The sequence below is a fragment of the Megascapheus bottae genome, chromosome X (assembly GCF_031878675.1).
Source record: "Megascapheus bottae isolate mThoBot1 chromosome X, mThoBot2.hap1, whole genome shotgun sequence".
In the NCBI taxonomy this organism is placed as follows: Eukaryota; Metazoa; Chordata; class Mammalia; order Rodentia; family Geomyidae; genus Megascapheus; species Megascapheus bottae.
The window spans coordinates 104,152,768-104,213,715 of NC_143547.1; the positions used below are offsets into that span (position 1 = coordinate 104,152,768).

The 60,948-nt window shown below is 42.9% G+C and overlaps 3 protein-coding genes across 3 annotated transcripts in view; 2 read left to right on the forward strand and 1 right to left on the reverse strand.

Moving 5' to 3' along the window:
• Nucleotides 1-2,808, forward strand: part of LOC150041703 (melanoma-associated antigen 11-like) — a 6,715-nt gene extending 3,907 nt beyond the window's left edge. The window contains exon 3 of the mRNA XM_090325924.1: nucleotides 930-2,808. Within this exon, the coding sequence (XP_090182050.1) occupies nucleotides 978-1,931 (954 nt within the window). The 5' untranslated portion in view covers nucleotides 930-977 and the 3' untranslated portion in view covers nucleotides 1,932-2,808. The remainder of the gene's footprint in view (nucleotides 1-929) is intronic.
• Nucleotides 2,809-25,226: 22,418 nt separating this feature from the next.
• Nucleotides 25,227-29,307, reverse strand: Cetn2 (centrin 2). The gene is made up of 5 exons (XM_090326761.1): nucleotides 29,216-29,307; nucleotides 28,193-28,351; nucleotides 27,812-27,940; nucleotides 26,138-26,275; nucleotides 25,227-25,804 (listed from the first exon to the last, which is right to left on the reverse strand). Exons 1-5 carry the CDS (start codon nucleotides 29,216-29,218, stop codon nucleotides 25,715-25,717), a joined length of 519 nt encoding a protein of 172 aa, XP_090182887.1. The 5' UTR covers nucleotides 29,219-29,307; the 3' UTR covers nucleotides 25,227-25,714.
• Nucleotides 29,308-29,459: 152 nt separating this feature from the next.
• Nucleotides 29,460-51,266, forward strand: Nsdhl (NAD(P) dependent 3-beta-hydroxysteroid dehydrogenase NSDHL). The gene is made up of 8 exons (XM_090326763.1): nucleotides 29,460-29,603; nucleotides 33,196-33,310; nucleotides 35,598-35,756; nucleotides 42,115-42,261; nucleotides 45,483-45,611; nucleotides 46,908-47,050; nucleotides 48,389-48,491; nucleotides 49,418-51,266. Exons 2-8 carry the CDS (start codon nucleotides 33,239-33,241, stop codon nucleotides 49,748-49,750), a joined length of 1,086 nt encoding a protein of 361 aa, XP_090182889.1. The 5' UTR covers nucleotides 29,460-29,603; nucleotides 33,196-33,238; the 3' UTR covers nucleotides 49,751-51,266.
• Nucleotides 51,267-60,948: the final 9,682 nt, after the last annotated feature.

Here is a 60,948-nt window from a genome sequence, read left to right on the forward strand (position 1 = left end):
CAAAATAGTGAGACAAAGGACAAAGGACACACCAGTGCAACAGGGACACTCACAACACCGTGGGAAATGAACTTTATGACTTGGGGGAACTGAAGGGGGAGGGAAAATGGGATAAAAAAATGGAAGGGACTACAATGTTCAACAAGAAATATTCTCACCACCTTACATGTGTAACTGTAACCCCTCTTATGTACAACACCTTGACAACAAAATTAAAAAAAGCCAAGGTGGGGCTGGGAGTTTTGCCTAGTGATAAGAGTGCTTGCCTAGAATGCATGAAGACCCAGGTTTGATTCCTCGGTACCACATACATAGAAAAAAGCCAGAAATGGTGCTGAGGCTCAAGTGGTAGAGCTCTAACCTTGAGAAAGTCCAAGGACAGTCTCAGGCCCTGAGCTCAAGCCCAAGACTTGTCAAAAAAAAAGCCATGGTGGGCGCAGTGGCTCACGCCTGTAATCCTAGCTACTCTGGAGGCTGAGATCTGAGGATCTTGGTTCAGAAGCAGCCCGGGCACTAAAGTCCATGAGACTCTTACCTCCAGTTAACCACCAGAAAACTGGAAGTGGTGCTATAGGCTGAAGGGGTAGCCTTGATCTAAAGAGCTTAGGGACAGCGCCCGAGCCCAGAGTTCAACCCTCACAAACGACCAAAAAATAAGCCAAGGTGAGGTGTACACTCCAAATATGTACCCATGTCTCCAACTATCCCAAAAGACAAGAAATACCCACATTGGTGCCTCAGAACTTCAAACTGTGAACCACAGACCCATAAGGAGCCGTGTCATTCCTTCCTCAGGCTCTCAGAGAACAGACCACCAGGAAGCCAGGAGCCTGGGCACCCCCAAAGGAAGCAGCAGTAATAGGCACTGGATAGAAGACCAAGGGTGGGGTTCTAGGCTGAGTCTACTCACATGCTCCCTCTCTCTCCAGGTCTAGAAGTCATCAACAAGTTCTTGCGTGCTGTTCCCAAAGACAGCCATGATGCCTCATAGTCAGAAGGGCCAGCCGAGAGAGACTGAGGAAGACCCTCAGGGCCGGAGAGAGGCGCTGCAGGGCCTGGTGGGTGAGTCCACAGTCCCCATGGCTGAGGAGGAGGAAGTGGCTGCTGCCTCTTCCAGCAGCTCTGCTGTGATCACAGAAAGTCCAAGGGAGGTACCTGCTCCTGGGGTACCAACTGGTCCCCAGAGTCCTCCAAGAGCCTCCTCTCCTCCCAATGCCCTGGTCTCCCCTGTATGGAGCCAATTTGATCAAGGCTCCAGATGCCCCCATGGTAACCTAGCAGACCCTGAGGCATTGTTGAGAGATGGATTAAATGCCAAGGTAGTTAACTTGGTACAATTCCTGCTCTTCAAGTATCAAATGAGCAGGTCTACTACCAAGGCTGAAATCATGAATCGGATCATCAGACGTTACCGAGATTATTTCCCTGTGATCTTCCGAAGTGCTCTAAAGTGTTTGCAGCTGGTCTTTGGCATCGACATGAAAGAACTGGCACCCTTTACTGACACCTATGTCCTTGTCACTTCTCTGGGGATCACATATGATGGGCTACAGACTGATGTGCAGGGAGTGCCTAAGACGGGCCTCCTCATCATGATTCTGGGCATCATCTTTATGGAGGGCAACCATGTACCTGAAGAGGAATTCTGGGAATATATGGCTATGATGGGGATGAATGATGGGGAGCACTTTATCTGTGGGAATCCCAGAATTCTCATCGGTGAAGAATTCGTGCAGGAGCAGTACCTGGAGTACCGGCAGGTACCCAACAGTAATCCTATTTGCTTCGAGTTCCTGTGGGGTCCACGGGCCTACTTAGAAACCAGCAAGATGCAAGTCCTTATATTCTTTTCCAGGATCAGCGGAACTGATCCCAAGTCCTACCCAGCCCTATATGAAGAAGCACTGAGAGAAGAAGAAGAGAGAATCTAGGTCAGAATTGCCTACATTCTGATATACACTGACAATTCTCACTTACTCCTCCCTTCGCCTTCCAAATGATGCTACTGATATGGCCAATACACAACTTGTTGTATGCTCAGTGAAGTTCTCAGGCAGATATTCCCTATTTGAAGATGGTCATCTTTCTTTGCAGTGGTGGACAGAATATATGGCGCTAGGGAAAATAGGGTTACTAACAGCTTTATCTCCTTTCATTTAATAAGTGTGACTTTACCTTCTTTTGGGTATTTTTGCTGTGTTTCTTCTTTTCATTGAAGTCTTTAGTCACTTAAGAATCTAAGTTTCTGCTTTGGTTTTGATAATGCCTTGATTTCTGTCTAGTAGTAGTAAATCTTATGCTGTTTTTGTGAAACAAACAGGAAACTTTCCAAGTTACTGTGTGGTCTGGAACCACATAATGTAGTATTAATAGGAATTTCTTTAGCAATGTAAAAAAAAACTCAGTAAAATATGTGAGACTAGGAAATAGAGGTAAAAATAAGAAATCAAGAACTCAGTTTTTTATTCCCTTTTTCTAAATATTGTTGTGTGTTTGTGTATAAATCCCGGGGCTTGAAACTTGACCTGGGTGCTATTCCTGAGCTTCTTTTGCTCAAGGCAAGCACTCTACCACGTGAGCCACAGCTCCATTTTAGGTGGTTAATTGCTGAGAGTTATATCCTTTTACTAAAGACTGTTGATCTGCAAAGTTTCTGTGTGTGTATGTGCTATTGTACCAGTCTTGGAGGGTGAACTCACCTAGATACTATCCCAGAGCTTATCTCCTCAAGGATAGTTCTCTGCCACTTGAGGCACAGCTCCACTGTTAGCTTTTTATTGGAAGTAGGAATCTCAAGGACTTTTACCTTTTTACTAGATAATGTTGTTTTGTAAAAATATATATATATATACATATATATGTGTATATATATACATATATATAGTGTGTGTGTGTGTGCCAGTCCTGGCTCTTGAACTCAGGACCTGGATGCCGTGCCTGCCTGAGCTTGTTTTTCTACCACTTCAGCAACAACTCCACTTCCGGCACTATGATAGTGATAATTTCACAGACTTTCCTTAAAACCACACACAATCCTTAGATCTCAGCACCTGAGTAGATAGGATTACAGGGGTGAAAGAAAGGTACCTGTCTTATGTAAATTTTAAATGTGTGTAAACCTCAGTTTGCTTTACCATTTGAGTGTGTATAAAAAATTTTCTAATAAAAACTTGAAAAATAATAAAATGGTTAATAATTTCTAGCAATAGAATGGCTGGGATATTGTGACTTGGGCCTGAAAGCGTTACAAACTTCCCTGAGCAGTTTCTGGCGTATGAATAAAGTTGAAAGGAACCTCTGCCCAGGGACAACTTTGGGGGGTAAGGGGAACCTGTATTCTTTTCCTAGTGAGATTGAACACAGTAAAAAAAAAAAACTAGGTTATTTATTGTCATCATCCCTTAAGAGATGAGTGAGTGTCCTATGTAATGAGGCCCAGAAGCCACTGGCTGTGTAATCTTTCCCTTGCAGTGGTAGTACCAGAGTCCAGAGCATTAAAATAGCATTGCAGTTAGTTGGGGGTACAATTGTCGGGTTTGAACTCAGAGCGTGGACAGTGTCCATTAGCTTTATTTGCTCAAGGCAAGTGTGTCTACTACGTGAGCCACAACTCTACTTCCAATTTTCTTGTAGTTTATTTATGATTAGAGTCTCAGTGACTTTTCTGCCAGGGCTAGCTTCAAACGATGATCTTCAGATCTCAGCCTCCTGAGTCTCTCGGATTACAGGCATCCGCCATTAATGCCCAGAGATACCTTTATTTTAAAAGTATTTAACATGGAGCCAGGAGTGTGGCCTAGTGGTAGAATGCTTGCCTAGCATGCACAAAGCCTCAGGTTCTATTCCTTGGTACCTCATACATAGAAAAAGCCGAAAGTGGTGCTGTGGCTCAAGTGGTAGATCTCTAGCCTTAAGAAAGCCCAAGGACAGTGCCCAGGCCCTGAGCTCAAGCCCCAGAACTGCAAAAAAAATCCTTTAGCCAGGCGCTAGTGGCTCACCTTGTAATCCTAGCTATTCAGGAGGCTGAGATCTAAGGATTGCCATTCAAAGCCAGTCCAGGCAGGAAAGTCTATGAAAGTCTTATCTCCAGTTAACCATCAGAAAACAGGAAGTGGCACTGTGGCTCAAGTGGTAGAGCACTAGCCTTGATATGAAGAGCTCAAGAACAGGGCCCAAGAAGAGAGTTTAAGCCCATGGCAAAAAAAAAAAAAAGATTCAACATATAGATTATATAGCTTAAGATCTTTTTCCCCAGTCCTGGGTCTTGAATTCAGGGCCTGAGCACTGTCCTTGGGCATTTTCAAGGCTAGAGCTCTACCTTTTGAGCAACAGCACCACTTCTGGCTTTTTCTATGTATGGGGTAGCAAGAAACTGAACCCAGGTCTTCATGCATGCTAGGCAAGCACTCTACCACTAGTCCATGCTCCTGGCTAGCCTAAGATCTTTTGAGATTGGAATTTTTCACTCAGTACAATGCCCTTGAGGCCCACGTAAATTGCCATACATATCAAGAATTTTCTCCCTTTTAGTGATGACGTTTCCAGATCCCCAACTTGATGACAAATAATGAGGTGGGGTTCAAATGCCTTTATATTGCCAAATGAAGTAACAACCTAAACTCGTTCCTTGGCCTTTACTGCCTGGAGAAGACTCATATTTTGCTGTGGTATTTGGCTAGAAAGTAGCAATTATTTTCTAAAGGTGTTCTACCTTACAGAACCTATTCTGGTCCTTTAGATAAAGAGCAGGGTTTTTGCTGTGACTTTTTATCTGTGCCTATTAGTCTATTCTAGGGAATATGAGACAAAACAGAAACCAGGAAACCTACCACCATGTCATTTCTTCTCACTAGATATTCTGCCTTATTTTTCATATTGTTCAGAGTGTTTTCATGCTTGTTTTGTATCCAGTGGACAGCCTATTTAATTGTACATAGCAGGAAGAATATGAGAAAGTACTTCTCTAGCCTGGCACTGGTGGCTCGTGTCTATAATCCCAGCTACTCAGGAGGATGAGATCTAAGCATCATAGTACAAAGCAGGCCCACACAAGAAGACCCATGAATCCCTTATAGCTAATTAACTACCAATAGAACCAGATGTGGACTTGTATCCCAAGTGGTACAGCACTAGCTTTGAGCAACAAAGCTTAGGGATAGCACCCAGGCCCTGAGTTCAAGTTTAGGAGCAGCACAAAAAAAGAAAGAGATGAAGGGAAAGAGAAAGAAGGAAATAAGGAATGGAAGGAGGGAGAGAAGGAAGAAGAAAGGGAGGGATGGAGGGAGGGAAGGAAGGAAGGATTGTCTTTCTGGAGGCAGAAGTGAGATTTTTAAACAGTAATAAACTAAATTTAAAATCATGATCATTATCAAGACTATAGTGCAGTATTTCTAAGTAATTCCAGTGTTTAAAATCTTCCCATTTTTTTCTATTCAACAGTGTATATTCTTACAGAGAACAATTTTTAACGTTCCACTGAGGTATATTTGACATATAAATGTCATAAGCTACAACACATCTATACTCAGGGGAAACCATTACAATAAAACAGAGAACAGATCCATCATACCCAGTAATTTCCTCTCAGCCCTTTATAATTCCTGTACCAAGTTGTCACAACACAACTACTAAATCTGTCTTCTTTTACCATTATTTTTTGGTGGGGGGGGGTTCATTGAGCTTGAGCTCGGGCCCTAGGCACTGTCCCTGAGCTCTTTCTCAATTGAGTCTAGAGCTCTACCACTTGAGCCACAGCACTAACTTCCTGTTTTCTGGTGGTCAATTGGACAAAAAGGTCTCATGGGCTTTCCCACCTGTGCTGGCTTCAAATCGGGATCCTCATATCTCAGCATGCCGGGCCACTAGGATTACAAGCCTAAGCCAACAGTGCTCAGCTTGCCATTAATTCTTTTGCATTTAAAATGTGAGTTAAGGATGGGATTTTTGCCTCACATAGTAAAGTCATGTTTCCTCGTTTTAGGAACTTCTAAACTTACCAGGTCTAATGGGATTACATACCTGTAATCCCAGCAGTCAGGAAACAGAAGCAGGAAAGCTGAAAGATAAAAGTCAGGGTGGCCTACACGGCAAGTGTGATGTCAGCATGGCTTACACTAGGAGTCTGTCTCAAAAACAATCAAACTGTTTTGAAAAGTAGTTGCAATATTTTATGCTCTAAGTACTTACAAAAATTCTAGTACTCCAAATCCATACCAAAACTTGGCAGTTTTCCTAAAATGGGAGCTGTTGTTTCTCAAGTGTAGTTTTGATCTTCATTTCTGAATTGAGTAGTGAGCTCTTATTCATGTGAATATTTACCATCAGTTTCTGGAAAAAGGCTCAGATATTCTGTCCATTTTAATTGGCTTCAGCTTATCCTTACTGTGTTTTGTGAGGCTTTTATTGTGACATAAGACCTTTACCAAATATATAATTTCAACTATTTTATCGCGGCATATTGTCTTCAGTCTCTTCAAATAACAAGAACATAAGATTCTAAGTTAGATGATCGCTGAATTTGTTTTTGTTTTCCCAAAGGGTAATGCACCTGCCATTTAACGGGCACCTATGAAGGGCTGTCTGCCCAGACCCCTAAACCCACACCTGACACTGACACTGGCTGGAGACCCCTCAGGTGCTATTAGACTCCAGCCCCAGAGGGAGGGGATGGTGGCCCAGGGGACCCAAGCCAAGCAAGGTTCCCAAGGGAGGGTGCAGAGTAAGCAGAGGGACAGTGGCCTCTAGAGGAATAGGGGAGGAAGGACGCAGGGCCTTTCTTGAGCCCAAGTCACATAGGCTTAAAATTAAATACTCCAAATGCTGGAAAAACTGTTGCACTGAAGAGTTTTCAAGAGGGTTTTATCTCATGGGCATCAGGCTGGGCACCAACACAAGTTTGGCGGGGCCTGCGTGGCTTAGACCCAAGAGGGCCCACAGCAACATCGCGATTGGCCAGTGGGTTGACTCCTAAGGGTGCTGTCCTGAGTGGGCACTGGCATAGGCAGCTGGACATCCCCTCCACGTGGACCCAGGGACGGAAGGGCGGCTTGGCAGAGGAAGGATTCCATGCTGATGCCAAGCATGTAGCGTCTTTCAGTGGTAAATGAAGATGGTGTATTGGCACAGACAGGATCCGGGGTACTGCAAGCTCCAAGCTCATTGGGGCTCTGCTGGAAGTGCTGCCTGGTGGTAGCAGTTCTGTAGCCCACATGGACTGGCACCCATGGCCCTACTTGCCTTACGAGAGCATCAAGAGGTCCAAGAAGGGCTGGCAGGTTGTAGGGCCTGGCCCACCAGAAACACACCATGAGAACTCTGGATGCTCTGTGGAAGCACCTTCAATCCTGAGCTAGTAATCCTCAACAGTGGAAGCTTCCAAGGTCAAGTTCTTTCCAAAGAAATGCACGAGAACATGATAACAGGAGCCGTTCTGGTTCTCGGAAACCCAGGCAATCATGACACTCCAGTCTCCCATGGTGCTCTGTATTGTGACTCTGCCAGGGCAGGAATCCCCAAACCCTCTTCTCTTCCATTTGTTTTCTGTCCGTGTTCCAGGTAGCACAGAAATGCCTACTTCAAGCCTGGCTCTAAGGAGAAGCTGATTTTTTTTTAATTAATTGACTAGACTCTTGCTATATCAAAGGAATTATTGACTAACAAAATGTAACATATTTTCTTCTAGGAAATGACATACATTTAGCTCCCTAAGTCTTAAGGCCGGGATTGAATTTTTTTGTCTATGAATCTATTTCAAAGGCAGTTGTTGAAAAAACATAATTTTTCCTTTTCCTGTAATCTTTGCTTACACCGTTTTGAGAATAAGTTTTCTCTAAATGTATATGGCAGTGAGTCTATTTTTATACTCTATAGTTATGTCACTAGCATGCTATAATGATTATTCTAACTTCAATAGAAGTCTCAAAATTAAGTAGTTTAACTTTTCCACCTTTATTGTTTTCATAGCTCTTTTCAGGTATGTAGGACTTATTCACACTTCAAAATTGACAGGGTGTTTTAACAATCTGTTTCTACTAAAAATCTTTTTGGACTTACAATTGGGATTTCATAAAAATTCTTAATGAACACGATGAAAAGTAATACCTTAAAAACAAAGTTTTCCAACTCGTGTTCAAGATATGTATCTTCATACCATACATTTCAGTCTCTAATAATGTGTATCTTCAAACATTTTATGGTTTTCAGCGAACAGATCAGCCATGTGTTTTGTCAGATACATTCCTAAGCATTTCAAACTTCCTATAGGTACTTTAAATTCATTGTTTATAACTGCTTCCCAAGCCATGATTACTTTTTTATGCCAGTCCTGGGGCTTGAACTCAGGGCCTGGGCACTGTCATTATACACTTTTTGCTCAAGGCTAGCACTCTTCCACTTGAGCCACAGCACCACTTCTGGATTTTCTGTGAATGTGATTCCATACAATCCAATTCAGGTCTTGAAGTATGCTAGGCAAGCACTCTACCACCAGGCCACCCTCTCAGCCCTCGCCTCACTCTTATGTTGAACTTTCCTATAGCACAATAACAGCAAATAAGTGTCTGCCTCCTTTCCCTGAACTGATAAAAGCCAAGCCAGCAAGGCAGCATTGAGGATTGTTAAGAAGATTAAAGCCACCACAGGAACACACCCGTCTATTCACCGAGATTTGACAGCCTAGGACAGTGGGTTTTAGCCTGGAAAAGGAAACCAAAAGGACCTCTGTGGACCCTGGGCAAAGAGAGAGGAGATGGAAAAGTTCCTGGTGGTCACCAAGAGGTGAGTGTTGACCTGAAAGAGATTTATCAGAGTCAAGTGGGATTATCACCTTCCTCCACAGAGACTTAAATAGGGTCATATGACCATGGATGGATCCATGCAGGTGAAATGTGTGCAGCCTGGGCAATGGTGGAGAGTGGAGAGAATGGAATGTGCCAAGGGATGGAGTGTCCACGGGAAACATGCAGAGAAGAACACCCCCTCCCCACCATGTCACCCAACAGAACTGATATGGAGAGATGGAAAGGAGAGGGACGGCAGGTCTTTGGAAATGATGGAGAAAAGCCCCAGGTCTTGGATGTCTTGGCCTCCCATCCCCCACAGAGGAGTCTGGGCAGCTCTTCTTTGTCAAGACCAAGCCCCACCCCTGCGTGGAGCTGGATGGGGAGGGGCTTGGCTGATGGCCGGGCCACTTTTTCTGTGGTGAGGAACATTCAGGGCAGCCAGTTAACTAGCATTAAATAAAACGGGAGATACAAGCAGAAAATAACCAACACCAACCCCAGACATTGGAAATACCCAAGAAAGAGAAGAGGGAGAAGACTAGGACTATTTTAGAACACAGAAACAATTGTAAGGTGAGTTGACCCATCCATGGTGCACTTCTTCCCTTGACATTCCTTCCCAGAATTCCTGCCCTTTCTTCAGCTGCTACCACCCTTTCCCATGAACCTCTGTTCCCATGGTCTGGGTGCCTTCTCCACTTAGCCAGTGCTTTTCTGTGACCTCCTGTTACCTTTCCAGGTACCAAGCAACAACAATGATACCTAGAATCCGTCATGGAAGATCAAAGAAAGAGGCATCCTATACCACTCAGAATGTTTGTGTCATAGCTAAGAAAGGGAAGTAAACAGCTGGAATCAATTATTACCATAAGAAAAATGTAGAAGGTCATCACCATGAGCCAAAGCTAGGCAGGCAGAGGAAGATTCATTCACCAAGCTCCAGCAATGACCTGGATGCCCATTACCCGTGACAGCAAGGACAGAGACCTCAGATCTGAATGAGAGTGTCCATAGGCCTCCCCCTATTAAGTGGTCAACCATGTATGGAAGTTGAACAGCAATTGGTACTGAACTCTTACAAGATGACTATGTATGTGCTTTGTGATGGCTTGGAAAGGAAGGAGGGGAAGGAAAGAGATGCATATGTGGTAAGGGAGGGAGATGAACCCTGGGGGTATGAAGTTACAGGGACAGATCCACAGTGACCCAGACGTGGGGGACAAGCACTACTTTAGACCCCAGCACTGAAGACAGAAGAACTGAACACCGAAGATTTCTCCCTTGATATTTTATCCCATAGGATAAAAGGAAAAAGACTAGGTTTTTCTAACTGTGTGTGTCTGTGTATCTGTGTGTCTGCATGAAAAGGGACCAGATAAGACTGACATTTTTAACTAACTGAAAATTTTAAATCCCAGTGTATCCTAATAAGTCTCCTGATAACTTTCCTTGATAACCTAATTAGAGAAATAAATGTTTAAATTTACTTCATTTAAATTCCTCATTGGTGTTTGAATTGTTAATTACATTTATTGCTGTCCATATTCTTTCCTCTCAGTTGACTGACATATCTAAGCAGATACTCAGAACTCAATGTAGAATACAAGTAGTACAGAAAAGCTCCTAGCAACTCAACAACTGAATTCAAAGATAGTAAAATAGGAGATAATTTGAAAATTTCCCCTTGAAGAGATTCCTATTACACAGGGTGCTAGTGGATCAGGCTTATAAGCCTAGCTCCTCAGGATGCTGAGATCTGAGTATTGCGGTTCAAAGTCAGCCAGCGCAGGAAAGCCCCCCCCCCACTCCCCTGTAGTACTGAGCAGCTCCCTTCCCCCTCTTCTGCTGACACCAGATTTGTTCAGCTTCGGGAGTAGAGATGCTCCTGTGCTCTCAGTAACTATGGAAATCCCTGGGTTTCCCTAGCAACACTTCTACATGGGTCTTGTTGCTAGGGAACGCTGGGATTTCCTAGACTGCCAGTTGAACAAGAGGGCTGTAGCTGCAGGGCAGGAGCAGGAACTCAGGAGGCCCAAGCCCCAGGGAATGGATAGTTCCCTTTGACTCAGATCCATTCACGGTGCCCAGGGCCATAGCCAAGAGAAAAAGAGATGGCTCCACCCTGAGTAAGGGGATATATAGAGAGGTATGAGAAGGGAATGGCGTCTTAGATAGGGAAACCAATAATAAAAGTCCAAAGGAACCCAACAGCTAGACACTAAACTTTAGGATGCTCCTTAATCTTCAAGACCAGAATAACTGTTTATCAAGTGCTTTCCCTAGACTTATCACACAGTACATAGCTGTTCAGTTCAAGAACAAGTCCAATGTTAGAACCAAGGCTGATCTCAGGGGCACATAACTTAGTCACAGAGCATCTCACAATTAGTACCTAATTAATTCTAGGGCAACAGGGAAATCCCTGTATAATATTCTGCACACATTTAATGAGGTCTTGCTTGTCAGAACCTAGGCTCCCACATTCATATGGCAAAGTCCTAAATCTTGGTGCCACAGAATATAACTATATTTGGTGATAGGATTTAAAGAAGTAACTAAAGTAGTTGGACACCAGTGCCTCATGCCTGTAATCCTAACGACTCAGGAGGCTGAGTTCTGAGGATCAAAGCCAGGCCAGGCATGGAAATCCATGAGAAGCTTACCCAATAAACCACCAGGAAACTGGAAGTGGCTCTGTGACTCAAGTGGTAAAGCACTAGACTTGAGCAAAAAAGCCCTGAGTTCAAGCCCTAGGAGCAATATTTTAAAAAGGTCAAGCAAGAGCACAAGGCCCTGAATTCAAGGTCTAGTCTCTCACAAAAAGAAGTAACTAAGATAAACTGAAGTCGTTAGTGTGGGCTCAGACACTCCCTGCCCTCAGAACATGAGTAGTACATTTCTCTAGCAGGTTTCAGTGTCTCAAAGCTATTTGAACCCTTTTAAGTTAAGATGACATTCCCAGCTGTACTCTTTGACATAAAGACTCTGAAGTATATTAATATTTACCATCCTAAAGACTAAACAAATGAGTGATTATGAATGGCCTTGGAAATGTACCACAAATTAGAGTGGCAGCTTCATGGGTGTTGAGTATCTCAGTGCCAAGCAGACAACTGTCTTTAATGTGAAATTGGCTCTGCCAGGAAATCTCATATTCTGATGCCTTCCACAGGCACCACCACTGTTTCTCATTTCTCCTTTTTTTCCCTAAAGATTTGAGGTTTCCTAAGCCATGCTACTCCTGTGGAAGAAAAAAACCAAGTGACTGCAGAAGGTTTTCTTCTTCTTTGACAAAAAAAGCAGATTAACAGTCTTTTAGTAAGATGTAGTATGCAGACAATAACTGCACCATTACTAAGTGATGAGAAGTTTAGCAAATGTACATGCCTCCTATGACCAGCACCTTGGTTCTGATAGAGTTTAGAAATAGAAATTTCCATCTTCCTGCTACAAGGTCTCCATGCAGCAGTTACCACTCGTGGCCATGCCACTTGTGGAGCCCCAAGCATGCAAACATGCAGAGCTGAAGCACGAGATGAACCTTTTTATTTCAGAGCTGAGGAACGAATTCAAGATCTTACACAGGTAATTGTTCTGCCACTGAGCTAAACCGCCAACCCCAACAGATGAGCTGTCTAAGGCAGAAAGATTCAGGCATGGCATACAAGCACAGAAAGGAGACCTACTCCAGCCAAGAGGAGTCCCTGAGACTCCTTCAAGATGTGATCTGTGAGTGTTGTATGAGCCCGAGAAAAGGGGAAATGAGACAGTTGAAGACATCACATGAGCAAAGTCGTAACAAGCTGGGAGGAATCGTTCAGTGTAAATACAGCAAGGAATGGCCCATGGGGCGCCATTTGGTGGTCAGGAACAAGACAGGATCAGAGAGATATGAAGCCAAGCTGGTTCCTCATTTAGAAGTTATTTCTGAGGCCAGAACAGTCAGTGCCTATCTGATGATCATGTCAGGTTTTATTGCTTGTGGTCAAAGGCTGTTGCACAATACACAGCCAGAAGCAGAGACTGTGTGACGTTTTGGAGCAATGTCCATGGGCAATGTGAGTCCTCATGGAAGGTGGCACTGTAGAACAAATTATGCAAACAGAACCATCTTTCTAATAGATCACAGCACTAGTTGATCAAAGTGTATAAAAGACATCTTAGTATTAATATGCAAAACAGTGTCAAAGAGGTATTTAAAGTTATATTGTTTTTCTGGGTGCTGGTGGCTTATGTAGGAGGCTGAATTGTTAGGTTAAGTTCAAAACCAAGGTGGAGGCTGGGCACAGGGGCTCGTGCTTGTAATCCTAGCTACTCAGGAGCTTGTGATCTAAGGATCGTGGTTCAAAGCCATCACAGGCACTAAAGTCCATGAAAGTCATCTTCAATTAACCACTAGAAAACTGGAAGCAGCTTCAGGGGTAGAACGGTAGCCTTGAGCTGAAGAGCTCAGGAACAATGCCAGACCCAGAGTTCAACCCCACAATGAACAAAAAATAAACAAACAAAAAACAGTGTGGGAAGGAACGTTCATGAGATTCTTGTCTCCAGCTAACCATGGAAAAAGCCAGAAGGGAAACTGTAAGTCTCAGTAGAAGTGTGCCAGTGTTGAGTGAAAAAGCTTAGGGACATCACCCAGGCCCTGAATTGAAGTCCCAGAACCAGCATAACAGCTGTTATAAAATCTAAATGCAGGTTTTACTTCATTGTCCCAATATGCCATTTTCTCCATCTCTAAGTATCCATTTTATCCTATATACTTGAACATATCTATTTTTTGCCAGTCCTGGCCTTGAACTCAGGGCCTGAGCACTATCCTTGGGCTTTCTCAAGGCTAGAGCTCTACCACTTGATCTACAGTACCACTTCTGGTGCCAAGGATTTGAACCCAGGTTTTTGTGCATGCTAAGCAAACACTCTACCACTAGGCCACACTCCTGGCCCCTTGAACATATCTTTTTAAACCATTATAAATCTCTGCTGGAAAAAGGAAAGTATGAACGTATGTCCCCATGTATAAATGTATACCTGTACACTTCTGAAACAGTCCATTATCTCACATCATTTAACACCTCACCTGCCTACTGCTTGTTTGTCGGGTGTTCCACCACTTAAAACATGCTCTCATTCCTTTTTTTGCTTTAGTTATTTTGGGGGTGCAAGGACTGAAGGTTTTGCCAGTGGCCCATCTTGGGCAGTGATCCCCCTATCTATGTGTCTGTCATAGTTGAGATTATAGGTGCACAGCATCATACCAAGTTTATTTGTTGAGGTAGGGATCTTTCTAACTTTTTGCTTGGACTGGCCTCAAACTGCTATCCTCCAAATCCCATCTCTTAAGTAGCAAGGATTAGAATGTAAGCCAGTGCACTTGGCTTTCCAATCTTTTTGATTTTTTATTTTAATTTTTGTCAGCCATAAGGCTTGACTGGAGGCAGTCCCTGAGCACTGCAGCTCAAGGCTAGCATTCAGACCACTTTGAACGACACAGCCATTCTCGGTTTTCTGGTGGTTAAGTGGAGATAGTGCCTTGGCCGGCTTTGATCCTCAGAACCCAGCCTACTGAGTAGTTATGTTTACAGGCATAAGCCATGGGTGCCCAGCTGGTGCTCCAATTTTCATATGTCATTTCCTTTTCCTTCTTTACATACAACTATACTACAATGCCCAGAATCTCTTTAAGATTTCTTGTGTCCCTGTGTGACAGATGAAGGAAGAAGAGACCTGTCCTCTCAGACCTCACATGTACTCCTCCATGTTCCTTCTGTTTATTCATCTTCCAACCAAGTGCAAAAAGATAAATGGACATCTCTGTGTGCCTAGGGGGCCCTGAGGCTACCAAAGCAGAAAAAGCTAAGTCCCTCATAGGCTTCATGGATCAGAGTCTAACCCTCACTCCAACCAATATCCACCAGTTTGGAATTATAACATGACTGACAAATAATCCATTAGTCAGTCAGCTCATTGAGAGGCAAAAATTGATGTGCAGCAATTAGCCTAGTCCAACCAGCTCTATGCTAATGACAATCAAATATTTGAATTCCAGGCTTGGGTTCCTAATTGTGCATCAAATAGTTGACAATGGGGCTCAACAATAATAGGGCAGAGAAAATTTATTTAAGTAGATTGCTAGGAAGCCACAGAGATTTACTCATTCAATTCATCCATCCAACAAGTGTTTACTGAATTCTGCAATCAGCTTTAGCATTTCAGGGATGAGCAAAAAGGGATCCTGTCCTTGCTGCCGCAGTGTTCAACAGAGCTGCATGACAGAGGCTCCAGCTGGCTCCTTATCACTCACAACCATGAAAAACTTTCACAACAAGTGCTATTTTGTATAAGCATACCAACAAAAGCATTCATGTTGAATAGGTACTCCCTTTCCCCTTCGTCCCAGGGTCTGTAATCGCACATCTACTTTAGCTGTGTCTATGACTTTTCCTGTTGTAGTTACTTATATAAATATACTCACACACTCTTTGTTCTATGAATGTGGCTGTATCCACTCAGGGTAATGTTTCCATGGTCTGTTGATGCTGCTGCATATACAGTCCTTTTGGTGACCCAATACTGCATTGTATGGATAGACTACATTTTGTTTATTCATTCACCCATCAATGGATACAGGTTGCTTCAACCTTTCAGCTACGGTAGGCATTAGTATAGGGAGAATGGCTGTACAACATCTCCCTGAGACCTCTTTCACTCCTTCTGGATGCGTGCTGGCGAGCCTAATGCTGGTCATGTGGTGATTGTGTTTATCCTGCGAGGAACCACCGCATCATTCTCCCAAAGTGGCTGCACTGCTTTACATTCCCACCACCCCCGCCAATACTTGGTATTTTTATTTCTTTACTTATAGTAACTATTCCTAGCACATGTAAGGTTGTAAAATATAAAAATCATGCATAAATGTAATCTTTTCCCAAGAAATGCAGTCCCACAGACTAAAAGGAGAAAGACTTCATTGTCTCCACCTCCAAGCTCTTTCGTTTGTGCAGAGAAAACTGCTACTAAAAGATTTTTGTGGGGCCAGAAGTGTGGCCTAGTGATAGATTGCTTCCCTAGCATGCATGAAATCCTGTGTGTGATTCCTCAGTACCACAAACACAGGAAAAGCTGTAAGTGGTACTGTGGCTCAAGTGGTAGAGCGCTAGCCTTAAGAAAGCCCAAGGACAGTGCCCAGGTCCTGAGTTCAATCCCCAGCACTGGCAAAAAAAAATCTGCCAGGCACAGTGGCTCACGCCTGTAATCCTAGCTATTCAGGAGGCTGAGATCTGAGGATCAAGGTTCAAAGCCAGCCTAGGCACAAAAGGAACTGAGACTCTTATCTCCAATTAACCTCTAGAATATATAAAGTGGAGCTTGGCTCAAGGGCAGGGTGGTAGCCTTGAGCTGAAGAGCTCAGGGACAACACCCAGGCTAAGTTCAAGCCCCATGACCCACCAAAAAAAAAAAGAAAGCTTCCTGTGGAAGCTTTCAAAACTTGATTCTGTGTGTATGAAAGATGACATGTATGTGCATTTTGTTAGTAAAGTCATTTTTCTCCCTCTGCAGTCATTACACTACGTGTTCTATGAAAAGAATCTCCCTTCTGAAATCTTGCCATGCAGCTTCCCCGCTGTGGGGAAGGTGGTCTTTGAGTTGCAAGAAGAGAGCTGTACTGGGAAATGTCACTAGTAACAAGCTGAGAATCTGCTTCACGCAGAATGCATTGCCTTGCTCAGTCACCTCAGGCAAGACCTGGGCTGACCTTCTCCTGTCATATATATTAAAGATTCTTTATGCTCTTTTTCTCTGAAATTACCTTCTTTTGGTCTGAAAATCTGAAGCAAGAATTAGAAAAAATTCTTCCTTTAGAAGAAAATAACTGTCCCAACCATACTGAAGTAGGAAACAGGCCGTGCTTGGAGTGAGATTGCCCTCTGCTGGCTGAATTTCTCCAGGTTCTTCAGAAACAGAACATAAGGGGTAATGTAACATATAAATATATTTAGATACTGTATTTTTATATGGCATATAAATTTATCTCCTATGGAACATAAAATTGGAAAGCTCTATATATTAGGAGGAGTTGGCTTTCACAATTAGGGAACCTGGTAAATCCTGAGACCTTAAGGGTGAGTGAAAAAGGACAGCCAAAAATCTGGGAATTCCTATCTGAACCCAGCATGCTCAAGACCCAGGAAGAGCTGATGTCACAATTCAAATCCAAAGGTAAAAAGGTGGATTCAGCTGTTAGTGATTAAATCCTAAGCAAGAAAAATTAAATAAGCATATAGACCAAAATGGAAAGGGAACACCTGGTACCCTACTTTCCTGCTCAGAACCCCATAATTTGTCCCCACCTCCTGTAGATCACCATTGTTACCTAAACACTGTATAAGGCCTAACCCACTCCTTGCCTCTTTTCTCCAGTGGTGCATTTCAAGTCAAGATTTCAGGCTTGCTAGACCGATGATATACCACTTGAGTCATACCTCCAACTCTATTGTTGGTTGATTTTCAGATAGGGTCTTAAGAATTTTTTCTATCCAAGCTGGTAATAAACCATGATCCTTCTGCTCTCACCCTTATGAGTAAAGATTACAGGTATGAGCCACCAGGCCCTGGTCCCCTGTCCCTTTTTGGCTACCATCACATAGGCTTCTTCACTGTTCCTCATTGTGCCAATATTATTTCTGCTCTCTTAGAATCTCTGTACTAGCTGTCCCTCCTCCCTGAGTACTTTTTCTTTCAATCACCACAGTACTTCACATTTTTCTCAAATATCAGAAATGCTAGATATCCCCTAACCATCCTTCCCCAAGTAGCTCCATTTTATACTTTCTTATCCTTAATTTTCTTGAGCTTATGTGTGTCTCAACCCAAGTCAAAATCCATAAGGCTTTTTTCCATTGAAGGACCCAGGTTCAGGTTCAAACAGGTGCTAAGTATTTGTTGAGGGAATGGACAAATCAATGAGTAAATGAACAGACGAGAAAGATAAAAGAAGAGAATGAACCTAAAGACAGATAAAGCACACAAATAGTGATGTGGATAGTTCATTTCAGAAAGGCCAAAGCTGAACATGAATTGAGGCTTTCAGAAACTGTTGAAGACAGAGAAGGAAAATGCCCATGGAAGGAACTAAATGAGCAATTTCTTTGAAGAAAATAAATCCTTTGGGGCTGGGAACATGGCCCAGTGTAGAGTGCTCACCTAGAATGCACAAAACCCTGGGTTCCATTCCTTGGTCCTACCTACACAGAAAAGGCCGGAAGTGGTGCTGTGGATCAAGTGGTAGAGCTCTAGCCTTGAGAACGCTCAAGGAAAGTGCCCAGGCCCTGAGTTCAAGGCCCAGGACTGGCATAAAAATTATTTTTATTGGTATTTTTCCTTCAAGATTGATCTTTGATCTAAAATTGTGAAAGGTCGAGGGAAGAGGGAAATTCAGGAGTAAATGATTGTAGAAAAGTATCTACATAGGTACAGAGACAGTATCACAGAGACAGATTCCTGGACAAAGGGGACCAGGAAGCAGAAATCTTAAGCTCTCAGGCATGGCACAAAAATGATTATAGAGGTATCTCACCAGAAGAACCCGGGCAGAGTCATGACATCTACAGAAGTCAGGTAATACCTGTGAACACAGAGAATCTCACAACTAGATTCTACTCCCCAAACACATGCACATGCATGAACATACACACATATACAACTATCATACAATGATGTTTCTTTGCACATTTTTCTTCATGCTCAATTCCAAGACAGTAGTCTCAATGTAGGGAGTTCATTGAAGTCTGAACAAATCTGGTGCAAATTGCCCACCTACATATATCAGGATTGTGCACATTATTTCAGGAGGTATAAGAAACTCCATCTACTGGGATCCCTGATAAATATTTATGTGTGTATGTGTGCGTGTGCATATATATATATATATATGTGTGTGTGTGTGTGTGTGTACATATGTGTATATGTATATAGACAGACTGTAAGCTATATTAATTTTGCAACTCCTAAAACCTATAGCTAAAAGGTGGCAGCAAAATTGTTTAGTTAACACATATTAACTGAATGCCTACAATGGACTGAGCCTTGTTCTGTGCTATTTAGATACAGTTGCTCATGTAGTACTTGTGACTGCTCTTGAGGTAGGTTTTATTATATTAATATCCTCCCAGAAGGAGACATGAGGCTTTGAATCCCGTGCTTGGGGGTTATTCACTAACAGCAATGGAGCCAGTACCCCCTGCTGTCCCACCATTCCTTTCACAAGGTTGGTATCTGTTCATTGTGAGAGACACGCTCTTCTGAAAGTATTTCTGTTAAACTATACACAGCAGATAAGAAACAACGCACTCCACCCCTAATGGCAAGCTGACATTCTGGTATCCTGCCTTTACTTATTCAACTTTCCCAGCCTCTGCTGACTTGTTTTCCAATCACTAGCACACCTTCTGGACCTACAGGACAGAGGAATTGCACAAGTAGTTTCCCACATCTAGTATCTCATAAGGATATGGTCTACACATACATGTTTCAGCCCAACTGGTAAGTCATGAGAAAAGCTTTTCAACAGCAACAGTGTATGCCCCCAGGTGCTCATAAATCTCCCTGAAAGGGGCACATGCAGTGGCCATGGAGCAGTGAGGTTTGTAGCACAGATTCCCATTCCACTTTTGTTTTCTTGGCACTTCTGACTAGGACACTCCTGGGAACCGAGGAAGTTCCCAGTAACACTGACTGTGTGAATTTGTTAAGGCTGTGGTAACAAAGTACCACACACTTCGGCTATTTTATTTTCTCACAGCTTTGGAAAATGGAATTCCAAAATTGAGTTGTGTGCATCATCCATTCCTAAAGTCACATCACGATCCAAGACATCCCAGGCTGTAAGATGAAGTATGAAGAAGAGGCAAAATGTGCTTGCCTCTGTCCTCCAAGGATCATTCCATAGGCTGCCACATATGTGACACACACTCATCTCCCATTGGCCAATCAGGTAACACCTGACCATGGGGAAAGCTAGGCAGTGTTGATGCTCAGCTGCCCCATGCCCTGACAAACCTTCTATCTCCACAGGGAGGCACAATGGACGACTGGAACAGAGATCCCTCTCCTGCCAACCTTCCTCACCAATCACCCTGCTCACTGTTGGCTCAGATCACCTTCCTAAGCTCTGGTGGGCTCCTCCCCTTGGCATGTGTGGATGGGTATCTTCTCCCTGTGTTTCTTCACATTGTCTTCCCTCTGGGTGTGTCTCTGCATCCGAGTCCCCCCCCTTTCTGTAAGGACACCAGTCCTGTTGAATGAGGACCCACCTCGTGACCTCATCTTAACTTGATCACCTCTGTGTTTGTAAATATGGTTACATCCTGTAGTACTTGGGGGTTAGAACTCCAGGATACGGAGGCCATAATTCAACTCACAACAAAAGATAATTTTCAAAAAAATAACTAGAAAAGGCTAGAAAACATTACGGTATTAATAAGTCCTTGGTATAGGACCAATAAACTGAGCAAATGGCAAAGCCTGATTATAGATGGAATATTACTCTGGGCATAGAGTATAGCCATAAAGAAATGAAAGGCATATTGGTGGTCTTCCCTTGAGAAATCTTCATTGTAGTTAGGGGAATCTCATTAAGCCCATGCAGCAGGTAAACAATTTTGTGCACATTCCAAGTACAAACATGTCATTGTATTGTCTTTTAATTAGGACTCAGTAGAGCATCCATCCAGAAGAGCAGTCATCTCATCAGTTCTCATGTCAGCAGCCTTTTCCAAAGGGTCCCCAAGACTGCCAGCATTCCCTCCCCACTGCATCTTCTCCATCACACCCCAAAACTGCTTGGGTACCAAGGAATATTCATCTTTTAAAAAAAATTGTAATGTCTTGCCAGACACTGGTGGCTCACACCTGTAATCCTAGGTACTCAAGAGGCTGAAATCTGATGATTATGGTTCAAAACCAGCCCAGGAAGGAAATTCTGTGAGACTACCTCCAATTAACCACCAGAAAATGAGAAGTGAAGCTGTGGCTCAAAGTAGTAATGGTAGCACCCTACCCTCAACCAAAAGAAGTCAGGGACAGTGCCCCAAGTTTCTTTTTTGCCAGTGCTGGGGCATGAACTCAGGGCCTGAGCACTGTCCTTGGGCTTTCTCAAGGCTAGAGGTCTACCACTTGAGCCTCAGCACCACTTCTAGCTTTTTCTAAGTATATGGTACAGAGGAATCAAACCCATGCTAGGGAAGCACTCTACCACTAGGCCAAACTCCCAGCCCCCCAAAATGTCTGTATTAATACAAATTAATGGTACAAGAGGTTTTCAGTGTACTATTTACAATAAGCATGTGATGTACTTTGATTAAATTCACCCCATCTAGATTATTCTTTTTTACCTCATTGCCTCCCTCTTGCTTTCCCCTTTCCCCATCCTCCTACCCAGTGCCACCCACAAAATAAAATAAACACCTTTCTCCCTTTAGGAAGACCCACCTTAAATCATTGATGAATTCCAAGAGGTTTCAGTGACATTATCTTTCCCTCTCATCTTCTCTACTCTAGTGCCCCATCTAGTGGCAAGTGATATATTTACAAGAGTATCATCTCAGATTTCCAACCAGAGTTCTGAGGAGTTTCATAAGAAAGGAAACAAGTTTAGAGAAAAGATAGGGGAATAATATTTCAAATGAGACCATGGCAGAGGCAGGAGTGTATAATTATAAAGAAATCTATATCCAGGACAATACACATAGGCAAGGATGTTGTATCCTATGCCAACTGCTTGCTATTTGCTAACTCCCCTACATTTCACAGAACCCCTGCTGCTCAAAGGAGCAAACAGAAGCTGCTGCTGTAGTGTCAGGTCCCTAGTATGTTCTAGGATAGTAATAGTGCTTCATAAATGTAATCCATGCCTACAGATAACCTTTTTTCTTTTTCTTATGTTTTTCTTTTTGTCGTTCATGGGGCTTGAAATATGAGCCTGGGCGCTGTCCCTGAGCTGAAATGTCCCTGAGCAATTCAGCTGAAGGCTACTGCTCTAACTCTGGAGCCACAGCCCCACTTCCCATTTTCTAGAGGTTTATTGGAGATAAGAGTCTCAGGTCCTTTTGTGTCCGGAGCAGGCTTTGAAATGCTCCTCAGATCTCAGCCTCCTGACCAGCTAGAATTATAAATGTGAGCCACCAGCTTCCGAATTATGTCTGTCACTGTTCTGTCCTGCATGAACTAATGCCCCTCCCATGCATCCTGATCCCCTCCCACAGTCTAATGCCTTCCTAGTCCATGCTTCCCTCTATTTTCTCTCACTCCATATACCCATTACTTCTGTAGATGCAGCAACACATAGACCGACCCTGGGGGCAGCTCCTTCCCCCACCCCTACTATATCTCTCTGATATAACCATGCATAGTTGGATGAAAAACTGCCACCCCATCGCATCTATCCTTTCTCTCTTAGCATTTTCCCCATGAGCTGACCTCAACTCTTTCTCTATTCACATACCTCATTTCCTTGGAGCGATGTTATCTGCCTCCCCGTAAATTGACACAGTTTCCTCTCCCTTTCCACCTTCCAGATCCTTTTACAACCCTCTGGCGCAGCCCCATCTCAGCTGACTCACACTGTCTCTGTCCCTATTTTCTCCCCTCTGCAACTGCAGCCCTCATAGAACAGCTGCCTGGAGGAACATGGCAAATGCTTTATAGTAGTTGTTCTTTTTAGGAATAATGCTACTTGCCACCTTCCCACCTCCTCAAGAGATTCCAGAGAGTCTTTATTTCATGTCTGGGAACACAAAAGAGGAAACAAGAATGCTTCAAGTTCGCTAATTAGCTTGACTTAGCCATTCCACAATGTAGATATCATTCAAAAATTATTTTGTGCAAACTAAATGCCCAAAACTTTTACATGTTGACTAAAACATAATTTTAATAACATGTTATTAGAAGGACAGGCACCAGGGCTCATACCTGTAATCCTAGCTACTCAGGAGGATAAGATCTGAAGATGGTCAGGCAAAGCCAGCCTGGAGAAGAAAAGTCTGTGACACTCTTATCTCCAATTAACCACCAAGAAATCAGAAGTGGAGCTGTGGCTCAAGTGGTAGAACAATAGCCTTGAGCAAAAGAGCTCAGAAAGAGTGGCCAGGCCCTGAGTCCAAGCCTCGGGACTGGCACAAAAACTGTTTTTCATTTCTATCCAAAGTCTTACAACATAAGATTCTTTAAAGAAAAAGACAGCAATGTGACAAAGGTCATATCCTCCCAAGAAATGCCAACAACTGACTTTAGAAACAATCACAAAAGTTTCATGGACTTACTTTTTAACAATAAACCTCATGTGCTAACCATAACGAAGGAATATGATACAATTTCTGAAACACTTCATTCCCAAACACCATAAAGACAGGTCCTTCAGTAGGTAAGTCTTGACACTGAGCAATTTTGAGCTCAGCACAACTCTTCTAGCTATTACTACACTAGAAATCAATGTGAATGTATTCAGAGCAGTAGCTCACTCCAAATGGACTAGGAGGTAATGCAATGTGCATAAGAACTCCTCTGAAGATTCAACCTCCACCAAGCCCTCCTCCAATCTCCCATTTCCTGCTTCCTGAGGACTGGTCCCTCATTGCAAGTCAATTGGCTGCATGAAGTTTAAATTCCTATACCTCCACGTTCTCCACAATGCCAGAGTCCTGAGATGAGACTATGGAGGACACATTAACGTGTTCCCTCAAAAAATGCAAAGATTCCCAGAGAAATTTGCATTTCAGATCAACAACTAACAAAAAATCCAAATGGGTTATCCCCCCAAAAATATGAAGCTGGGCACAGTGATTCACACCTGTAATCCTAGCTACTCAGGAGACTGAGACCTGAGAATCTTGGTTCAAAGCCAGCCCGGGCACAAAAGTCCATGAGACACTTATCTCCAATGAACCACCAGAACACTAGAAGTGGCACTGTGGCTCAAGGGGTAGAATGCCAGCCATGAGGTGAAGAGCTCAGGACCAGCACCCAGGCCCAGCATTCAAGCATGGCTCAAGGCATGACTCAATTGTTGCTGCCTAGATTGGCACCAGGCTCCAAGTTCACCAAAGAAAAGGTAAATGAAAATGTTAGGAGGTGGGTGCCAGTGGCTCATGTTTGTAAGCCAGCCCAACTCAAACAGGAAAATTTGTGAGGCTCTTCTCTCCAATTAAGCAGCAAAATGCTGAAATGGTTACATACTGTTAGGTGGCTCAAGTGGTAGTGTTAACCTTGAGCAAAATAGCTAAGGGAACCTGGAGTGCTGATGCCTCATGCCTGTAATACTACTGAGGATCATGGTTCAAAGCCAGCATGGGCAGGAAAAAGTTCATGAGGCACTAACCTCCAATTAACCATCCCCCAAAAAGCCGCAAGTGCAGTTGTGGCTCAAGTGGTTGAGTGTCAGTGTTGATGGGAAAAAAATAAGCAGCAACTCAGTCTTGGCCAATGTATATAATTGCTCATTTGAATTCTATTTATCTAGCTGTCTTTATTAGCTAAATCAAACAGCTGTATTCTGTGAGAACTGGGATGTCCTTAGAAGTTTGAAAACCCATTCAGTCCCTCTTCGTGTATGGATGAGTGCGCATTGCATTGTCCATTGTGTAATTCTCCTTGATTTCCTTGCTCCCCACCTGGAGAAGACTTCAATGCCACCTACCTGGGATTCTCTTGCAGATAATCTTGTGTGGGGGCAGGAGGGCAGCTAGACAACATCCCTTTCTTTTCCAGTATATGAAGTTTATGACACTGTAAGTGAATAAATTCATGATTGCCTGAATCCTACTCACTATTATACTCATCTTTACCAACTACTTTATATCAGTTAGGCTTAGGTGAAATGCAAATTCTAGTTTTACAAATTTACAAGTACCCAAAGCAAGAAAGAACTCATGCCAAAGGGAGTAGCAAAGGATTATTTCATTTTTTTGTGCATATGCTGTTTTAAATCTACCAGGATGCCCTTGACACAACCATTCAGATAAATTCAAAGTGAAGGATAAAAGAAAACTCAACCTTACAAGGCAGATGCTGGTGGCTCACATCTGTAAGTCTAATTAGTCAGGAGGCTGAGATCTCAACTATTTAGAAGATAAAGGCAAGGCTAAAGAAAATTCAGTCTTAACAGCTAGGCACCAGGGGCTCATACCTGTAATGGTAGCTATTCACGAGGTTGATATCCGAGCCCACTTTAAAGCCAGCCCAGGCAAAAAAAAAAAAAAAAAAAAAAAAAAAAACAGTCCCTGAGACTCTCCAATTTACCAGCAAAAAGCTGGAAGTGAATCACTGGCTCATGTGACAGAGCATTAGTCTTAAACAAAAAACAGCAAAGAGAAAACACTCCCTATAGCCAAGCCCCAGTACCGGCACAAAATCAAAGTAACAAGGGAAAACAAACTCAGCCTTAGATAACTAAAGTTTAAACTAAGGAAGTTTTTATTTTAAGACAGGATTAATAGCATCAACACACCCAAATACGAAAGCAAGAATTTACTAGATTTTATAAAAGACAAAACTGTATTCAGGTATCAGTTAAAAAACAGAACTACTGAAGAATGACCACTGCTTGGGGCAACACGGTACATGTGCTTTTCTAGGGTATTCTGTGGCTTTATCTGTGTGCAAAGGCATGACAAGAGTGAAGCAATGCAGGTGAAATGGCAGGTGGTCAAACTTTAAGACCCTTTCTCCACTTGAATGTGCTTTCTTTCTGCTTTTTAAAAATCAGCAGGTCATTTTACAAATAACCTTAATATCAAAGAATACTTTCAAAAGGCTACAAGACATTTAAGGTCATGGCTAAAGTTGTACGGTGAAGTCTGGGGGTGAGGGAATTAGGTTGTCAAAAGCCAGATTTCACACAACGGCAGGCACATGTGCTTGCAGTAGAAAAGAAGACACTCATCTTAATATAGGCTGGTCTTTTTCATAATGCGCAGGAATTCTTGCTCATTGACCTCTCCATCTCCATCCCGATCAGCTTCATCAATCATTTCCTGAATGACAGTAAGGATTGAGCTTAGATTAATTCACAAACTAAACTAAAAGATGATTATGCAATACGCATCTAAAATTCAATATTGAGAGATGATGATAGTTCACCAAATGTGGATTTGCCAATTTTTATGACAGATCTCTTCTATGTATGTTACTTTAAACCATGTCATATATATCAATTTAAAGCAAGCCACAAAACAACTTAACAGAAGGGCTTTCCGAAACCTCAAACAGCATGTCTAGTTGGACATACATACAGAGAAAGTGTAAGTCAGAACAGCCAGACGGCTCAAAGGCAAGAATTCTCAGATATCATCCAAGGTATTACAGACCTGCAGCTCCTCGTCAGTCAGATTTTCACCCAATTCCTTGGCCACCCGCTTCAAATTTTTGAAAGATATCTTCCCAGTTTCATCATCATCAAACAATTTGAAAGCTTTCAGGATTTCTTCTTTGGTATCTTTCTCCGACTATAACAAGTGAAACATAAAAATTGTGAGTTACTCATACCCTCCAGCACCCACCCTGCCCCTCCATCTTCTCACAGTCAACAAGTAGCTCAGGTGACATTTTTTTCCTCTCCATTAGGTATCCCTAATTTAACAGGGGGAACAGTTCTGTGCTTAATGCATAAGCATACAGTCTTTAGAATAGGAATGAGGGCATATTTGGGGGAGGGCAAAGAACAATGGAGGAAAGGCAAGCCTCCTGTAACTGGTGTATCATGGTGAACTATGGTTTTGGTATTTGGTGTGCAGCATTAGAAATCACTAAATATTATTAGGATTACCACCAGCCTGTCTAGCTCTTTCTGTTATACAGAAACTGTGTACAATACTTTGCCATACCTTCCAGATATGTAATAAAGCGTATGTCAGTGGTTAAAAATAAAAGTAAAAAAAAATGTTTAAAGAAATTTTTGTAGTTTTGAAGCCAAGAAGGGAGTGACAGAGGAATTACTTTTTTGGATTAAGTCCCTATCATACACTCCTGTCCTCGTGTGAGCACATGGTCTCAGTAATGGCCTCCATGATATAGGTTCTAGGTCACCGGAGAGCAGATATTATCCATAGTAGAATAGGAGGTCAAACTCAAAATTATTACAAACTGAGAGGTTAATGAGAAAATATGGGCACAGAAATGAAGTGACAAACACTAAGTAATATATCAGTGATATTCACTGCACACTGTTGAAAATTACAACTTGTGGGTGGGGTTGGAAGGAAAAAACTAAGAGAGAGCAAGAAGTATACTCTGTACCTCACTTGTATAACTGTAACCCGTTTGTATATCACCTTTGTTATAATTTAAAAAATAAGGCTGGGAGTGGTAGAGTGCTTGCCTAGCATGCACAAAGACCCAGGTTCAATTCCTTGGTACCATATACATAGAAAAAAGCCAGAAGTGGTGCTGAGGCTCAAGTGGTAGCGCACTAGCCTTGAGAAAATCCAAGGACAGTGCTCAGGCCCTGAGCTCAAGCCCAGGACTGCTAAAAAAAAAAGAAAGAAAATATGAAGGACTCTGGCTAAAAGACTGTACAAAATAAAACAATTCTGGAATTTCTTATAATATAGAGCCAGTAGGCAGATTTACAATGGGAAAAAAAACCTTTAAGTGGATAGATCTTGAACTCTCTTTGAGCAGAAAGGAGGCAGGTGTTTTAGTTTTTAGTGTGTATAGCAATACTGGGGCTTGAATGTAGCCCTTTCATCATTTTATGTTTCCCTTCAACTTTTTTACTTCTCACTGACACTCTATCACTTGAGTCACAACTGCACTATGTTTTTTTGTTGGTTAAGTGGTGATAAGAGCCTTAGCAACTACACTGGTTTTACACCACATTCCTTAGATCTCAACGTTCTGAGTAGCTAGGATTACTAGTTACAAGTGCCTGGCTTACTTTATTTCATTGTAGAGAGCTGCTGTGAGCAGTTCTGAGTTCCATACTGATGCATCACAGACTTGCAGGTTATTAGTGACATATGTGCCTGAATTTGCTAACTTACCATTTTCTGAGTCATCACAGTCAAGAAGTCACTGAAGTTCATTTTTCCTGTACCTTCCTTATCAATTTCACTTATCATTTTCTTGATTTCTTCTTTCTTGGGTTCAAAACCAAGGGCTCTCATTGCCACCTGTAATGAAAATGTAATCTAAGTAGAAGTAAAAGTGGCCGTTGAGAACATGAATCTAGAATCTGATAAAATGTGAGACTAGGGAATACTATAACACTGATCACATTTTGTATTTGTAATGTAGTTTAATACTGTAAGTAAATAAAAGAGTGATTTATATTCTTCAGGGAGGAGAGAGTGAAAGGAGTACAGCAAGAAAAGGAAAAGACAAAGGAAAGGAAAGGTAGTAAAGTAGGAATGTGTACAGCTTGCCTTTAGTTCTTTAACATCAATAGTACCAGTTCCATCTGCATCAAAGAGATCAAAGGCTTCCCGGATTTCCTGCTTTTGCTCTTCAGTAAGCTCTGGTTTGGGACTCATCCTTTTTCGCTGGGTACTTGATGTCACGTTTGTCTTCTTAAAATTGGAAGCCTTTTTACATAGTACAAACACATAACGAGAACATAATCAAATATAGTCCATGTTTTATGTGACCGTTTCACCTCGTTAAGTATTTTTAAAAGAAGGCATAGAGACTCATTTGAAAGCTGTGCTAAAGAAGAGGATTTACAAGTGTTTGTAATACCTCGAAGTATGCCTTTTCTTTACTATTGTTTTAGAAGGAAGGTGATCTGTTGCTATGTTTGAACAGCATTGCAATAGAAATATAGCCAAGTGTGGATAACTGGACAGAACAATTCTTTGTAGTAGAAAGCCCATGTAATGCCCACTTGGTGCTGTGATTACTAGAAGTAAGTCTGACTTTCCAGTTACTTCGAAGTTTGGGGAAAAGCTATTGACAGATAAGCTAGCATGAAAAAAATAAATCCCAATCTGTTTGGAGCCCAGAAGTTTTGTATAATAAGTTGCAAGTATGAAGTAAATGTCCCATATTTATATTGCAAACTACATTAATCACAGAACAAAAAGTTCCTCCCAGGTGTGTATGCAAATTTAAGGCAGACGGAGGCAGCCGTAAGGTAGGGATTTCAGTGAGGTCGCGGCGTAGGGGAACTTAAGGGTTCTGTGTGTGCGGAGGGTCACCGACAGGTTCAGGTAGGCCAGGAGAGTCCGAGGGGCCTTAAGGGGAGTAGGTTGTGGGTGTAAGGGAGGCAATGGCTGAGTGTGCAGGCCCAGCAGTGTTTGGCCTCTATCCTGTCTTTCCCGGATAGACCTCAAAGGAAGGGTCGGCGAGCGAAAGCCGATAAAGACGCAGGGAAGGAATCATGGCTGCATTGGAGCTTCTGTACGGCTCAGAATCGCCACGTAGAGAGCAAGAGGGAGCCCAGCACTCACCATTGCCGAGGGAATCTGCACCCGGTTGTTACGGCAACCGCGTTCACGCTGACTGCCGCCTTTCCCACTGTCCTTCGCGCGTGCGGCTCAGACGCCATTGGTTTAGGACAAAAGTGGGTGGTGTTAACCTTGCAAAGTCCGACCGTGGGGGCAGAGGGCGGTCCGCTGACGACCGAGACCTGCTTTTATTGGACGAGGTCAGAATGAAAACATCGATTGGTTAAACCGGCTCCGAACTTGACCAATCGTCTTGCTGGAGGAACCTCGGCTGATTCTCGGCTCACAACGACGCGGGGAAAAGGGTGGAAACGACTCTTTCCGCATCTGTATCTCCGAGTGAACCAGCTACAAGCAAGCTGAGGCTGCACGGTACGGAGCCCACAGACTGGTAAGAGTCACTGTCTTATCCTTGGAGGCCGGTTTGTGTCTGCAGCAAGGCTGGGCAAAGGGTTGGGTGGGATAACCTACGTCTGAGTTAGGGAAACCTGTCACAAAGGGGCCAGAAAACGTGGGAACAGGACTGCACTTGAACCGCATCTGACACCCGTCAAGGGGAAAGCGGAATTGTGCACAGTTGTCGCCGAAGTTTATAGAGCAGATATCGAACAAATTTGTACCTTTAAGAAAAAAAAATCCATTCAGCTGTCACCTGATCCAAGGCATTCCGGAATGGTAAGCTGGGATTCTTGGAAATAAAAAGATTGAAGTGAGACGTCAGCTACCATGGAGGGTCAAGACGTTATTACGGTACACTTTGACATCTAAACTTTTCAGCCAAAAATAAAGAAGCACCCTCGGTTACATAGTCATCCCAGTTTTGAAAGTGAGACATTTGCTTCTAGAATTAAAACTTAAGTGTAAGCTGAATAGGAGCCCTCCTCCTGGATCTGAATGTCCTGGGGCCTCTAATCACCTTCCCCTTCAACTTGAGGGAAAGGAATTTAGCCCAAGTTTTTCAGAGTAGGTCATATTATCACTTCATAAATATAAGTTTTGCCCTTTCCTCTCTTCCACTTTGAGCAGTGAACCTCCTTCCAAAACTGTCACATTTGATTCTCTCCCCCCCTTGCTCGCCCTCTCTCTTTTCCTCTTCCCTTTCTCTCCCACCCCCTTCTCCCTCCTCTCTCACCTGCAGCTACTGGGACTTGAACTCAGATCCTGAATGTTATCCCGAAGCTCCACCTCTCAAGATTCTCAGTCTAGTACTTAAACCACAACTCCACTTCCAACATTCTGCAGGTTACTAGGACATAACAGACTCACAGATTTTCTTTCCTATGCTACTTTGAACCACCATCTTCAGATCTCAAGCTTCTGAGTTACTAGGATTCCAAGTTGAGCCACCAGAAACTGGCTTCTTTTGTTATTTATTGCACCTCCACTAGGAGAAGAATCTTCATTTATTTTATTTCTGATACTCTGCACTCAGCCCTGATCTACCATTCTAATCTTCCTAATGACCAGCACTGGTGAAATCAGCCTCTTGTTTCATAAACTTCCCATGATTACAGAGTAAAGTTCATATTGATTTCCTGCCTAGGCTCACCCCTGTGGACTTCCTGTGCCTCTATATCCTGTGCTGTAATTTCAATAACTGTCTTTCAAAGGTCAACCTATTTAATGTTTTGCCTCTGACCTGTAATGCTATTGGGAGATTATAGAACTTGTAAGAGCTAGGGGCCTAGTGGAAGAAAGTTAGGCCCATCTGAGACAAAAGAATTATGACTCCCACTCTTCTTTTTTCTTTGCTTACTGGCCACCATGAACTTAAAAGCCAGCTTCCTGCACTATATATTCCCAGCATTATATACTGTGCCACCATAGACCCAAAGCATCAGGACCCAGTAATCATCAACCAAAACTCCTAAAACTGTCAGCCAAAATAAATTATTGCTTTTTTTTGTACTGGCTGTCTCAGGTGGAAAGTTGCTTAACCATGCTTGCTTCCCAAGCAGCATTGCAACAACCTGACACAGTACGAGTAACAAATGCAAATTCTAACTAGGGTATGTGCCAACTGTGGGATCCCAAACAATTCCCTTAACCTTTCTGAGCCTATTTCTTATCTGTTAACTGACATTAGGACTGTCTAAGTGAATGCTTTTTGAACTCTAATGGGATATATACTATATAGAAAAGCCTGACATGCCGGGAGTTTGGCCTAGTGGTTAAAGTGCTTGCCTAGCATGCATGAAGACCCAGGTTCGATTCCTCGGCACCACATGCATAGAAAAAAGCCAGAAATGGTGCTGAGGCTCAAGTGGAAGAGCTCTAGCCTTGAGAAAGTCCAAGGACAGTGCTCAGGCCCTGAGCTCAAGCCCAGGACTGGGGGAAAAAAATTTAAAAAAAAAAAGCCTGACATTTAGCAGCTCTCCATTTTCTGGTTTATGATTGTCATTTCCCCTTCTGGCTTGCCTTGGGCCTTAGGATGGCTAATCATCATCACACTATAGCCAAAGAGATCTGGTTGTGGCACTCAGTCTGCCTGCAATTGCCAGGTATATATAGCCACTCTGTGTCATCAACTTTGCTCCCAGTCGTGCTTCACACTTGTAGTGACACAGCTTATCACACTTACCAAAACATATTGGTTCTGTGCCACCAACTCATTCTTCCCACCTCACCTGACACACTAGTGTACCTACGTTCTGTAGACTTATTCTTCTTGGGGTCCAAACAGTTTTGTGATTCTTTCTTACTCCCTGTCTCCCCTACAGTATGGTGGGTTCCTTGAAGGGCTATTTGGTTTTTGCCTAGCTGGCTTTGGTGGCTTGTGAATGCAAGAATGTTCTACAAGTTATGGCTCTGCTTGTATCCCTAGGGATTTGTTTTAGCCTCACAGCAGCTCTGGGTAGACAGGAAGAATGGCTGTTTACTACCTGTGGTGTGTTATCTAGCAGCAATAGAGTAATCCACTACAGTCATTGAAACCTACGGTGAACACCAGATACATGCCGAGGGAGCAGCTCATCTTTCCTGTCTACTGGGCTTCCCACAGGGGCAAGTTAAGCTGGTCTTTGGAAAATTCACTTTGGAAATGGTATAGCAGGAGCTGACATCACAGGTACACTGAAGGTTCCTGAGAAAATTCAAAACCAGGCATTCTGAGTCCTAAAAGGAAACGAACAAGAGAGACTAACTACTCTAAAATCTCAGGTCTCTGGATTGGCCCAGTATAGTACTGGGACACTTGAGATGTAATGCCCTTTGACCACTGATCTTAATTCATGCTTCCTCTGCTTTATCAGATCTTTGCATTCTGAAAACAGAGGCCTTAATTCATTTTTCTATTTGTTTTCTTTGGCTAGCGCTTTATTTCTTTCTTACAGGGCTCCTGCTTTGGAATATTTTCAAGAAAATACACATAAAAGGGTGTGCTGACATCAGGTGACTCTTTCCCAGTGTTGTATAGGTTGCAGAGCCTGAGAGAGTTGGTAATGGATGATGAATATTCCAAGCTCAGTTCTCCATATTGGGATTCCACACCCAGTGGGACTAGTGGAACTTGGGTTTCCCAACTCTTCTCAATTGAATCTTTTGGAGAGTTGCATTTCTCCATGGTTTGAAGCCAGCCTGGGCAAGAAAGTCCAGGAGATTCTTATCTCTAATGACTGGAGTAGCTTTTTATAGTTCATGAAAGGGGTACGCCCTTAAATTCTGAACTCCTACCCTGTGCACCATCTAATGAATACCGCAAGTGACAGAATAATGGAGACTTGTGTCATAGAAAAAGCTTTATTTCAAATAAGCATTCTTATTGCAACTGGTAAATGAGGTTTTTTGACTGTTTTCCAATTTGCCTCTAATCTAGGTACATGGTGAGTTATGGGCCCAGTCCTGGCCCTCCTCATAGGAATATGATCTGGGTGCTTGAGCCAGCAGCCTCAGCTATAATTCAACTATCTGAAAATTTAGCACCTGCCCGAAACACTAACAGCTAAAGCAATAACAGTATTGCCTATCTCTGAATCTGTCTTTAGGAAGAAGAAAAGTTGATTGCATAAAATCATAATTTGAATCGCAATGGAACACACAGTTGCTGAGCCAGCCAGAGACCGAGGGACACAAATGTTTGTGACAGAGGATATTCCTCAAGTGAGTATTGCCATGAAAATGGTTAGCAAAAATCACATAGGAGATAATCAGGTCTATGTGTACTAGCAAACCATTGGTATTGCCCAGTACACTCAGAATGCACTTTAAGGTGGGTGCTAAAGGCTGTCCTGTAATCCTAACTACTCAGAGGGCTTGAGTTCTGGGAGATCGTGGTTTGAAGCCAGCTTAGGCAGACAGATCTATGATAGTCTATCTCTAATGAACCACAAAAAAATGCTGGACTGGAGGTGTGGCTCACATGATAGCAAGAAAGCCAAGCAAGGAATACAAAGAAGACCCCAAGTTAAAGCCCTGGCACCAAAACATACATATAGCACATTTGCTAAATTAGTCAATACAGGATGTATTTTTTGTGCCATTCCTAGGGCTTGAACTCAGGGCCTAAGCACTCTCCTTGGGCTTTTTTCCTCAAAGCTACCACTGTGCCTCTTGTGCCACAGCACCACTTCTGGATTTTTTTTCTGCATATGTAGTACGAAGGAATCAAACCTGGGTCTTTGTGCATGTAGGCAAGCACCCTACCACTAGGCCAAACTCCTGGCCCCTGTACTGGATGTATTTTATATGATATATATTTATTAAATAAGTCAGTACTGGGTGTATCTTATAGAAAAAATTTACATATATTTATTTAAGATATAGCAGTTATTTATTCCTGAACAGCAAACTACATCACAGTGCAGTGGTTTAAAACAACATCCAGGTGGAGGCTGGGGGCTCACTCCTGTAATCTGAATAGCTACTCAAGAGGCTAAAATCTGGAGGATTACAGTTGGAAGCCAGCCCAGACAGAAAAGTCTGTGAGACTTCAACTTCAACTAACCACTCAAAGCCAGAGTGGACGCATGGCTCAAGGGGTGGAGTGCCAGTTAGCAAGTTGGAGGCCCTAAATTTTTCAATAATTTCTTTGGTCCTGACTACAATTTAGGGTAGGCGCAATTGGGAGACTGATTACTGGTCTCCCATGGGCTCATCCATGTCACTGCAGTCACATGAGGACCCCCCAGGACTCACACAGGCTGTTTGCAGTAGTTACTAGGTTGATATGATACAGCTCTTGGTCTTCATATAGACTTTAGTAGACTGCTGTGGGTTTCCTGGTAGATTAGCAGAAACTTTTCTAGAGGGAGGCAGTGGCAGATGCTAGGCTTCCTAAGATCTAGCTAGTGTTCCAAATCTTAGAAAACACTTGAAGGATCTACGGAGCCTAGTCAAGCCTCCTGGTATGTCTTCACGCCTGTAATCCCAGCTGCTCAGGAAGCTGAGATGTGAGGATCATGCTTCAAAGTCAGCTCAGAGACAAAAGTCTGTAAGATTCTTATACCCAGTTAACCAAGAAAAAGGTAGAAGTAGAGCTGTGGCTCAAGTGGTACAATGCTAACCTTTAGCAAAAAAGCTCAGTGACAACACCCAGGCCCTGAGTTCATGCTCCAAGACCAGCACACACAGAGAAAAAAAATGTAATTATGGATCACCGAGTTGTTTATGTGGAGCTCTTCTGGGCCTCTGTCTCAAGCCACTTATTACCCGCAGTTCCTTTTAACTAATTTAAGATTTTCTTGCTATTTGGCAGTTACAAAAAATCATACCAAACTGCCATGTTCACCAAATCTCCAATTTTTATCTTCGTCATAATATCATCTTTATTTCACTGACTTGATAGGAAATAAGAGTTGTAAATTTAAAGTACTAAAAAAGAACACTTTTATCTTTTATACATTTTCTGTATAAAATTGTTCTAAAAAAATAAGCCTGCGAACAACAAAGTAAATGAAAACGGTTGGAGAATATCCAGTAGCCTGATCATCGTCTTTACCTCCAGATTATATTGCAATTAAATTTGTTGGTCTTCAAAGCTTCCTTTCTTTTTATAGATTCCCCATTGCTGAGTGTGGCTACGTGGTTCCAATCTGGTATTCTGTTGTTCTCAGTTACTCTTGCCAGCTGTGGCCACATTCTCAAATGGCTATACATTGATATACTTTTGTTGTTGTCGTCATCGATGAAGAGGAGGAGTAGTAGTTATTGCCTTTGTTGTTTCTGTGTATGTATGTGAGTTTTATTTTTTTATTTATTTATTTTGCCTGAGAAAAGCATCCAAGGATGAGACATAATTATAGGTAGTTTAATTTGCTTGTCCTGGACCTAAAGCATGGATTGGTAATGTTCCTTCTGTTGTGTCCGTGGCTCATGATGTATGAACCTGGACTCTTTATTACTTCTGATTCTCATTCTACTGGTCTTGGCCAACCGTCTCTTTCCACAGGCCAAGAAGTGTACAGTGATTGGAGGCTCTGGGTTCCTGGGACAGTACATGGTGGAGCAGTTGCTGGCAAGAGGCTACACTGTCAATGTCTTCGATATTCGCCAAGGGTTTGACAATCCCCGTGTGCACTTCTTTTTGGGTGACCTCTGCAACCAACAGGTAATGGACCCTGCAGCCTTCTTGATCCCAAGCAAGAGACTAGACACTTAAACCATGCAACAATTTTAGTGCGTGACACAAAACTCCTTTTCAAGAATGTTAAGTTAGAAGAAAGAACTTAACACACAACACATTTTCACTACTCCCCATGAATGTGTGTCTGTGTCTGTGTGTAACATCGACTGTCATGGGAGAGCTAGACCAGCTGCAGTCCACACATTAATGAGCAGAAGGGGTTGTGTACCCAGAGAGTTTTTGCTAAACAAGACATGGATTGGCCACTGGTATGTTGAGTGCTGAGTCATAGGGGATCCACTGCCTTTTAGTTGAGATTTATAACTCATAAACCCTTAAATTTCAAGCATGCAGTTTTGTGGTTTTCAGTATATCCAAAAAGCTATGCAAACATTAGTGACTGTCTAATTCTAGAACATTTTTGTGATGCCAAAAAAAAAACTTGCGCTCATCCACTTCCAGTTTCTTCTCTTTCTCTGTCTTTCCTTTCTCCCGTTTATTTTCTCTCCCCTCCCTTTCCCCCACTTTCTGTCTTCTACACCACACCTTCTGTTCCCTGACAACCCCTGTTCTGTTTTCAGTCTCAGCCTCCTAATTCTAGTAATGTCAACGGCATCTTGTACTTTCCTTAGTGGTCTGCTAGGATGTCATACTTACTCATTTCTCCTCTGATCTCACGATTACCCCTTCTCAGGCTCCTTTACTGTCTTCCTTACCTTTTGTAGGCTCCAGGCTTGCTTCTGATCTCTCTTCCCCAAGTACAGTCAGTGGCATAGTGAGCCCTTCCCAGTTGTAGTTTCAGTATCATCTAGAAGCTGCTAAAGCCCTGGCTGACTCTGCCTAACACATAGTTCTCATACCCTCCTCTGACTATGACAGCCAAAGTATGTCACAGGCATTCCTGCCTGCCCAACTTCCTGCCACATCCTCCTCCTCTGACACAGCAAGCTTATTCCTACAGTCTTCTCATGTCCAGAAACAGCCTAGTGTCTTTCCTTAGATTCACCCTAAAGTCCTTTCATCCCTTCTGTCTCATTTATCAGCAGATTATGCTGACTCTGTTCATCATCCAGCATCTTGTTACCCATTTTGGGGGGCCACCCTGGTCTAACTCATGATGATGATCTACCACTGTTAATGCAGAAATTACGTGTCTTCACTTCTCCGTATAGAAGCCTTCAATGGCAATCTAATCTATTTGAAGCAAATGACAATGGCTTATATAATCACATAGTGTGGGCCTCACTCCTCCCATGTTCCCCTCATTGTTCTGTTCCAGGCACACTGGCCGCCTTACTGCATCTGAAACTCACCAGCTAGATTTCTGTGTCAGGCTCTGTATCTTGCTTCCTTTTCTCCTAGGAATGGTATTCTTGGAAAACAGAACTTGCTTCCTAACTTCCTGTAAGCACCTGAGAACCATGGGCAGGAGCTACAGCGTTCTATTACTATTTGCTTCCTTATTTGTCCTTTCCACCATAGTAGCTGCATAAAGACTTTTGATCACTGCTACATCCATTCAAAGGAACAAGCATTCTTAGGAAGCTTTACGTTCTCTACAAAATGCTATGTGATATATAAAACATACATTTGTGTACACACATACATATACATATATATGCATACTTTCTTCATTTCTAGGAAGTCCTTTACATATTGACTGCTCTCATTCTCCCTGTTCTCTTGTTATAGTGTCTTTGAAGGACATAGGTGGAGTCTTCCATTGTATTGTTCTCTTAACTTTTCTGTCATGTGTTCTGTCTCATTTTCTCTTGGTACTATTTTCTAGATAGCTTGCCATGTATGCAGTCAGGACCAATGTTGTCTCATCTTTAGACCCTCATATTACTTTGAACCCAATTCTAGTCTATCATTTTATCTGTAAATGTTTCAGTATTTGGATCCAAAAGGTAAAAAAATATTCCATGATCACATCTCAAAGATGCTCTCAACAATTCTTTAATATATCAGCCCTTATCTATATATCCCTAAAAGTCTCTTCTGCTCAGTGCTAGCACTCTACCACTTTGAGCCACAGCTCTTCTTCCAAGTTTTGAGGGCTGAATTGGAGATTAGAGTTTCTTGAGGACGTTCTTATCCATAATAACTTTCAACTATGATCATCAGAACTCAGCCTCTCAGGTAGCTAGGATTATAGGCGTGAGAAATTATAGAATGCAGCAAAATGAAGACTAGTATTCAGTTGAAAAGTTTAAGTCTTTTCATTTGCAAGATCCCACATACCTATTTTAAAGCCTGTTTGTTTAGTAAGAATTATGTTTCTTGGGCTGTAGCATTGCCCATTATCTGCATTTTGCTCACTGCATCCCCACAGTGGTAATATATGTCCCTCTGCCATCTGCTATTTACAGGAAACAGGTCTCAGAAGGCACTGTCAAGTAAGTCAGGTGACCACTAGCCACTCTTTGCTATCATGTATTTCCAATAGGCAAGTCTGCACTGAGAGTATAAAATCTCAACAGTATAAAAAGTTAAAAGGTATGAAAATGGAAATATGAAATGCACAGCAGATTTTATTGCTTGCTATGTAAATATAAACATTACAAAATTTGGAGTGTTATCCATGGCTTACTATAATGTAAAAAGACTAGACTTGAATTTAATCCACTTTTTCCCTCCAGTGCATTATCAGTATCTATGTGAGATGCAGTTTGGCATTGTTTCCACAATTCGAGCCATATACATTAGAATTCATCACTAAGTGTGAGCCATATAATTTCTAACACCACATTTCAGGAAGAATCCTTACCCCATACCTGGGTAATGGAATGCTGCACAGAGAGGCCTAGAAGACCAAGCAGATAGACCTCACTGGATTACCCTTTTACTCTGGTAGTCTTACAACAGACCCTTTTTATCCAGCCACATTGATACACACTTGTGTGTGCATCAGTCCCACATATATGATGGAACAGCAGAGTGGGGCACCAAAGACAGCATGGAAGCTCTGCATTTGATCCCCCCATCATTCTATCTGTACATCTTTCTGTCCGTATCCTTTATAATAACTTTTGTAGGAAAGTACTAAGCATGAATGTTTCTTGACTTCTGTGAGCTTGTCAAAATCAGTAAATGTAAGGAAGCAATTGGAGAGTGTAGCTCAGTGGTACAGTCCTTGCCCACTGTGTGCAGGGGTTCTGGGTTCCATCCCTAGTACCATAAAAGTGTAGGATTGGGAAAACTCCAGTCTTCACCCAGTGAAACCATCTGGGCTTTTGAGAGTGGCATCTGATGTGGGCCTCAGTTACCTAGCTCTCATCTGTAGGACCTGACAGATAGCATCCACACTGAATAAAATTAGAGGATGCTTGGGTGGTACCTGCACTACACTATAGCTTTCTTGCTTGGTGAGGGGGAAACCACACACCTCTGGTATCACATTGATCTGGCTGTGGGAATAGGAGACACTGAGTGGGAGCCAGATTTTAATCCATATAATCAGATACTCCCTATCTTCCCCACTTCCCCATTAATAACAGTGAGCTTAGTAATTTCCATAGGATCAAATTAATGAGGACATATCAAAAGGACCAAGGATCCAACTTGGGGTGTTCTACTGCCAAATTTTGGCCATTTTGAGACTCAAAAATGAAAATAAGAATGATACTAGATTGTAAAATGTTAAATTTTAAAAAAAAATCCACACGTCTATAGAAATGAACTTTCTGAGCAGGACACTACTGTCTTATGCCTTTAATCCTAGCTACTCAGGAGGCTGAGATCTGAGGATCAAGGTTCATAGCCAGGCTGGGCAGGAAAGTCCGTGGTATTTATCTCCAATGAACCACCACAAAACTGGAAGTGGAGCTGTGGCTCAAAGTGATGAGTCCTCACCTTGAGTGAAAAAGCTCAGGGATAGTGGCCATGCCCTAAGTTCAAACCTCATTATTGACCAAAGAAGGAAGGAAGGTAGGGAAGGAAAAGGTTTTGTGTAAAGAGAAATTGTACTTTGCAGAAGAATGCCACCGAAAGAATATAAAGGGTCTATCCAAAAGGTAAATGTCCCTGTTTGCCACTAGGATGCTGAGAGGTGTCCAGGCTGGGAGCATCAGCATCACCACACATTGCTTGTTAGTTGTAAGAAAGAAAGATACGTTTTGGGTGACCAGATTCTTCCAGCCCACACCTTTATCTAATGATCCAACACCATCAGCAACAATAGAACAAACATGTGCCATCCAAGGTATGCCTACCCTGAGGACCAACTACACTAATGTGCAGTTCCTACCAAAACTATTATGTACTAAGGGAATCACAAGGAAATAGACAAATACAAGTTGATGGACAGACTGTAAAATAACCAACCTGAACACTGGGCATTGTGGCTCATGCCTGTAATCCTAGCTACTCAGGGGGCTAAGATCTGAGGGTCCTGGTTCAATGCTAGCCCAGGCACAAAAACACGTCATTTGAAATATGATATAAAAATCAATGTTAATAAATTCTTTAATAAAAATGACCTGAGACTATTATCTCCAAGTAACCTCTAGAAAACGGGAAGTATGGCTTGGGTCAAGTGTAGGGCTGTAGCCTTGAGGTAAAGAGCTCAGGGACAGCATCCAGGCCAAGTTCAAGCCCCATGACCCACAAAAAAAAAAAACCTGACCTGTTAGAAAATGGAAGTGTTATAAAACACAGGAAAAGAAATACAGGAAATTATCCCAGATTAAGAGAGATGAAAAAAACAGAAGGACCAAGTACAATATGCAATAGTCAGTGGATACAAGACCCCTCCAAAACATAAAAATGATTATGAAAGACATTGTCAAGACAGAAACTTGAAACTAAAGTAATTGTTGGATAAGAGTATCTAATGTGTTGATTTCTGCTTTGTGTGCATTCTTTTGTGGTTATTTGAGAGAACATCTTTGTTCTTAAGAACCAGGTGAAAAGTTTCAAAGGCCTGCACCCAACTCTTGAATGGTTTCCAAGTGAAATTGTGTGTGAACTAAGAAAAAAAATTGTGACAAAAATATCAATTGGTAAACTAAGACACGTGATCTGTAATTGTCTTCCACTAGTGATAACTGTGAAACAGACTAAGAACACATTACTTCATTAAGATTTGGATAAATGTTGACTGCTATCATTCTCTCATCAGTTACTCAAATCTTTGTAATGCACCCAGATTCAGTGATTCGTTTTTCCCTTTAAGTGTTTTTTCAAACACACACACACACAGAAAATTTTTGTAGTGTCAAGGCTTTAATTCAGGGCTTTGTCCACAATTTAATAAATAATTCTTACTGTTTTGTGGGGAGGGGATTGTGTGCACATGCGCATTTGCATGCCAGTAGTGGGGCTTACTGGACACTGTCCCTGAGCTTTATTGCTTAAGGATACTGCAATACCACTTGAGCCACAGCTATACTTCTGGGGTTTTGGTAGATAAGAGTCTCATGATCTTCCTTGCTCCCAATATCTTTGAACTATGATCCTCATACCTCAGCCTCCTGCACCTGAGTAGCTATATTACAGGCATTGAGCCACCAACACCCAGGTAAAAAATAATTCTTATTCTTACTGATGATAAAACTGCCCCTTCTTGACTAGCCGAAGCTTCTACATGTTGGTTCGTGAGTTCTTTTATCATGTGTCCAGTAGCTTTGCAAGCTATTTCCTGTCTCCAATCTGCAACTAGCCGTTTCTCTCAGGAGAATTGCTATAGTCTATGTAGTTTCGCAGGAAAGATTGCATGATTGCATTGCCTGTTTTTAGTATTTTGAGTGATGTGTGACATTTCAATATAATTTATATTTCCGTCTATGAATTGACCTTCATCGAGTGGGATTTTATCTACTAGATCCACTGAACATGTAAAGGAGTAGTACATCCATCTATATTATAGGCTTCTCATACTTCAAATCCATTTTTATTGGAGACTAGTTAATATAGCAAGGACAATTAAAATAGCCAGGCACCGGTGGCTCATGCCTGTAATCCTAACTACTCAGGATGCTAAGATCCGAGGATCACAGTTCCAAACCAGCCCAGGCAGGAAAGTCCATGAGATTCTTATCTCCAGTGAACCACCAGGAAACCAGAAGTTGCACTGCGGCTCAAAGTGGTAGAGGGTAGCCTAGAACTGAAGAGGTCAGGGACAGTACCCATGTTCTAAGCCCCATGAGCAACAAAAATTTAAAAATTAAGTGTATACCTTGGTTTCTGTCCCATGTACTTCTGTATTGCTTGAATGTTTTACAAGAGTATGTTTCTGTGATTATAGAATTTTTAAGTCAGCAGATTGGAAAGTGAAAATATGAGAAGCTTGTTGACCTGCCCAAAGCTAGAGGGATTCTTTTGTGTGTGTTTGCTTTTTCAGGACCTGTACCCAGCTCTGAAAGGTGTAAGCACAGTTTTCCACTGTGCATCACCCCCACCATCCAGTAACAACAAGGAACTCTTTTATAGAGTGAATTTCACTGGCACCAAGAATGTCATTGAAACCTGCAAAAAGGCTGGGGTTCAGGTAAGGGGAAAGCTTCAAGCAGTATTGTCAAGAATATGCACTGGCTTATGAGGGGATTCTACTTGCTCTCTTCCTCAGCTTACCCAGAGCACTTCTTAAATATTGTAAAGATCTTAGAAATTCAGCCCTGGTTGTCATGAAGGACTACTTGCAAAGGCCAATTGGGATTTTAATATTCTAAATACATACAAAGAGACCCCTAGGTTCTTTGATCAGAGAGCTATGAAATTTAGACATTGTATGTATTTTCCATTGTGACCGTGTATGTGACCATTTAAGTATGCCTTTCAGCTATTTGCAGTATACATTCCATGACATTATGTTCATGTTGTTGTGCAACTATTAACACCATCTGTGTCTAGAGCTTGTACCTAACAGAAATTGTGCACCTCATAGACAGTCTCATCATTATTCCCTCCCCTTAACCTCTGGCAATCACTGTGTCTTTATGAATTGGTCTACTTTAAAGCACTCACATGAGTGTCCTTATACAATATTTGTCCTTTTGTGATAGTCTCATTTCACTTACTGTAATGTCATCAAGCTTCATCCATGATGTAGCATGTGTCAGAATTTCCCTTTTGAGGAATGACATATTATTTTCCTTCATCCATCTGAACACATGTGTTGCTTTAAGCTTTGCACTATTCTGAATGATGTTACTGTAAACTTGGGTGTACACATATCTGTCCCAGTTCCTGTGTTCTTTTGGATCTGTACCCAGAAGTGAGATTTCTGGGCTTGGCTATACAGTAATACTGTATTTAATGTTTTGAGGGCCCACCACATCGTTTTCCTAATTTTCCATTTGTATGTGTGGACAGGGATGCATGTGTGCATCCTGGTAATAGGGCTTGAACTGTGGCCTGGGCACTGTCCCTGAACTTTTTTGCTTAAGACTAGTGCTCATTTTTCAGAGTTTCCTTGTGTTTTAAAAGAGAAAACCATTATTAGGTGCTGGTGGCCTACACCTATAGTCCTAGTTATTTGGGAGACTAAAAACAGGAAGATCATGCATTGAGGCCAACCTGAAAGAAAAGTTTGCAAGGCTCATTTGTAACCCATAGCTGCGAACAGTGGCATTCACCTGTCATCCATACTTTTGCAGGAGCCTGAGATTGGAACAATCAAGGTTCTAGCCTAAGAAAAGTACATAAGACTCCATCTCAACAGAGGGAAGGTAGACACAACAGCATATGCCTGTCATATCAGCTAAGATAGAAAGGCTGAAATAGGTGATTTGCAGTCCAGACACTATCTTAAAAATAACCAGCAAAGTAGCACTGCAGGCGTGGCTCAATAGTAGAGCACCTACCTAGCAAGTATGGGAGAGGAAAAATATTGTGCTCATTTGTAGCAAATAGCAATGTATGATTCAGGCCTAAGGGGATATGCATTTCCATCACATGGTAGCTTGCTGCACTGTTAGCAATTCTGGTCCTCAGATGGCATTGCCAGCATTCCCATCCACTGAGTGTAACAGTTCCCTGTAGTGATGTATGCCACAGGACTGAGTCACTGGGGACAGAACTTGGAGGGAGTTGGGGGCTTTGCTCCTGAGTCCTCGTGTAGTTGCCAGCATATTTATTAGCCACTGGCCCAGCACGAATAGGCATCCAATGAACTCTTCTGGACTTCAATCAGTTAATGCAAGTAGCCATTAAGTTCCATGATCCGCATGCCATGGGTATTCCTGTCCTACGTGAGCCTTATCCTGGGCTCTCCCTTCAGCAACACTGGCCTCTGTAAAGTCTGTGTCTCAGCATAGGGCTCAGATCTCCTGAGCAGCTAGGTCTGCAAGTGTGAGTCCCTGGGGCTTAACAGAGGACTGTTGTAAATGTACTGAACTAGGTAATTTCACACAGAATTCTTAATCTTCTTAATAGTTAAGTTCCTATCCATAAGTATAAGATATCTCCTTACTTGATCCGTTTCAGTGGAGTTTTGTTTTTTGTTGTTGTTGTTTCTCTGCAGTAGGTACCAGCCCAGGTAGGGCTTTGTCACTTGTGGTTAAAAAGAGCACGTGGGCAGGCGGCCCGAGTTATGCGTGAGCCCTCAGTGGAGTTGTATTCTGTACTGCATAAAGGTTTTCAGTTTATACCTGTGTATCTCATTTTTGATACTTTTAAATTATATATTAACTATTGCTAATGTTTAAGAGTGTGGCTTTTATGTTACATTTCTAATTATTGCTAATATTTAAGAATTTGATTAATTTTTACACACTGAATTTGAATTCCATAAATTTGCTGAAGTCTTTGCATGTTTTTGCCTATGTTTACTGTGTAGATATTTTGATCTTCGTTTCAAAGAGTTATAATGCTGTATTCATCTTATCCTCCACCACTGTGGCTAGGACTTCTACAAGAATCTTTAATAAAAGGGTAAAAACATGATATGAGCTGATGGTTTCCAGTTAGATAAGCTGCTCTTAACCAGAAGCTTGGGGCCATTCAGAATAGCTTTCTTCTAATTTGCTTTTCCTTTTTTTTGTTTTTCTTTTTTGGTAGTGCTTCCTGGGATTGAACCCAGGGCTCATATGTGCTAGGCAAGTGCTGTGCTTGGAAAGCATTTCTAAAGTTACATACATGCACATATACAAGCATTTGCATGTGTTTGTATATGTATGCTTACGTGGCAAGGCTGGTATCAGACTAACCAGTGACCTTTTCTTTTTCCAGTCCTGCGGCTTGAGCTCAGGGCCTGAGTACTAGCCCTGAGCTGCTTTGTGCTCAAGGCAAGTGCTCTACAACTTGACCCATAGCACCACTTCCAGCTTTTTTCAGTAGTTTATTGTAGATAAGTCTCTCATACGAACTTTTATGCCCAGGCTAACTTCAAACTGAGATCCTCAGATCTCAGCCTCCAAGGATTGAAAGTGCAAGCCACTGGTGCCTTGCTTGACTGGTGAACTTTTACAGCTAAACATGTCCTTAGAATTTTGTGGAAATGAAAATAAAATCATGAAATCCATTGTTTTCGATTGTAATGTTATAATGTGTTTGGAACCCCCATCGATGTGAGTGAGGGTGTTAATGTTTGTATTAACTTTAGAAGACGAGATGCAATTTGACAAATGACTTGTGCAGTGCTTCATGTGTGGGGCTAGGAAAGAGGGATGGGAGTAGGTTTCATTTCATTCTTGCTCATCCATGATCCTTCAGCTGTTGGAATTGTAATCATACTTGACTTGGACTTTCTTTTAAATCTTCCTCTGGCAGAAACTCATTTTAACCAGCAGTGCCAGTGTCACCTTTGAGGGCACCGACATCAAAAATGGAACTGAAGACCTCCCTTATGCCATGAAACCCATTGACTACTACACAGAGACCAAGATCTTACAGGAGAAAGTATGTATTTTGAACTAATTGAGTGAGTGGACATGTGAAGGATTTCCATTTGCAAGAAAAAATATATATGAACATGGGAAGTAAGGTAATGTGGATACAATAGAATTTTCAGTTAAGAGTAGAATACTCTGAGAGTATTATATTTTCTGTGAACTACCTCCTTTAACCTTCACAATGATCCTGTTAGGGAATTATTACTATTGTCAGATTACAGATGAAGATGTTGATTTACACAGGGATCCAGAACCTTGAGCCAGGGACACTTGATTTTCATGTAGCTAGGCCATCTTGAGGTTCTAGGTCTCCCACCCAGAGCTGAACTAGCCAAGGCTCAGCAGCTTCAAGCAGATGCCCTCAGTGTCACTGACGTGGACTTTGTGGTGCTCACCTAGATATCCTTCCAATCCCTGTTTTAACCAAGCATAGATAGAGCAAATGCTTTAGGAAGTTTTGTTCCTTTTGAGCTAAAACCTCATTGCCCTGTGTAGTCCTGCATCACTAAACAGTGTGAGGCGTGCACTGTAAGTTGATTTCTGTCACTGTGGAAATGTCATGCACTTAGACAAACTAAGATGATATATTTCTAAGAGACTACCATGCTATATGCATGTGTTGATTAAAGTTTTATGTGATACATGATGATTGTGCCCTTGTGTTCTAGTGTTCCATACAGTCCCACAGAGGACATTTATTCTCTCTCTCTCTCCCCCGCCCCTTTCCCTCTCCCTCTCCCTCTCCTGTCTCCCTCCCCCACCCTGTGGTGGTGATAGAAAGAACCGCTGCTCTGTAGGAGCTCCCCTCCTTTTGCCATATTTCTCCCAGGCTTTGCACTTCACACATTCAGTCCTCTCCGATGCAAACCCACTTGGGTTTGTCTCCTACATGCACTGTCTCAGCGTGGCCTGGGCAGCCTAAGCCTGGGGGAGATGTGCAGCCAGCACACGTCTCTGATGGTGGCAGCCTCACTGAAGGCTTGTGACTGACTCATTAACAGTAACTCTCCGATCTTTTCCACAGACTGCTCCAAAGTACATCTGCTGAATTCATCTGTACATTCTAGCCTTTAAATCCAACACTAGGCTTTTGATGTCGTCTTTCTGGGTTTTACCCAAGTCTCCTGTTTGGCCTGTTTATACCAGTGACTAGTGAGAGTTATCCCAAAGCAGATAAACAGGCAGCCTGGTAGCCTACAGATGTGCAAACCACACTGTCTGGGTCCTATGTGCTCCCCACCCAGTCACACCATCTTGACAGACTGAAATGACAATGTACACATCCTTCTGCTCTCTTCTTCAGGCAGTGTTAGACGCCAATGATCCTGAGGAAAATTTCTTAACCATAGCCATCCGACCTCATGGCATTTTTGGTCCAAGGGATCCCCAGCTGGTCCCCATTCTCATCGATGCAGCCAAGAAGGGGAAGATGAAATTCATGATTGGGTAAGCACACCGCGTTTCTTTTCCATCATTCCTTGATTCAGGTGAAGACACATGCAGAGATAACTTGGCGAATGGTGTTACTGGCTTAGAATATTCAGGCTGGTGGAGCAAAATACCTTAACCTGAGTAACTTAACAAACAGCAGAAATGTATTGCTCACTGTTGTGGAGGCCAAGAAGTCTGAAATTGAGGCATCAACAAAGCTGATGTGTGGTAAGAGCCTGCTCCTCATACAGTTCCCTATTGTGTATCCTCATGCGGCACATGGGCAAACAGGCCTCTTTTGTAAGGGCACTGGTCACATTCATGAGAGCAGAGCGCTTATGGCCTCATCAGCGTCAAAGTCCCCAGCTCTTAATACCAACACAGTGCAGTGGAGATGAGGTTCCAATAGACAAAGATTGTGAGGACACAGACGTTCAGTAACCGGTTCCCTGTGTATTCATTGTGTCCAGCTGCCATAACAAATTACCATAGACATAATACTTAAACCAATAGAAATTGGTTTTGTCAGTTATAGAAGCCATAGGTCCACTATGTAGATGTTAGAAAGGTTAGTTGCTTCTATAAGGTGTGTGAAAAAAATCTGTTAGAGGCTTCTCTGAGCTTCTAGTGATTGCCAACAGTCGTCGATGTTCCCTGCTTATCAATATACCCATCACTCCTATCTGTGCCCCCATTTTCATATGGCCGTCCTCTTTCATTTCTGTGTCCAAATTTTCCTCTTATAAGCACGAGTCATTGGACTTAAGGCATATCCTGCTCCATCACCTTAGCGAGTTGTATGTGCAAAGACCCTACTTCACATAAGGTCACATTCATAAGCCCCTGAGGGTCAGGAGTTTGGGGAGGACACTATCCAATTGTATGTGTGGACCCTCTTGTGTAGGATGAGAAAAATCTTTCTTTTCCTGTTTGGAAAGTAGAGAATGTGAGCCTCAGTGGTTACAGTTACTTAGAGTCAAGGACTAAGGCCCTGACTGATTGCATCTAGAAGGAAAAATGTAGGGTATTACAGATGTTCCAAGCACAACATGCCCTAGAGGTGACAGTCAGGGTGGCTGTCTCCCAGATGTGTCCTTTTCCTCCATCTCTTTGGATCCTCCTCCTTTCCATTTCTTTCCCCGTGATGCTGGTCAGGGTGGAATGAGATAGGCAGGATGCTAAGCTACCATACTCATTGGTTGGCCCTTAAATATTCTGCATTCCCCCCAGGGCCCTCCTAGAATGCCTGGTCTGCCAAGCTTCTTCTGTTACAGACATCTAGATGCGACAGTGGTTGTGCCCACGTCCACGGGCACTTCCATTCTGACTGAGCCATTCCTTGTACATCTACAGAAATGGGGAGAACTTGGTGGACTTCACCTTTGTGGAGAATGTGGTTCATGGACATATCCTGGCTGCAGAGCACCTCTCCCACAATTCAGCCCTGGGCGGAAAGGTAAGGCTTCTCCCAGAATTTAGGGCACCCCTTGGTCAAGGTTGAGGCCCTCCAGTTGGAAGTTCTGTATTATTATAATTCACATATGTTGGGATAAACAAAATGCCAGAGTCAGTGAGCTGTGTACCTGTGGTCAAACACTGAGGACACCATTCTCAGTAGAGCTTGATAGAGTGCTTTTCCATCGAAGTGAACCCTCCATGCTGGTCCCCATGTCCACTGGGCGGGATGCTGACTCCAACTGTTCCTCCTACTTGACCCCTCAGTGTGTGTTTCTTATCTGGGATCACTCATGCTCACACTGCTCAGGCCTGTCACCCCTTTCATTGGGTGATTGATCTTGAAATGTTATGTGCAGCATGCAGAGCAGAAATTAAAGAACCTGCTTCCTCCCCTGACCCCAGGGCTTCTCCATTTTTCTGTGTTTCTCATTCCTACGTTTGGAATCCCCGTTTTCAGTCTTTTTATTGTGAATGTCAGCTGTTTTCCCATTCGTAACATTAGTGGCACTTGGGAAGCAGGTGAGTGTGGCTTACTTTAGAATAAGCATAGCAGGTTTGGGGAATGTGGTATACAGATAAGATCAATTTTACCATGGTCAATAATAAAATTAGCAAGCATAATGTTTCCATGTACAACCTAACTTTCTCTTATGATCCTACAAGCATGCATCTGACTTTCATTCCCCTGAATGCTGTCCATTTACAGAGCTGAAGGCAGACTGTCGTAGACTGTAGCGACTGAGCACATAGGGGGTTGTTCTATTCATTCACCTCATTGTTTAGCTGTTTTGATAAGGAGCTGTAACAGACAAGCAATGAGCTGTTTTCCCTCAGTTGGAGTTGAGACTTGAGCTGGCAACTGTAGCTGAGCTTGGGGGCCCCAGCAGCAGGGAAGAGGGTTCTAACTTCTTGTTCCTTCACCAGGCATTTCACATCACCAACGATGAACCCATCCCTTTCTGGACGTTCCTGTCTCGTATCCTCACAGGCCTCAATTATGAGGCCCCCAAGTATCACATCCCCTACTGCGTGGCCTACTACCTGTCCCTCCTGCTGTCACTCGTGGTGATGGTGCTCAGGCCTGTCATCCAACTCCACCCCACTTTCACACCTATTCGGGTTGCACTGGCTGGCACATGCCACTACTACAGCTGCGACAAAGCCAAAAAGGTCATGGGCTACCAGCCTGTGGTCACCCTGGATGACGCCGTGGAGCGGACGGTGCAGAGTTTCCACCACCTGCGGAAGGTCAAGTGAGGCACCCTGGAAACCAGGCCATTTCACTGCATGTCCTCATCTGCTGAAAACCAATGAACTAATAGTCTTCAGTCAGGTTTTTTTCGGAGCTTATAAACTTCTTACTAATAGAGGAAAGCATGTTCTGTCCCCTCCGTGACTGTGAAAGTGACAAGAAGAGCAGGTACTGGCTTCCTATTTCTTAAAACAGGAAGCATCCTGTTCTGTTTTGTATTTTCTTTCCCCCCCCCCATGAACTCCCCCACATTCCTTACCACAAAGACCATCCTGAAGGCACTCATTTCATTCCTTTTACATGATCCAGGAGGATCATGGGAAAGCAACAACCCATTTGCTCATTAAGGGAGGGGGACCACACTATTTCCATGCAAACCAGTACAGAGTGGAAGCCTACTGTGGGAGGGCCTACACCTTAACAATAACCTGGAAGCAAAAGAAAAGTGGTAGGCACATGACTGAGATTCCCAATGCAGTGATGTCATGTAATCACAGCATAAATGACTATAATCCCCATTAATCCCTAAGGGGAATGAACACCCCTGGTTTTCCCCCTCCTACTGTGCTTTCAAGTTGTCTTTCAGGGGCAGTTATATTACCTGCCTACTTTGTTTATTCCAGAAAACATTACCAATAGCATCCTGTCATCATTTTTAGAGTAAGATGGTGATCTGGCCCACCAGTGTGATGATGTTCACGTAAGCTGTTAGCTCCTCCCTAGTGGTGAATGTAAGACTAGGAGACAGTGAGCCAAAGACAAGAGCCCCCTTCATCTCCTTGGAGTTTTGACAGAACCTTTCAGGCTTACTTCCAAAGAAGAGCAGTTTTTAAATTTTCAGCTTTTCCTATTTTCTGGTCAAATTCTGCTTATAGAGACTGGTTTCTTCTCACACTAATGGAAATGTAATAATATTAAACAATTCTAATTTTCTTCTTTGTGTTTCTCCAAGAGTAAGGAGCTCGGATTGAGGAGAGAGCAACCCCGCTAGACCCACAGGACAGTGAGATACAAATGTAAATAAGACAGTGTCTTATGCAATGGTGTTGACCTGCTGAGCCTCTGTAATAGCAGACATGAGATGATATTCTCACTTAGGATGAATGGGATGAATTCACAAGGAAGTGGTCCAGCTTGGGCAGGGCAGGCGGTTCATTGAGGTGAACCTGGAAGAATGAGGAAATGGCCAGCAGATAAAGAGTTTTGGATGACATTTCAGATGGAAGAAGTCAATAGTTTGGCCTAGTTTAATTAACAGCATGTCGTATTTCTCAGCAGTACAAATAATCATGGTGTTTCTTGCACTCATGGTTTGCTTAATTCAGAAGCGAGCAGGCTGGTTTGGGGTAAGGGGTTGGAAACAACAGGATTTGGTCAAGATTAATAATGATACAAGAAGCAGGGAAGCTTGCTTTGGAAAGAGGGTCCAAGAGAGGCAGAATCAGTGTCCTTTCCATGTGTGTTCCTGAGTAGACTATTTTACTGTGAGGTGATTTCAAAACAGGGAAGGAATGGAAGCCATGTAGAGGCAGTGAGTCCTCTAGCCCCAGCCTTCCAGAATTTCTGTCTACTAACAAAGAATGTTGCTCCCTCCCTGTCAAATATTCTTGGCTTGCTGTGTGAAAAGTTCTCCCTCTTTACCCTCCTTCCTAAGTATGCTGAGACTGGAAGACTTACTTACAGAAGAAAGACCAATTCTCACATTGGCCACAAGGGGGAGCTCCAAAGAAAAGAAACTACAATGAAGAGCACTGAAGGCAGTTAACAGAACCTGGGTTACTTATCAAGGGCTCTGATCTCCGAGGCCAGTGAGCCCCAGGTTACCCATTGAGATTCAAGCTGTTTACTGAAGGAAAGATGCCAAGCCAGTCAGGTAAGAAGGCAGTTAGGACATAGAGTCCAATCTGAGATGCCCTAACCTGAAGGACTCAAAAACCCATATAGTTAGGAACTTTGAGGGGGGAAAAAGGGAATGGGAACCTCTATTCTAGTATACAACTCATTTTCAAATAGTGCAGGACCCAAAGTAGAGTTTCACCTTTCCAGACCTACCCCCTATCCACCCAGCCCCAGGGGAAAAATTTGTAGTCAGTAGTAGGGCTTGAACTCAGCCTCAGGGCTGTTCCGGAGCTCTTTTGCTCAAGGCTATCTACCTCTACCACTTGAGTTACAGTGCGTGGTTTATTGGAAATAAGAATAAGGGTCGTGCACAGGCTGGCTTTGAATTGCAGGCCTAAGATCTCATCCTTTGGGTAGCTAAGATTACAGGTGTGAGGCATAGGTATCCAGCTCTCAATTCTTTTTGAGTTTCCTTTTTTTTTTTCTTTTGCCAGTCCTGGGGCTTGAGCTCAGAGCCTGAGCGCTGTTCTTGGGCTTTCTCAAGACTAGAACTCTACCACCTAAACCATATAACCACTTCTGGCTTTTTCTATGTATATGGTACTGAAGAATAGAACCCAGGTCTTTGTGCATGCTAGGCAAACACTCTACCACTAGGCCAAACTCCCAGCCGATCCCTTGGTTTCCCTTTTGAACAGATAAGTAGCATGCACACATATATAATGTACACACACTATCAACTTTGTTGTCCATGGAGGAAGGGGGGAAATGTCAGTTCACAAAAAATTGAGTACCTGGTATATTCAGAGGGATGCAGAAGTGGCCCAGTTATAATGCTCACCCATGCACGTACACATTATCCATAGTTACCTTTCAACTACAATGGCAAAATTATAGTTGAAGTTCTCACCCATAAAGAAAATGTTTGCCAGATCTTAAGAGTAATGTGTGAGGCACCAATGGCTCATGCCTGTAATCCTAGCTACTCCAAACATTGAGCTCTGAGGATTGTGGTTTGATGCCAGCCCAAGCATCAAAAAGCCAAAAAGGGAGCTGTTTTTATGTGTAGAGCCACTGTTCACTACTGGCGGAGGGGTAAAGTGGTGTAGTTACTATGGAAAACAATCTAGGCCTTTACAAAATTAAGCAATTGTGACATGATCTAGCAATTCCACTTATTGGTACATATTGAAAAGAATTGAAAGCAAAACCTTGAAGAGATTTTTGTATAATCCATAGTTAAAATCAGCTCAAATGCCAATCTATAGATGAAAGAATATATGTATATATAGTCAAGTGAAATAAGGACAAACCATCCATGTTTCTACTATGAGGGACCTAGAGTCATCCAACCAATGAAGAAACTCACAGAATATTGGGGCCAGAGACTGATTAGGGAGATCATTTTAACAGGACACGGTTTCATTTGAAGATAAAAAGGTTTTGAGGCCAGTGTGGTGGCTCACTCCTGTAATCCTAGCTACTCAGGAGGCTGAGATGTGAGGATCAAGATTTTAAGCCAGCCTGGGCACAAAAGGACATGAGACTCTTATCTCCAATTAACCTCTAGAAAATGGGAATTAGCTCTGTGACTCAAGGGTAGGGTGGTAGCCTCGAGCTGAAGACCTCAGAGGCAGCGCCCAGGGCCAGAGCCCAGGCCCAGAGGTAGAGCGGTAGCCTTTAGGTGAAGAGCTCAGGGGCAACACCCAGGCCCAGAATATAAGCTCCAGGACCCACAAAAATAAATAAAAAGGTTTTGAGGATAGATGTTCAATTATATGGTGAGTGTGCTCAGTACCATGAGGTATATATTGTAAATTAGCGAAGATAGCTTCTTCATTGAATTTTTAAATGTTTTTTTAAAAAAAGAATAACGCATTCTGGGTATGGTGGCTCACACTTGTAATCCTAGCTGCTCAGGAGACTGAGATCGGAGGATCACAGTTCAAAGCCAGCCTGGGCGCTGAAGTCCGTGTGACTCATCTCCAATTAATCACTACAAAATGGGAAATGGTGCTGTGGCTCAAGGGGTAGTGTTGTACCCTTGAGTTGAAGAGCTCAGGGACAACATGCAAGCCCAGAGTTCAAGCCCCATGACTGATGAAAACATAGAATATGAAGCATAATAAAGTCTTGTTAGTACACAGAGAAAAGAGATGTCACATCAAGAACAATATCAGGGACACAGTGATCGCTGTGCCAGCCCTAAGAGAATGGCATTGATGTGGCCAGCTTGAGAAGAGGAATGGATGGCTTTCCAACTTCCAAACTAAGGGAACTCCCATATTCTTGTGATCAGGGATAACACTGTGAGGATTAAGAACCTTGGACTTGATCAACCCTTCAGAAGAAATATGGTGACATTTGTGTTTAGATGGTGGGGAAAGTGCAAGGAGAAGAACTAGAAGGTAGGTACCAGTAAGGAAGAGAATGTGTCTGCCCTGAGGAAGTGGTGATGGGTAAAGACAAGACATAATTGAGAAAAGGTTCTGTACTTAAACATACAGAAATAGTCCCGTACTAAGAAAGAGAGAAGGGATAAAGGTAGCTAGTAGATTCAAGCTTAGAGGAATTAGCAGCTAGCTATGTCTTTTTGCTGGACCGGGGACCTAGATTAAGAGGGCAAACTATATATAAGCAGTGCAGAAGAACAGATTGGACCCTATTCTGGCCATGATAAATTTGTTTGACTATGGGGTTTCCAAGTAGAAGTCTCTATAAAGGAAGAGATGCTTGAAGGGTTTTAGTCAATTACTGCTACTTGAAGCCATCAGAGCACAGGAGAATGAAAGGTGAGGCCTTGAGGACTAAAAGATGAACCAAAAACTAGGGTGCCAAGGAAATCTAGGGAGAAGAGAGTTAAGGATGAGAGAGGATGGTCAGCAGTGTGAAAGATGAAAATGCTGAGCAAGATGATGGAGAAAAAGACCTGTCCTTAGGCAGCCAGTCCATTTCATCAACAAATACTGAGATGGACACCTAACCAGAGACTCTGTCCCTTGATCCTCACAATGACTGGTGAGCCAGCAAGGCAGATTGTTGTCGCCAGTGTGTGTGGGGAAACCTGAGAAGTCTCAGAGGAAGGGAACTTTCTCAAAACATACACCTAGTTCAGGGTAGAGTATTCCTATCAATTGAAACAATGTAAGCTTATTGTGCTCTTCATACTTACAGTACTGGGAATGAGAAATTTAAAATTAGTTCAGTGGTGTAAAAGTCAAGATCATCACGGCTACTTGCTCCAGATGCTCTGAGATGGAAACACATATTCTTGCTCTTTAACAAGAAAAATGCTCTCTGCCACCTGTTCTCCTTGGCTTGTGGTCCCTTCTCTGTCTTCAAGGTATATTACTTCAATCTCTGATTCTACCATGATGTTTCCATCTGATTTTCTCTGGGGAGGATACTTGTGATTACACTTAGATCTCGCTTAGAATATCCAGGATCATCTCTATTTCAGGAGCTTTCATTTAAATCACATCTGTAAAATTTCTTTTGCCAATTAAGGAACGGTGTGAGGGGATTGAGACGGGTAACTAGTGGGGTCATTATTTCTCCTATCAAATGACTAGAGAGATACCTGAGACTCAGCAGAGAGCTCCCTTAGCTGGTGGAATAGGAGGTAGGAGTGTCATGGTATTCAAAGGTTTGTTTGGCAAAAACCCATCAAGCATGAGATTCTGTCTGAAGCTCAGCCAAGACAGGGAGGCCAAACTAGCTCAGGTGGTGGAAGCAGATAGATTTGGGTGTCAAGCCCAGGCACTGTGGGGCTCCACAGACAAAGGGGGTTTTCTGCACAGGCTACTGAGGCAAAGGAGACAGTGGAGCCCAATTACAAGACTGGGCTGTAGCTAGAAGACAGGTCAAAGGGTAGGCAAGTCTTAGCAGCTTCAATTGCCACAAATCCAGGCAAAGCAGTCCATCAAGCTAGCTAAAGAAGCAGGCTCTTGATAGGGTGCTGGAAGGCTGCTTACCCAATTCCCAACCTACTTCACTTGGCTTCCAGCAGGCCAGAAACCTTGAGTAGAATATCTGCCAAAGCCATTCCAACCATTCACAAAATCAGTTTGGCACCAATTAATTATTGTGAGACCTATTTAGAGATCACCAAAATAGGATGATACTGAGAAATTTCAAAGGATGCACCTAAGAACCCAGGGACCTAAGTAAGTATGCACTTCACCTGCTACTGCATTCACTCTGGGGATTGGAACTTCTTAAACTGGGTCTAGGCTGCAGCCTGTAGCAAAGATGGAACCTCAAACATAGATACATCCATTTGCACCACTATTTTGGAGCCAGAATTATCATTTGGGGGAGGAAAAGTCACAGGCTAAATCATGACCTCCTAGGTAAACAGCATCCATCCATAGTCTAACCAAGAAAGCTTCCAATATAGGCCAGAGACCAAGCCTACAGAGGCCAGTTCCTGTGAGTGACAGGACTCAAGGCATGAAGGGCACTGTGGGCCGTTGAGATGTAGAAAGAAGGGAAATGGACACCAGAGATCCGATGGCTTGGAGCAACAAGCATGTTGATGCCCTGGGAAATCGAGTCTTTATCAAGATAAGTCTGGGGGGGGGTAGCTAAACAAATATGATGGTATCCTCATAAGAAAAGGACATGGGCAGTAGTGACTCACATCTGTAAGAATCACAGCTGGAAACCAACCCTAGGAAGGAAAGTCCATGAGGTTCTCAGTTCCAATTATCCAATAAAAAGCTGGAAATAGACTTGTGGCATATACGATAGAGTATTAGCTTTGAACAACAACAACAAATAAAAAGCTCAAGGACAGCGCCAAGGCCCTAAGTTCAACCTCTAGGACCAACACGAAAGAAAGAAAGAAAGAAGCAAAGAAAGAAAAAAAGAAAGAAAGAAAGAAAAGGAAATGGAGAATGGCCACATGAGGAAAGATAGTCCTTTGAAAAAAGGAGGCAAAGATTGGAGCAATATGTCACAAAGCAAGGAAGTTGTAGAGCCACTAGAAGCTAGAAGAGGCAAGGAAGGGTTCTCCCTAGAGTTTTTGAAGGAACATGGCCCTGATGGCACCACCTTGATTTCAGACTTCCGACCTTCAGAATTAAGAATGCATTTGTGCTCATCCCAGTCTTAATGCTGTAGAACTTTGTTCCAGCTTCCCTAGCAAACCAAAGTCCTTCCACCTGTCTGACGACACCCTCCCCTCCCTTTAGCCACACACAGAAAGGTTGCCTGACTTCTCACTCAAAGTAGGTAGTCTCTTAGCTTGCCACCGCCACTCCAGCTATGAATAAACAGTGCTCCTCATCTTCAAAGCACTTGGACATACTAATTAACTCTCAGTTAATTGGATGAAATAACATGAAGCTCTAGTGACATCATCTACACTCTGTGCCCAGATTTAGCCACAAGCAAAGTCTGGTGACTGCTAGGCTATGAGCCTTGTCTTGTGGTAACATGTTGTGCCTTTCCATCCCACAGAGCACGGCTGGGGAGCACACCTCAGCTTTGCCAGCCTCCAAACCGATCAGCTGTGAGAACACCACACGTAGATGGCTTCTGTGTATGCATACATATTAACCACACAGCTTAGTGACAAAATGGACTTAGTGCCATTTTAAAAAATGCCCACCAAACTGTACTTTCAAGTATTCATCACACTAAAGCTTCCCTTCCTGTAACCCTGAAGGCCAGAGTATCCCCTGCCTTGGAAAACTAAGTAGAATCCCTCCACTGTTCTTGTTCAAGACCCCAGTAAGCACGTATTATGTGAATCAGGCAAGTAGCTGCTTGCAATGCCCAAAGATAGGAGTCTGCTGGGAATCAGAGGCAATCTGGGCCAGAAGCCAGAGTAGGGGAGAAACAGACCAAGACCCACATGGCATTGTAGAAAGACAGGGCTACAGCTATTCCCACCATGAGCAACCCTTTGGTGGTCAGACAGTAGGCGTGCTATTGTAACCAGCTAGGAGACTGGGGTTGGAATATTACCTTCAACTACCACTAATTAACCTAGTGGAAGCCACAGTCCAGTCCCCCATCTTCCTTTCATCCTTCAGCCGTGACTAGTAACACTGTGAGCTATGCAGCTCTGTTCTTGGCACTGACTACTGAAAACCTCACCTGCGTGTCCTAGCCGATAAGACCTGCACATCATCAGAGATATAAAGATTATCTTTGTTTAATAACAAAGAAGGCCATCCCTTCACAATTCTCTTGGAAGCTTTCAGATTATGAGGGGGTGGGGGGTACATTAAAACCCCAAAGAGCTCAAGGGTTTGTGCTCTCATATACTTTAACTTTGTACTCAAGTATAGTATATATTAAAAGAAGTGTATTTCGAAGTGTCCAGCTTGACAACTGCTCACAAACGTGGGCTCACAGTTTTAGAGGCTTCAGTCCATAATTGGTTGGTTTCAATACTTTGGGCAATGGTGAAGAAGAAACATGGCAGAGCCAAAGCATTCCCCTGATGACCTGAAAGCAAAGGGAAAGTATTGTGGGGTCCCACAATCCCCTACAAGGACCAATGACTTCTTGACTACCCTTCATAATAAATAGTAAGAGTGAAGTGTTCTCTTGTGTTCTGTGAGTTGTTCAAATTAAGGGTCATGAAGAGGGGATGATGAGAACCCTGGGCATACAACCTATTGGCCAGATGTACAGGTGGTAACTTTGAACTTGAGTTGGCATATGAAGTGGTGGCAATCTTATGGGGTCTGTGCTAATTCTGGGAAACCAGAATCCGAATCAAATTTAATTGGAGGACACTCCGTTGGTATCTATACATTGGGGGGTCAGAAGTGTGAATAAAAATTGTTCAGACCGGGGCTGGGAGATTGGCCTAGTGGTAGAGTGCTTGCCTAACATGCATGAAGACCCAGGTTCGATTCCTTGGTACCACATACCTAGAAAAAGCCAGAAGTGGTGTTGAGGCTCAAGTGGTAGAGCTCTAGCCTTGAGAAAAATCCAAGGACAGTGCTCTGAACCTCAGCTTAAGGCCAGGACTGGGGAAAAAATTGTTCAGACCCCAGTTATTCAGTTAACTAAGTCCTGCTGTGTAAGCATTTGACAGACTTGATGAAGCTCTCCTATTCCATGACTTTTTGCAGGTGATTGTCCTACAACATTCGGGTGGGCCTTAGCTAATCAGCTGAAAGGAGTAAAGAGTATAGTTCATGCTTTCTTGAGAAAGAAGCAATTCTGTTCATGGGCTGCAGCAGTGGCACATATCCAAGAGCCTGCTTGCTTTTCCTAGTGGCCTTCCTGTGAATTTTGGACCTCCTGAGGCAGTGGCCACAATCGCGTTGGCCAATTCTTTACAACAGATCTTTCACTTGTATCTCCCACTAATTTCATACGAATTCACATTTTCTGCTTCCAAACAAAATTTTTAGGCCCAGGTTTCTGGGTAGTGAATTTTGTCATCCACCAGAAACTAGGAAAATAGGGCACATTCCTTAATTGGAAAAGCATGGACGGTGTCTAGTCCCACTTATTAACATAGATGTCGAAAAACCCCAACTAAACAGAGTCTTAGCTGTAGTGATAGTCTCTTATATCAAGAGCAAGTGTTTGTTAATTCATTGAAATGAAGCAGGATGGAATTGAAATTGGATACAGTGCAGGCTTGCTATAAAAGTTTTAAATGAAATGCACATTAAGTCAATAATTTCATATTCATATTGCCCTTGGCATCTTCCTGCTAGGACTCAAAGCTAAAAATCAAGGTTGGAGATGCTCCTTGGGTCTGCAGCTTCTTCAACACAATGCATGTATCAGCTGGGGCACTGGTACAAGAAGAGTGGTGGCTCCTTTCCCCCCCAACCCCCGGGCAGGGGAAACATATACTAGTGGCATATGTGCTTGGGAAGCCTTGGTGGAAAGGAACAGCTCTGCCTTGCTCAGTTCCAAGACAAGACATTCTGCAAAGGCAACAGCTGGTTGAGAGGAAAGACAACCATGGGGCATGTTCTACGAGGGGCTGCTAACATACAGTCCTCACTCTCATTGCAGACAGCTAACCCTTCAACGTGGGGCTACAAAATTTCAATCATCTCCAGATACTTCTAGAAATATTCTACTAAAAAGCCAATCCCATACTTCCCGTGAAATATGGCATTGTGCCACACCTTTGTGCAACAGGTTACATCAGCCTCATACATTCTAGGCCTGTGGAATTAATTAACTTAATTAGTTAACTTAATTTTGAAAGCCTCCATCCACAGTGACAGAAAGAAGGGAGATGAGCCTCCGAGGATGATTTTCTCAGGAAGCTCATTAACCAAAGCACCTATCAGTATTCCCAAAGAGCATAAACCATTGATAAGCATCAGTTCCATTATTGGTACTTGTAGTGCAGTTCCCATAGCGAGCATCGACTCCACTTGAAGTACTTGAACCATGGTTTATAAACATGAAAGGCATGTGTACAGGCTCTGCGGTGAGACTGCCTAAGTCCAAACAGAGTGTTCACTCCTGTCATTTGCAAAATGGGGGCAGAGACACACTTACAACATAGTGGATTATGAGAATGGAATGAGGTGATTTGGGTAAAGTGATTGGCACAGTACCTGCTACAAACAATGTTAAATAAATGTCAGTAAAGTATATACCTCTGACCCTCCATCCACTTTTGGCAAGTTGGGTTTGCCCATCCATTAACAGCAAGTTAATGGGCAAGTTTCAGAAGCTTCTGCTGTCTTGGGGTTACTAAAACTCAGAGGACAGAGATTTGTCAGTCTCAGACTTGATTTCAGTCTCCTTCAATCCAAGGCAACCGCCCCCCGCCCCAAGGAGGCGTTTTGCACCTCTTGCATTCTGAGGATTCTTGAAGAACGTGACTAGCAAGGCATTCCTGCAGCCTCTTTCCCCTTCAGCAGCACTATCTTCTCTGATTCTTCTACATGCACTCAGTGCTTCCCATGACTGCCTACGTCATGTCTTGTTTATCCCCTGTGGTAGCTGCTCCTTATCCACACACATGCTTGGCCTTTCCCTTGGATGGCCCCATTCCTCTCATAGTCTGGTATCAGCTTGTCTCTTGATTTCGACACAGACCCCTCTATCCAGTGTCTCCCCCAAAGCAACTTCACTATCCAGTCCACAGAAGGTCAATCTTGAAGAATAGATCCTGTTCCTGAATTGCTGCACATAGCAGCTCTCATTTCTTAATACACAATTTGGGCAAGTAATGGATACAAGCAACACCCTCCCCCTCCCAGCCCAAAGCACTCTGATCTAAGTCCACTCCTCCATGTGCAAGTAAGCACCTGTCCTGCATGGGAATTCGAACTCCAGTTTTCAGCAGAACAGGGTTGGTGAAGCTCAATGTGGTGGCCAGGGAAAGGGGAGAAGTATATGTGGCTGGGAAAGTATATCC

Coding starts and splice junctions, on each gene's coding strand:
- Cetn2 (XM_090326761.1), bottom strand. Junction 27,941..28,192: donor TTGATGTTAAAGAACTAAAG/GCAAGCTGTACA, acceptor TTTTCATTACAG/GTGGCAATGAGAGCCCTTGG. Junction 25,805..26,137: donor TGACTGACGAGGAGCTGCAG/GTCTGTAATACC, acceptor ACTGTCATTCAG/GAAATGATTGATGAAGCTGA.
- Nsdhl (XM_090326763.1), top strand. CDS start 33,239: ATGGAACACACAGTTGCTGAGCCAGCCAGAGACCGAGGGACACAAATG. Junction 33,311..35,597: donor TGACAGAGGATATTCCTCAA/GTGAGTATTGCC, acceptor CTCTTTCCACAG/GCCAAGAAGTGTACAGTGAT. Junction 47,051..48,388: donor AAGATGAAATTCATGATTGG/GTAAGCACACCG, acceptor GTACATCTACAG/AAATGGGGAGAACTTGGTGG.